This window comes from Camelina sativa, chromosome 17 (assembly GCF_030686135.1).
Source record: "Camelina sativa cultivar CO46 ecotype springtype chromosome 17, ASM3068613v1".
NCBI classification, from domain to species: Eukaryota; Viridiplantae; Streptophyta; class Magnoliopsida; order Brassicales; family Brassicaceae; genus Camelina; species Camelina sativa.
This window is the reverse complement of record NC_141896.1, coordinates 40,313,958-40,370,834: the sequence shown is the minus strand read 5'-3', so window position 1 is coordinate 40,370,834 and position 56,877 is coordinate 40,313,958. Positions and strand designations below refer to the sequence as shown.

Sequence of the window (56,877 nt, the reverse complement as noted above, 5' to 3'; positions counted from 1 at the left end):
TTCGCTTAGCAATTCTGCACAGCAAATCATCAATACGAGCGTAATAAAACAAACAAGTACCATACGTTCGCATATTCTGATTCACCGCATCGAATGCTTTGCAAGCCGCCAACTCAAACCACTTGCCTTGTTTCCCTCAACAAGCTTACCAAAACCTTGAATCTAGCAACCCTGTCCATCTCCAATGAACGTAAACCAAAATCGTCACAACGATTAGATTATCCTGCCATAAAGGCTTCTTGTGAACTTATGTATCAGGCGAACATGCATTTCCCGACTCAAACCTGATGCAACTCCCCTTCCCGGGACTCCACCACCACCGGCCTCACAATCCTGGCGCAACAGCCACACATTCATAATCGCTCTGGTCGTAAAACCCTGACCCATTGGTCAACACATCCAAAACCCGAGGTTAAACCAACCTTAATCTCTCGAGGTCTACATTCAATCGGTTTGTTTCTACTCACGTCCTAGGCATTGCTTGCTCCCAACTTTTCCACCCTTAGGTCGCAACCTTCGAGTCATACCGATCTCACTCTCAGACCAGCGTCTTCGAGTTATACTGTATCACTCTTGGACCACAATCCTCAAGATCTCGGTATCAGGGGAACTACTCATCCCCTCAGGGGAACATAATCCCCTCTGCCACTCTCGGAGCCCCCAGCCCCTCGAGCTATCGGTATTCAGGAGAATCACAATACCCTCAGGAGCAACAATCCTTTATGACTATAAACATCTCCCGACTAAAAGTACCTCATGTGGTCCGAGTATAACATTGCAATGTTACACCTGCCCACTCAACTTCTCATATCAACCTGGATATGAACACTTATCTGCCCCTCTAGGCTCGATACCTCTCGAGATGAATCTCGTACCGGTCATCTACAACTGCTCCATCCTCCTAACAAAAGATTGATAGTCCTCAACATTTGCAGCCCTCGGCTGCACCCCGCCACATGTGGTACAACTGGAGCCTGCACTGGTACCCCTCTCGTTAACTGCTCCCACAGCACGCCAACAGATCCGCCAAGCGATCATCTCGCCCTGGGCTCTACCTTCTGCAACCCCACACTAGGGTTCCCAGCACCCCCGGCACGCTCACCGGCTAAACCCCTCTGGTCACTATTGATATGCTGGCGATCCTACGACGTACCTCCTCGTGGAACTCTGGACCACACACTCGCTGGCCTTGGAAACCAGTCTGACCATGACCACGAGAATGCCCACGTCCATGACCAACAAATCAAACACCTTTAACCACCGCACTTCCAAGAACAGAGGCTAACAAGCAATCTTAACATAACACAATATCACAAAAACATAAACTCACCGTGGAATCACACTGTAGGCTCGAAGATGATATTCTAGGACTCCATGCCACACAAAATTGACTAACTCGCATAATCAATCAAAGCATGCAATGTCAACATCAACAACAGAAACCTAGTGAACCCAAACCTAGAACCATAAGGGCTCTGATACCAAACTGAAACGACCTGACCCACTTTTTGTTTTGTAAATAATAATAAAATAATAATAATAATAAATAAACTACAACTAGTGGTCCCATATCCACTAGCCACCTAACCACAATCACAACCAACAGCGGAAATATCCAATACCAATAAATAATAACCAATAATCTAATATAACAATAATCCAATAACTAATCATCAGAAAACATGAAACCAGCAACCTAGCAATGGTTCTAATGACCCATCTCTAGCAACCTAGCAATGCCAGACAACATCCAATTGAGTCCCTAGACCATCCTCCTCTTCATTGCCTTGATTCCACGATCACACTTTGCCTTTACCTGCACCACAAACACAAATAGCAATGCATAAGTATTTTATAAACACTCAGTAAGGCAATCCTCCCATCTACTGGGCTATACACACAAGCAATAGAGATATTCTAACCATCAAACAACAATCAACAACAAACAAGACTCTGCATCGACCGACACCAATAGGGAACAGCATCGACCAACACTGGGTATGCATCGGTCGACACAAGGTTCACTTGCATCGACCGATGCTTCCACTTGCATCGACCGACGCATGCTCGATATCACGCGGAAACCCTAATCGCATCGACCGACGCCTCCACATGGCATCGACCGATGCTCATAGGTAAATCTGCGCCGTCCTCGCACTAGCATCGACCGACGCACATAGTACATCGACTGATGCACATGCCGAGCATCGTTTTCCCCGAAGCTTCTCGCCGGATCTTCGTTCCTGCAACCACAAGACTCGATCCCAAGCCACAAGAAAGCTTCCTAACGCCTCAAATAACATTCTAAGAGCCTAACAACACATAAACAAACAGATCAAAGGAATCTCCAGCTTAGATAAGCCGATGGTCATGCACTTACCTTTGCCATAGAAGAAATCTGACCCAAACACAGGAAGAAAACGCTCCTAGGAAGCTCCTACAACGATCCCAGCTACATATCTCTACAGAAACAGCTTCTAACTTCAAGAAATCACCAAGAACACTCAAGAACACCAAGAACTCTTCTCTCTCTCTCTCTTTCGTTTCTCTCAAAAGCGGCCAAAGTTGACTAATGAGACAAAAGAAATGATTTAAGGGTTTTTCCTTTTCCCTTTGCCCAAAACGCAGCGTTTAACTTAATTCAAAACGCAGAAGCTGGACCTGCATCGACCGATGCTCCTCCAGCATCGACCGATGCCCATCCCAAACCGGAATTCTGGGTCGCGGATGTTACAAAAAATCCCTGATTGATATTTGATATTGGTTAAACCAAGTATCACTCCTAAGATTGATATATGTTTATAAATATCTATATTGTGATGTGTTCAAAGTTTTGTGCGAGACCTCCTTTACGAATGTAACATTGTTTCCACTACAGAGTAGGATGATACTGTAGATTCGCACCGAGAAAAATATTTAAAACTTGAAACCGAAGCATTTTCAAAAGTAATTTTTTCTTAGGGTGTTTACAGGAATAGAAAATAAAAAATTAGAGAAAATGTTAGCAGGGTGACTATACAACAAAAGATCCCCAAGTCCAAAATCTGTTCTTCTACACCATATATACAAGTCTAACAAAAGATATGCTTTAGCGCAATGTTTACCAACTATCTACCGGATATTTGATATCCGGGTTCAAAGCTCGGCAGCAGAAATTTTTTATTTCAAATTTTTTTCTAATATTGTTTCTTTTAATATCAGATATTATTACTTTCATATTCTTTTGTATTTGTGTTTTACTACACCATATATACAAGTCTAACACAAAACCTGTTGTAGTGCAATAGTTAAACCAACTATCTTATTGGAATATGATTTCTGGGTTCAAAGCCTGACAACAGTAATTATTGTTTCTTTTAATATGAAATATTAATATTTTCATATTTTTTTTTATATTTGTATTTTAAACATACAGTGAATAAATATCTCTATTAGAGAGATAAGAAAAAAAGTCTCTACCTAGAAGAACATAATCATTGTGATGTGTTCAAAGTTTTGTGCGAGACCTCCTTGACGAATGTAACATTATTTCCACTACAGAGTTGGATGATACTGTAGGTTCGCACCGAGAAAAATGTAGTGAATATTTAAAACTTGAAACCGAAGCATTTTCCAAAGTAATTTTTTCTTAGGTTATTTACAGAAATAGAAAAAAAAAAGATAAAATATTATAATTTTAACTAAACAACACAAGATCTCTAAGTCCAAAATCTGTTCTTCTACACCATATATACAAGTCTAACAAAAGATCTGCTGTAGCGCAATTTTTAAACCAACTATCTACCGGATATCAAATATCTGGGTTCAAAGCTCGGCAGCAGAAATTTCTTTTATTTCAAATATTTTTCTAATATTGTTTCTTTCAAGATTAGATATTATTACTTTCATATTCTTTTGTATTTGTGTTTTACTACACCATATATACAAGTCTAACACAAGACCTGTTGTAGCGCAATAGTTAAACCAACTATCTTATTTGAATTTGATTTCTGGGTTCAAAGCCTCACAGCAGTAATTATTGTTTCTTTTAATATTAAATATTAATATTTTCATATCTTTTTATATTTGTATTTTAAACATACAATGAATAAATATCTCTATTAGAGAGATAAGAAAAAAAATTCTCTACCTAGAAGAACATAATCATTGTGATGTGTTCAAAGTTTTGTGCGACACCTCCTTGATGAATGTAACATTGTTTTCACTACAGAGTAGGATGATATTGTAGGTTCGCACCAAGAAAAACGTAATGAATATTTAAAACTTGAAACCGAAGCATTTTCCAAAGTACGTTTTTCTTAGGTTATTTACAGGAATAGAAAAGAAAAAAAAGATACTGTAAAAGGTTAGCAGTTTGACTATACAACGAAAGGTCCCCAAGTCTAAAATATGTTCTTCTACACCATATATACAATTTTAACAAAAGATCTGCTTTACCGTAATGTTTAAACCAACTATCTACCGGATATTTGATATCCGGGTTCAAAGCTCGGCAGCTTTTATTTCAAAAGTTTTTCTAATATTGTTTCTTTTAATATTAGATATTATTACTTTCATATTCTTTTGTATTTGTGTTTTACTACACCATATATACAAGTCTAACACAAGATATATTGTAGCACAATAGTTATACCAACTATCTTATTGGTATTTGATTTTCGGGTTCAAAGCCTGACAACAGTAATTATTGTTTCTTTTAATATTACATATTAATATTTTCATATTCTTTTGTATTTGAATTTTAAACAGACAGTGAATAAATATCTCTATTAGAGAGATAAGAACAAAAAGTCTCTTCCTAGAAAAACACAATCATTGTGATGTGTTCAAAGTTTTGTGCGAGACCTCCTTGACGAATGTAACATTGTTTTCACTACAGAGTATGATGATATTGTAGGTTCGCACCAAGAAAGACGTAATGAATATTTAAAACTTGAAACCGAAGAATTTTCCAAAGTAAGTTTTTCTTAGGTTATTTACAGGAATAGAAAAAAAAAAAAAAAAGATACTGTAAAATGTTAGCAGTTTGACTATACAACGAAAGGTCCCCAATTCTAAAATATGTTCTTCTACACTATATATACAATTTTAACAAAAGATCTGCTTTACCGTAATGTTTAAACCAACTATCTACCGGATATTTGATATCCGGGTTCAAAGCTCGGGCAGCAAAGATTTCTTTTATTTCAAAAATTTTTCTAATATTGTTTCTTTTAATATTAGATATTTTTACTTTCATATTCTTTTGTATTTGTGTTTTACTACACCATATATACAAGTCTAACACAAGATATATTGTAGCGCAATAGTTATACCAACTATCTTATTGGTATTTGATTTCCGGGGTTCAAAGCCTGACAACATTAATTATTGTTTCTTTTAATATTACATATTAATATTTGCATATTCTTTTGTATTTGAATTTTAAACAGACAGTGAATAAATATCTCTATTAGAGAGATAAGAAAGAAAAAAAAGTCTCTTCCTAGAAAAACATAATCATTGTGATGTGTTCAAAGTTTTGTGCGAGACCTCCTTGACGAATGTAACATTGTTTCCCCTACAGAGTAAGATGATATTGTAGGTTCGCATCGAGAAAAACGTAGTGAATATTTAAAACTTGAAACCGAAGAATTTTCCAAAGTAAATTTTTCTTAGGTTATTTACAGATATAGAAAATAAAAAATAAGATAAAATGTTAGAATTTTAACTAAACAACACAAGATCTCTAAGTCCAAAACCTGTTCTTCTACACCATATATACAAGTCTAACAAAAGATCTGCTGTAGCGCAATGTTTAAACCAACTATCTACCGAATATCAAATATCCGGGTTCAAAGCTCGGCAGCAGAAATTTCTTTTATTTCAAATTTTTTTCTAATATTGTTTCTTTTAATATTAGATATTTTTACTTTCATATTCTTTTGTATTTGTGTTTTAATACACCATATATACAAGTCTAACACAAGATATATTGTAGCGCAATAGTTATACCAACTATCTTATTGGTATTTGATTTCCGGGTTCAAAGCCTGACAACATTAATTATTGTTTCTTTTAATATTACATATTAATATTTGCATATTCTTTTGTATTTGAATTTTAAACAGACAGTGAATAAATATCTCTATTAGAGAGATAAGAAAGAAAAAAAAGTCTCTTCCTAGAAAAACATAATCATTGTGATGTGTTCAAAGTTTTGTGCGAGACCTCCTTGACGAATGTAACATTGTTTCCCCTACAGAGTAAGATGATATTGTAGGTTCGCACCGAGAAAAACGTAGTGAATATTTAAAACTTGAAACCGAAGAATTTTCCAAAGTAAATTTTTCTTAGGTTATTTACAGATATAGAAAATAAAAAATAAGATAAAATGTTAGAATTTTAACTAAACAACACAAGATCTCTAAAAACCTGTTCTTCTACACCATATATACAAGTCTAACAAAAGATCTGCTGTAGCGCAATGTTTAAACCAACTATCTACCGGATATCAAATATCCGGGTTCAAAGCTCGGCAGCAGAAATTTTTTTATTTCAAATTTTTTTCTAATATTGTTTCTTTTAATATTAGATATTATTACTTTCATATTCTTTTGTATTTTTGTTTTACTACACCATATATACAAGTCTAACACAAGACCTGTTGTAGCGCAATAGTTAAACCAACTATATTATTGGAATTTGATTTCCAGGTTCAAAGCCTGACAGCAATAATTATTGTTTCTTTTAATATTAAATATTAATATTTGAATATTCTTTTGTATTTGAATTTTAAACAGACAGTGAATAAATATCTCTATTAGAGAGATAAGAAAGAAAAAAAAGTCTCTTCCTAGAAAAACATAATCATTGTGATGTGTTCAAAGTTTTGTGAGAGACCTCCTTGACGAATGTAACATTGTTTCCCCTACAGAGTAAGATGATATTGTAGGTTCGCACCGAGAAAAACGTAGTGAATATTTAAAACTTGAAACCGAAGAATTTTCCAAAGTAAATTTTTCTTAGGTTATTTACAGATATAGAAAATAAAAAATAAGATAAAATGTTAGAATTTTAACTAAACAACACAAGATCTCTAAGTCCAAAACCTGTTCTTCTACACCATATATACAAGTCTAACAAAAGATCTGCTGTAGCGCAATGTTTAAACCAACTATCTACCGGATATCAAATATCCGGGTTCAAAGCTCGGCAGCAGAAATTTTTTTATTTCAAATTTTTTTCTAATATTGTTTCTTTTAATATTAGATATTATTACTTTCATATTCTTTTGTATTTTTGTTTTACTACACCATATATACAAGTCTAACACAAGACCTGTTGTAGCGCAATAGTTAAACCAACTATATTATTGGAATTTGATTTCCAGGTTCAAAGCCTGACAGCAATAATTATTGTTTCTTTTAATATTAAATATTAATATTTGCATATTCTTTTGTATTTGAATTTTAAACAGACAGTGAATAAATATCTCTATTAGAGAGATAAGAAAGAAAAAAAAGTCTCTTCCTAGAAAAACATAATCATTGTGATGTGTTCAAAGTTTTGTGCGAGACCTCCTTGACGAATGTAACATTGTTTCCCCTACAGAGTAAGATGATATTGTAGGTTCGCACCGAGAAAAACGTAGTGAATATTTAAAACTTGAAACCGAAGAATTTTCCAAAGTAAATTTTTCTTAGGTTATTTACAGATATAGAAAATAAAAAATAAGATAAAATGTTAGAATTTTAACTAAACAACACAAGATCTCTAAGTCCAAAACCTGTTCTTCTACACCATATATACAAGTCTAACAAAAGATCTGCTGTAGCGCAATGTTTAAACCAACTATCTACCGGATATCAAATATCCGGGTTCAAAGCTCGGCAGCAGAAATTTTTTATTTCAAATTTTTTTCTAATATTGTTTCTTTTAATATTAGATATTATTACTTTCATATTCTTTTGTATTTTTGTTTTACTACACCATATATACAAGTCTAACACAAGACCTGTTGTAGCGCAATAGTTAAACCAACTATATTATTGGAATTTGATTTCCAGGTTCAAAGCCTGACAGCAATAATTATTGTTTCTTTTAATATTAAATATTAATATTTGCATATTCTTTTGTATTTGAATTTTAAACAGACAGTGAATAAATATCTCTATTAGAGAGATAAGAAAGAAAAAAAATCTCTTCCTAGAAAAACATAATCATTGTGATGTGTTCAAAGTTTTGTGCGAGACCTCCTTGACGAATGTAACATTGTTTCCCCTACAGAGTAAGATGATATTGTAGGTTCGCACCGAGAAAAACGTAGTGAATATTTAAAACTTGAAACCGAAGAATTTTCCAAAGTAAATTTTTCTTAGGTTATTTACAGATATAGAAAATAAAAAATAAGATAAAATGTTAGAATTTTAACTAAACAACACAAGATCTCTAAGTCCAAAACCTGTTCTTCTACACCATATATACAAGTCTAACAAAAGATCTGCTGTAGCGCAATGTTTAAACCAACTATCTACCGGATATCAAATATCCGGGTTCAAAGCTCGGCAGCAGAAATTTTTTTATTTCAAATTTTTTTCTAATATTGTTTCTTTTAATATTAGATATTATTACTTTCATATTCTTTTGTATTTTTGTTTTACTACACCATATATACAAGTCTAACACAAGACCTGTTGTAGCGCAATAGTTAAACCAACTATATTATTGGAATTTGATTTCCAGGTTCAAAGCCTGACAGCAATAATTATTGTTTCTTTTAATATTAAATATTAATATTTGCATATTCTTTTGTATTTGAATTTTAAACAGACAGTGAATAAATATCTCTATTAGAGAGATAAGAAAGAAAAAAAAGTCTCTTCCTAGAAAAACATAATCATTGTGATGTGTTCAAAGTTTTGTGCGAGACCTCCTTGACGAATGTAACATTGTTTCCCCTACAGAGTAAGATGATATTGTAGGTTCGCACCGAGAAAAACGTAGTGAATATTTAAAACTTGAAACCGAAGAATTTTCCAAAGTAAATTTTTCTTAGGTTATTTACAGATATAGAAATAAAAAATAAGATAAAATGTTAGAATTTTAACTAAACAACACAAGATCTCTAAGTCCAAAACCTGTTCTTCTACACCATATATACAAGTCTAACAAAAGATCTGCTGTAGCGCAATGTTTAAACCAACTATCTACCGGATATCAAATATCCGGGTTCAAAGCTCGGCAGCAGAAATTTTTTTATTTCAAATTTTTTTCTAATATTGTTTCTTTTAATATTAGATATTATTACTTTCATATTCTTTTGTATTTTTGTTTTACTACACCATATATACAAGTCTAACACAAGACCTGTTGTAGCGCAATAGTTAAACCAACTATATTATTGGAATTTGATTTCCAGGTTCAAAGCCTGACAGCAATAATTATTGTTTCTTTTAATATTAAATATTAATATTTGAATATTCTTTTGTATTTGAATTTTAAACAGACAGTGAATAAATATCTCTATTAGAGAGATAAGAAAGAAAAAAAAGTCTCTTCCTAGAAAAACATAATCATTGTGATGTGTTCAAAGTTTTGTGTGAGACCTCCTTGACGAATGTAACATTGTTTCCCCTACAGAGTAAGATGATATTGTAGGTTCGCACCGAGAAAAACGTAGTGAATATTTAAAACTTGAAACCGAAGAATTTTCCAAAGTAAATTTTTCTTAGGTTATTTACAGATATAGAAAATAAAAAATAAGATAAAATGTTAGAATTTTAACTAAACAACACAAGATCTCTAAGTCCAAAACCTGTTCTTCTACACCATATATACAAGTCTAACAAAAGATCTGCTGTAGCGCAATGTTTAAACCAACTATCTACCGGATATCAAATATCCGGGTTCAAAGCTCGGCAGCAGAAATTTTTTTATTTCAAATTTTTTTCTAATATTGTTTCTTTTAATATTCGATATTATTACTTTCATATTCTTTTGTATTTTTTTTTACTACACCATATATACAAGTCTAACACAAGACCTGTTGTAGCGCAATAGTTAAACCAACTATCTTATTGGAATTTGATTTCCAGGTTCAAAGCCTGACAGCAATAATTATTGTTTCTTTTAATATTAAATATTAATATTTTCATTTATTTTTATATTTGTATTTTAAACATACAGTGAATAAATATCTCTATTAGAGAGATAAGAAGAAAAAGTCTCTACCTGGAAGAACATAATCATTGTGATGTGTTCAAAGTTTTGTGTGAGACCTCCTTGACGAATGTGACATTGTTTCCACTACAGAGTAGGATGATATTGTAGGTTCGCACCGAGAAAAACGTAATGAATATTTAAAACTTGAAACCGAAGCATTTTCCAAAGTACATTTTTCTTAGGTTATTTACAGGAATAGAAAATAAAATATAAGATAAAATGTTAGCAGTATGATTCTACAACGAAAAATCCCCAAGTCCAAAATCTGTTCTTCTACACACCATATATACAAGTCTAACAAAATATCTGCTGTAGCGCAATGGTTAAACCAACTATCTGATTAATATTAGAGATCCAGGTATAAAGCCTGACAGCAGAAATTATTTTTACTTCAAATTCTTTTCGAATTTTGTTTCTTTAAATATTAAATATTATTATTTGAAATTTTTTTTGTATGTGTGTTTTAAATTTAAATTTAATAAATATCTCTATTAGAGAGATAAGAAGAAAAAAAAGTCTCTACCTAGAAGAACAGAATCTTTGTGATGTGTTCAAAGTTTTATGTGACATTGTTTCTACTTCAGAGTAGGATTATACTTTCGGTTCTTACCAAGAAAAACGTAGTGAATATGTAAAACTTGAAACCGTAAAATTTTCCAAAGTAAATTTTTCTTAGGTTTATTTACAGGAATAAAAAAATAAAAAATAAGATAAAATGTTAGCAGTGAGACTATACAACGAAAGATCCCCAAGTCCAAAATATGTTCTTCTACACAATATATACAAGTCTAACAAAAGATCTGTTGTAGCGCCATGGTTAAACCAACTATCTAACTGATATTTGATTTCCGGATTCAAAACCCGGCAGCAGAAATTATTTTTATTTCAAATCCTTTTCTAATATTGTTTCTTTTAATATTAAATATTAATATTTTTATATTCTTTTGTGTTTGTGTTTTAACATACAGTGAACAATATCTGTATTAGAGAGATAAGAAAGAAAAAAAGTCTCTACCTAGAAGAACAAAATCAATGCGATGTGTTCAAAATTTTGTGCGAGACCTCTTTGACGAATGTAACATTGTTTGCACTACATAGTAGGATGATACTGTAGGTTCGCACCTAGAAAAACGTAATGAATTTGTAAAACTTGAAACCGTAAAATTTTACAAAGTAAATATTTCTTATGTTATTTATAAGAATAGAAAATGTAAATAAGATAAAATATTAGCAGTTTTACTAAACAAAACAAGATACTTTTAATATTAAATATTAATATTTTTATATTCTTTTGTATTTGTGCTTTAAACATACAGTGAACAATATCTCTATTAGAGAGATAAGAAAAAAAAGTCTCTACCTAGAAGAACAAAATCAATGCGATGTGTTCAAAATTTTGTGCGAGACCTCTTTCACGAATGTAACATTGTTTTCACTACATAGTAGGATGATACTGTTGGTTCGCACCGAGAAAAACGTAGTGAATATGTAAAACTTGAAACCGTAAAATTTTACAAAGTAAATATTTCTTATGTTATTTACAAGACTAGAAAATATAAATAAGATAAAATGTTAGCAGTTTGAATAAACAAAACAAGATTCCCAAGTCCAAAATCTTTTCTTCTACACCATATATACAAGTCTAACAAAATATCTGCTGTAGCGAAACCGTAAAATTTTCCAAAGTAAATATTTCTTAGGTTATTTAAAAAAATAAAAAAAATATATAAAAATTAGCAGTTTGACTGTACAACACAGGATCCCCAAGGCTAAAATCTTTTCTTCTACACCTTCTAGAAAAGTCAAAATTCTAACACCAGATCCGATGTAGGGCAATGGTTAGACCAACTATCAATTTGATATTTGATTTCAGGTTTCAAAGCACGACAGCAGAAATTATTTTTATTTCAAATTCTTTTCTAAAATTATTTTTTTAAATATGAAATACTATTATTTTGATATTCTTTTGTAGTTATGTTTTAAACCGATTGATAATATATATCTCAACTAGAGAGATAAGAAAAATAAGTTTTTACATAGAAGAAAATAATCATTGTGATGTGTACAAAATTTTGTACAAAACCTCATTGGCAATGTAACATTTTTTCCACTACAAAGTAGGATGATATTGTAGTTTCTCACCGAGAAGAATGTCGTGAATATATAAAACTTGAAACCTTAAAAATTTTCAAAGTAAATAACTCTTAGGTTATTTACAAGAATGAGAAATATAAATCGGATAAAATGTTAGGAGTTTAACGATACAACACAAGATCCCCAAGTCCAAAATATTTTCTTCTACACCATATATACAAGTCTAACACAAGATCTGATGTAGTGCAATGGGCAAACCAACTATTTTATTGATATTTGAGTTTTCAGGTTCAAAGCCCAGTGCGGAAATTATTTTTATTTCAAATTCTTTAAAAAAAAACTTTTTTAATATTTAATATTGTTATTTAAATATTCTTTTAAATTTTATATTGTAGTTGTGTTTTAAACAGATAGTGAATAAATATCTCTGTTAGATAAGACTAATAAGTTTGTACGTAGAAGAAAATAATCTTTGTGATGTGTTTAAAGTTTTGTGCGAGACCTCATTAACGAATGTAACATTGTTTCCATTTCATAGTAAGATGATATTGTAGTTTCTCACTGAGAAAAATTGTGACACCCCGGTTTCAGGGACGTCTAGAGGGGTTTAAAAGAATTGATTTGGCCATATATGTCACCAAAGTGCAATTATTTTTTCGGCCAAGGTTCTGATAGAACACTCTAGTTAATGGTGCTTGAGCTGGAATAGTTTCATATGGGTGACCTTCCAGAAAGTGATAGTCAAAACTGTGTAAGTGAGGACAAAACACAAGAAACGATCATGTGGTGATTTGTAGAGACGGTAAACAAGTTTTGAAAGCCTCACGGACGTAGCAAAACGACCGTCGGATATGGATGTGCTCACGGGCCTTGTGAGAAGTCATGAGGCCCATTAAGGAAGGTGGACTTGTAGACTAGGAGTAGACATGGGGCCGACTACAAAATGGCGGTGAGGGCGTTACAGTTATACACATTCGTGAATCATTTACAACTTTGCATAAAATAGAGCTTCCTAGACAGACTAATCAAAAGTAAAGTGTGTAAACGTATAACAGAACATATGCAACCAAAAACCAGAGTTATTTTTTCGGTATATGAAGCTAAATCATAGCCAAATTTCTGAAAAAAATGAACAAAGAGAAAATATAAAATCCAGAACCCTAAATCTCAAAAAATTGAAACAAACAACAAATCTATAGCATAAAACCCTAAATCTCAAATAAATTTAAACAAACAACAAATCTAAAGCACATAACTCTAAATATTAGCTAAAATTGAAACAAACCCTAAATCTCGTCGCCGATGGAAAATTATTGCCATTGTGACGATTAAAAGCACAAAATAACAAAACCAACAATACGAAGAAAAAACTTGCCTCACGATATGAAATCGAACTGATCGATTGTGTCGCAGGAGGACGAACTTGTGGCCAGCGAGAGGGTTAATTGCTTCGACGACAACAAACTTGTGGCCAGTGAGAGGGTTAATTGCTTCGATGGTGTCGTCGGAGATATCTAGGTGAGTGACAAGATCGAGAAAAAAAACCTAAGTCGTTCTGTCTCCACTCTAAAGTTTATAAGTGTTTCAAGAAGAGAAAAAAACACTAAATGTTTGGCGCTTAATGAATATTTCACCAAAAGTTAGTTATGTTAGTAATTTTTGTTATTCTGCGTATCTTTTTCATATCATAGCGTTAATATATTCCTATTACTAGAAATCAAAAAATCAAATTTATCCTGTATAGCACTTTAGAAAACAATGCTATCATTGTGCTATCAATGTATAGTTTTTTTTTTGTAGTGTTTATTAAGAGTAAACTTTATTTGGATATTTTTTTCAGAGTCGAAAGTCTGCGTAGGAATGTTGAGAATGGGTTTGTTCAAAAAAAAAAAGGAATGTTGAGAATAGAATCATCGACGGAAGTGTAGTCAATTTCTTTGAACACTCGAGCCTCTAGTGAGACACTGCTTTAGCATTGGGCTCTTTCTAGATACTAGTCGCCTTGATATATTAAATTTAAATTTCTTTATAATAATTATCTTAAAATAATTAATTAGATAATTTAAAATAAAATTAAAATCTAGTTTACTAAAACACAACGTATATTTTGTAAACTTAATTATCAATATTAATATATTTAACTCTAGTGTTTGCTTTCCATATATATGGAAAACCGAAATACCGGCATATATAAAGAAACAAAAAAGTTCAAATATATCAATATTGATTATTTATCTCAACTTACAAACAAAATAAAACATTTAGTGATGAATCTATAATATTAAAAGGAAAGCACTTTTTACTATATAGGCATAAAGTTGGATATTATTACATACAATGCCGTTACAAATAGAACAAACAAAAAACAGAAGAAGGGTAGATTGGTATTAAAAAAAAATGAAAAGACGCAGACCCTAACTAACCCGATCCGAAACTGATGGGTTTGAAAAATAATCGAAAAACGGAAAAAGAGGGACTGAGATAGGATCTCCGCGTTTTCGTCCATCTAGAATGTTTATATGACTCACGATCCAAACGTCTTGGGCTTATCTATACAACTCGGCCCACTTTTATATTACTGGACCATAAATTGGATCATTGTTTTCATTAGCTCATTAGTCCAGTTCATGCAATCACGTATTTTATTGGAACGTATATTATGGGAACGAACGGTATACGTAGAAAGTATCCAAACAGATACTGATTACCAGAAATTTAGTCGATCAATGACTCACATGTAAACTAAACAAATTTTGAGAGGACTAATTACTCTCAAATAGGGCATATCAAATATCCGATAAACTAAACATATCAATTCACGTAATTAGTGCGCAGTTCAATACATGTCAACTTTCCAAATTCAAAATTTATTATAACGATTATGAGAAACCAGATCTTAGAAAATCTTTTATGTTCACATGTTTAATATTCCTCAATCAGTAGTGAAATTACGCAAATTTGGGAGTTATTAAACGGGAAGGGAAGCATTAAACATGGCAAAATCTTTGCTACTTACCTAATTTTCCTAGCATGGTCTACGACTATAAAAACCATATCACGTGATGTACTTGTTATCAAAGCAAAAACACAAAACAATCAAGAGTAGAATCTTTCCACAAAAAAATGGCAGCTAACAATGTTTTCACAAGCCTTGCTACCATTTACTTTTTACTATATAGGCATAAAGTTGGATATTATTACATACAATGCCGTTACAAATAGAACAAACAAAAAACAGAAGAAGGGTAGATTGGTATTAAAAAAAAATGAAAAGACGCAGACCCTAACTAACCCGATCCGAAACTGATGGGTTTGAAAAATAATCGAAAAACGGAAAAAGAGGGACTGAGATAGGATCTCCGCGTTTTCGTCCATCTAGAATGTTTATATGACTCACGATCCAAACGTCTTGGGCTTATCTATACAACTCGGCCCACTTTTATATTACTGGACCATAAATTGGATCATTGTTTTCATTAGCTCATTAGTCCAGTTCATGCAATCACGTATTTTATTGGAACGTATATTATGGGAACGAACGGTATACGTAGAAAGTATCCAAACAGATACTGATTACCAGAAATTTAGTCGATCAATGACTCACATGTAAACTAAACAAATTTTGAGAGGACTAATTACTCTCAAATAGGGCATATCAAATATCCGATAAACTAAACATATCAATTCACGTAATTAGTGCGCAGTTCAATACATGTCAACTTTCCAAATTCAAAATTTATTATAACGATTATGAGAAACCAGATCTTAGAAAATCTTTTATGTTCACATGTTTAATATTCCTCAATCAGTAGTGAAATTACGCAAATTTGGGAGTTATTAAACGGGAAGGGAAGCATTAAACATGGCAAAATCTTTGCTACTTACCTAATTTTACTAGCATGGTCTACGACTATAAAAACCATATCACGTGATGTACTTGTTATCAAAGCAAAAACACAAAACAATCAAGAGTAGAATCTTTCCACAAAAAAATGGCAGCTAACAATGTTTTCACAAGCCTTGCTACCATTTACTTTTTACTATATAGGCATAAAGTTGGATATTATTACATACAATGCCGTTACAAATAGAACAAACAAAAAACAGAAGAAGGGTAGATTGGTATTAAAAAAAAATGAAAAGACGCAGACCCTAACTAACCCGATCCGAAACTGATGGGTTTGAAAAATAATCGAAAAACGGAAAAAGAGGGACTGAGATAGGATCTCCGCGTTTTCGTCCATCTAGAATGTTTATATGACTCACGATCCAAACGTCTTGGGCTTATCTATACAACTCGGCCCACTTTTATATTACTGGACCATAAATTGGATCATTGTTTTCATTAGCTCATTAGTCCAGTTCATGCAATCACGTATTTTATTGGAACGTATATTATGGGAACGAACGGTATATGTAGAAAGTATCCAAACAGATACTGATTACCAGAAATTTAGTCGATCAATGACTCACATGTAAACTAAACAAATTTTGAGAGGACTAATTACTCTCAAATAGGGCATATCAAATATCCGATAAACTAAACATATCAATTCACGTAATTAGTGCGCAGTTCAATACATGTCAACTTTCCAAATTCAAAATTTATTATAACGATTATGAGAAACCAGATCTTAGAAAATCTTTTATGTTCACATGTTTAATATTCCTCAATCAGTAGTGAAATTACGCAAATTTGGGAGTTATTAAACGGGAAGGGAAGCATTAAACATGGCAAAATCTTTGCTACTTACCTAATTTTCCTAGCATGGTCTACGACTATAAAAACCATATCACGTGATGTACTTGTTATCAAAGCAAAAACACAAAACAATCAAGAGTAGAATCTTTCCACAAAAAAATGGCAGCTAACAATGTTTTCACAAGCCTTGCTACCATTTACTAAACGGAAAAAGATCTATAATATTAAAAGGAAAGCACTTTTTACTATATAGGCATAAAGTTGGATATTATTACATACAATGCCGTTACAAATAGAACAAACAAAAAACAGAAGAAGGGTAGATTGGTATTAAAAAAAAATGAAAAGACGCAGACCCTAACTAACCCGATCCGAAACGGATGGGTTTGAAAAATAATCGAAAAACGGAAAAAGAGGGACTGAGATAGGATCTCCGCGTTTCGTCCATCTAGAATGTTTATATGACTCACGATCCAAACGTCTTGGGCTTATCTATACAACTCGGCCCACTTTTATATTACTGGACCATAAATTGGATCATTGTTTTCATTAGCTCATTAGTCCAGTTCATGCAATCACGTATTTTATTGGAACGTATATTATGGGAACGAACGGTATACGTATAAAGTATCCAAACAGATACTGATTACCAGAAATTTAGTCGATCAATGACTCACATGTAAACTAAACAAATTTTGAGAGGACTAATTACTCTCAAATAGGGCATATCAAATATCCGATAAACTAAACATATCAATTCACGTAATTAGTGCGCAGTTCAATACATGTCAACTTTCCAAATTCAAAATTTATTATAACGATTATGAGAAACCAGATCTTAGAAAATCTTTTATGTTCACATGTTTAATATTCCTCAATCAGTAGTGAAATTACGCAAATTTGGGAGTTATTAAACGGGAAGGGAAGCATTAAACATGGCAAAATCTTTGCTACTTACCTAATTTTCCTAGCATGGTCTACGACTATAAAAACCATATCACGTGATGTACTTGTTATCAAAGCAAAAACACAAAACAATCAAGAGTAGAATCTTTCCACAAAAAAATGGCAGCTAACAATGTTTTCACAAGCCTTGCTACCATTTACTCTTTCAAGACGACTTGGAAGATCCAAGTCAAGATTGTGCATTATTTGAGGCAGTATATGTCTTTCTCCGGAGAAACCTTGGAGGTCATACTCGCTGATGTTGATGTGAGTATATTACAAGGATACTACTAATTCTATTTCTTTATGTTCATAAAACATATAATAATTGTTTATGTTTTCTTTTAATAGGGAATTCTAATTCATACAACTATAAAAAAAAAACCAGGTCAACAAGTTTTTTCATATGATGCGGGAGAGTGCAGAATCATCGAAAAATTCCAGCTGACTAAAGCTATGGGAAAGTACAGGGCAACAAATCATGCATTTAAGATGTCTCTAACAGACAGCACAATCATTAGCTGTTCTCCTGCACTATCAGATGATTGGTATTTGGATTTGAAATTTTTTGAACAATCACTGCTGATGAAGGGTTAGTGAGAACATCTTGATCGGTATGTATTTTGTAAACAGTTTTTAACATTTAACAGATTTACAATAACTGCTCCGTTCAATTTATATTTTTTGCATTGTAGATGTTGTTGGAAAGGTCGTTAACACTGGTGCTTTGATAACTCATGATGTCAATGGAAAAATATCCAAGCGCCTTGATGTTGTTTTGAGAGACACTAGGTGATACAAACTATTTACATTTATCTATGTATAAACATATTTTAACTAGAAAAATAATGACGAATACAATCATAATGAAAAATGGTTCTAACTCATAAAACCTGTTTCTTTAACAGTGACAACCGGTTGATGTGTATCTTATGGGGGAGATTTGCGGATACCATGTGGTCGTATCTGTAAGTATCTTCTTCTTCGCAAGTTTGGGTTATAATTGGTTCTAATTTTCATTCACCTGAACAAACAAATGAAATCAGAGAGTGTTTTTTAAAAGGGAGTTGTAAAGAACACATGTAAGAACAATCAGATACATGATGTAATCTATTAAACAAATATGAAAGAAAATTAAACTATTACAATCCTATTTGATAAAATAACAACATTTTCCCCCATTTTCATTTGGCAAACTTGAAAACAAATTTACGGACATCGAAACAAAAATTGTAAACAAATCTAACTAATTTTCTGAAAAAATTCTGTACGAACATGAAAGATCCACATATAAACAAAGAATGTTACCCAAACTCAACAGATAAATGAATGAAAGTTAAATAAGAAAATTTGAATCTTACCTTACAAATTAAATGTTGTTGTTCAGTTAGATCGCTCCTTAGCTAATCTATATTGTTTTCGGAATTTGCTTTAACTAGGAGATGGGTTCGATGATAAACACGATTGACTGAAAGATGCTGGGTAGGAAAAGAGCAACACCGATCAGTCGGTTTCTTCTGTAAAAGTTATAGGCTCCTACTGGTAACCATTAGAAGAACAAAAAGAAAAGGAATAAAAAGAACAATGCGGAATGGAATAAACAGTTTTTGAGGAATGAAAGGAAAATCTGCAGAGAATGAACAAAATAGTAAATGGTAACCAAACAATAAAAATGTTTTTAAAATATATTAAATATTAAATAAATTTAATTTCAATTGTAATACTAATATTATTCTAATGTATATATAATAAATTTTTCAAATAGAGCCTTAAGATTAGTTTTAGCATAAAATTCCTATCAAAAATATTTTTTTTGTCAATACATTGTGAAAATATGAAAGTTTTTATATTACAAAATTGAAATTTTATTAATAAACATATTTTTTATTTATTTTAAAATAAAAAACGAATTTGAATATTTGTTCTTTTTTTTTGTTCCATTTGTTACTCATCAATTTTGGAGAGGAACATTTTTGTTCTATTGTTCCTTATTTTTTGAAGAATGTAGATGAATGTAGGGGAAAAAAAATTACTTTCAAATGGTAAAAAAATTGTGGAATAGAGAGGAATGTGATATTCCTCCTCATTCTTTTCCTAAATTTTGGTTACCAATTGAAGTCATACCCGTTCATCTTCTCTATTTTTTCCTACAGGTGCTAAGAACAAAAACAGCTTTCTCGTGGGCCATTTTATTTAAATCGAGGCCCATCTGTGATTGTACATCACAATATATGTGAAAGAACTAAAAACAAAACTGTAAAATTTGGGCCTAAAATAAATAAGAGCTGATCCATCACATTTCATCAAAATGGAATCGTGTAAACAAAACTAAAACCAATAATTCACACTATAAATCAATAGGCTTATATTGTCAAAAAAATAAACAAAATCAGTAGGCATATATAAAATATGCAACAATCACCTACAAACTACAAACAGTACTACCACAAAATGAATTTACAAAATCTGGATATTATTTGTAATACAAATATTTTACAAAAACACTTGCAACAAAAACACAAAACAAATTTCTAATTAACAACAACATAACAATTTCCTTTGTAAATAAAAATAAATTTATGAAAACATCCCTGCACATAAGTGCGGTTCTGACTCTAGTTCATCAATAAGTAGGAGTACAATCATCCTTAAACAATGCCCTAACTGTTCAACATTTTCTCCGTGTTATTTTGCAAAATATGGTGCAAATCCTCAAAAATTTTACTTTAAGCAAGCCCACCACCATGTGCTCTTATTTATTGTTATTGGTTTTGGTTTTTCTATCAATTATATATTTATTGTTTCGTTACCGACCACCATGTGTTTTTATAACTTTTTTCCAATTGATGACACGAGCGTTGGCCGACTAAAGTAATTTATCTTTTTTGTCAACAAAAGAATTCATACGAGCTAATGGGGTGTAAAACTGTTTATATACGCAACATTATACGGAGATGTATGCGTTTAACGTGACAAAGAATCTGTTTTTACATTTGTATTTCTAAGAACAAAAGATAAAGAGAAAAAAGAAAATTCTTCCTTATCATTCTTGATATCATCAAGGTATATAGAAAATACCTGCCAGTAATAAGTAAAAGCCACCATCTTAACCAAATCTGAACAGTTTGTAAAGAAAACCACATCATCGTAATTATGCCCAATCATGCACTGCATAGCCCAAATGAAAGCTTCAACTTCTTCAACTTCAGCATGTAAGGGAGAAAGAATCCGCCGGACATTAGTGACTCCCATGGTTGGCACCAGATCTTGAAACGGAGTATAAAGGAATTTATAACTGTATTTTTTAAAGTTGTTACCGACCACTATAGAAAAAGTTTAAAACATAATTTTAATATTTGAATTATTTAATTGCTATTATTAAATGACTTACTTGAAAACAGTAATAACATAATTAAGTTTGTGTATACTTAATTGATTACTAATGTACATACAAATATTATTGGGTCATTTACAAAAAATCTCATTTTTATACCCATTTGCAAAAATATCTTTTTTTGTTGTCCATTTTCAATAATATCTTTTTCTAATTTACAAAATGATTAATTTCTAAATTCTAAATTCCAAATACTAAACCCTACCCCCTTAAAAATATACTCTAAATGTAAAACAGAAAACCAAAACTTAAAAAATAAAAAAATCCATTTAACAAATTGTAATTGTGTACAAGATGGCATAAATGAAAATAGCCAAAAGTGATAGTTTTGAGAATATACATTTACAAATACGTATTTCTAATGATTTATCAATATCAATTGAAAAAATATGATACAATCTAATTATGTATCAATTTTTATAAAAACATATAAACCAGCACCATATATATGTAATTCAATACAAACATAATTAAAATACTCTCCCTTTTCCTATAAAATTTTCTTCTTTTTAAGTCGTTGCTTTGCTTAATTATTTTGTATTTCTTTGGTGATTTTTTTATATTTAATTATATCTTATTATACATAAAATAGAAGTAACATGTGGAACAAATCCCAATAGGAATATAGAGAAATCATTATTCTAAATGTGACACCTCGATTTCAGAAACATGCGAAGATGTTTAAAAGAATTGATTTGGCCACCTATGTCACCAAAGTGCACTTATCTTTTCGGTTAAAGGTACTGAGAGAACTCCAGAGTTAAGCGTGCTTCAGCTGCAGTAGTCTCAGGATAGATGACCTTTCGGGAAGTGACTGTCAGTACTATGCGAGTGAAGACAAAAATCAGGGAAAAATCATGTGATGATTTGTAAAGACGGTAACAAGTCTTTAAAAATCTCCCATACGTAGTCAAACTGACTGTCAGATATAGATGGGCTCACGGGCCTAGTGAGAGACCCATTTAAAAAGGTAGACCCACGGATTAGGATTGGACATGGGACCCACTGAAAGATTACGGTCGGCGCGTTATACTAAATATGTAATTTTGTTGTTGTTGTCATTCGGTAATAAGAACTCTAAATGGTTTAGATTTTAGCTAGAAACTTAGGTTTCAATTTTACATGTAGATGTTTATTAGTGTTTTCAAGGTTTTAATCAGTATAAGATTTTCTTTAGTGATCCTTATTTTTGTGTTCATGATATCTTATATATTTTAAAATCAACTTTAAATAAGATATATTGGTGATTTTTTATTAAAAAAAAAAGGGGAAAATCCAACGGAAAACCCATTATAAAAAGTTAAATTAATGTTGTAAAGTTTTTCATATAGTTGAATTTCAGTAACAAATAATATATTAGCATAACTTTTAATATTTTAAATGACAAGATTTTTGTTTAAAATGGTCAAAATTTATCTTTTATGTAATCTTTATTTCTTATGTAACTTAAAAAAAGATTTTATAACCGTTTATTTATTTTAAAGTTACTTTATCATACATATCATAACTAGTATGCCACTAAATTTATTTATAACAGTTTAATTTTTTGGAAATAAATTTATCAGTTTGTAACATCTTAATTTTGTTCTCCATATTTTTGATGAATATAAAATCAGATTATCGGTGTCATATATGAGTTGTATTCTCCACATTATATTGATTTGAATAAGTATGCAAAATATGCAAAAATAAAAAAATATATATTGAAAACTTAAATAATATAGGAAAATTTTTAATTAATTTATTTATATTTGGTTTTGGAAGTGGAGATATTAATTAATTTTGGTAAATTGATGTGAATGATTAAAAACATTGATAATATATTTTTTTTTTGACATTGATAATATATTGTTAAAAAAAAAAAAAAAAGACGTACCAAATGTGAAAAAGTTAGATAGCAAACTCTCTCATCTCTCATATATATATATATGTGTGTGCCTTACATTCTAACTTCAAACGCACTTCCTTCAAACTTCTTCCAGTATTAGCTCAAGTACCTTTCGATGGCGTCGAGGCCGGGAGTTCTGACGGAATGGCCATGGAGTCCCCTTGGTGGCTTTAAGTACCTCTTGGTGGTCCCGTTAGCAATAGGAAGCATATATTCGTACATGACAGCGGAGGAGGAGGAGAAGGATCTAGGGCGTATGCTGATAGTGGCACTAATGCTGTGGAGAATAGTTCACAGTCAGATATGGATCAGCGTGTCGCGTAAGAAGACGGCCAAGGGGACGAAAAAGATCGTGGACAAGCCCATTGAGTTTGAGCAAGTGGACCGAGAACGCTCTTGGGACGACCAAATCATCTTCAACACTCTCTTTATGTATCTCCTCAACAGCAAACTCCCAGGCAGCTCCCGCGTCCCCATCTGGAGACTAGACGGAGCCATCCTTATTGCTCTAGTTCACGCTGGTCCCGTCGAGTTCTTATACTACTGGTTTCACAGAGCACTCCACCACCACTTCCTCTACTCCCGCTACCATTCTCACCACCACTCCTCCATCGTCACCGAGCCCATCACGTGTATGTACCTTCATCCAACATTTTCTTCTATTTTTATATAATGTGTACACATTACACATCAATCCATATAATATTTTTAATATCAAACTTGTCAGCTGTGGTGCACCCCTTCGCCGAGCACATCGCCTACACAATACTCTTCGCCATACCCCTAGTAGCGGCGTCCCTTTGTGGGATCCTCTCCATATTTTCCGTCGTTGCATACATGACATATATAGACTTCATGAACAACTTGGGACATTGCAACTTTGAGTGTTTCCCTAAACGTCTCTTCCACCTCTTTCCTCCCCTCAAGTTCCTCTGCTACACCCCTCGTACGTTAACACGATATATACTTACACTATTAAGATTTCAGTTCATATATATAAGTACATAACATGGACATCAAATATGTTCAAGGTTCCACTCGCTCCACCATACTCAGTTCAGGACCAACTACTCTCTGTTCATGCCCATCTACGACTACATCTACGGGACGACCGACAAGTGCAGCGAATCCTTATACGAAAATTCTTTGCAGAGAAAGGAGGAATCACCTGACGTCATCCACCTCACTCACCTCACTACACGCGACTCCATCTACCAAATGCGCCTTGGCTTCTCGTCCTTCTCCTCTCGCCCCTTGTGGTCTCGATCCCCATGGTACCTCACCTACTCCATGTGGCCCTTCACCCTTCTCTTCTCCTTCTTCCTCACCTTCGCTGTCTCCTCATGCACCTTTGTCTTTGAGCGAAATCGTGTCCGCAACCTCATCCTTCACTCTCACCTCCTTCCCAAGTTTGAATTTCACGTAAGCATTTTTAATAACCTTATACGTCGCAAATAAATAACACTGTAATTTACACAAAATAACCTTTATTAAACTTTTATACTAATTTTTCCACATAAACACGTGGCGGCAGTATAAATCACAGCGCCACCATAGGTCCATAAACAATATCATTGAAGCAGCTATCATTGAAGCAGATGAGAAGGGTGTGAAAGTAATGAGTCTCGGCCTGATGAACACTGTAAGTTCATTTATTACTTCAGAGTCATCTTTTATATATATAAATTACTATCTCGGATAAGTGACTAATTAACTCATGATTAACGAGACGGAGGAGCTAAACGGGTATGGAGAATTGTACGTGCAAAAGCATCCAAATTTGAAAATAAGGCTAGTAGATGGAAGCAGCATGGCAGCTGCGGTGGTGGTTAACAGCATTCCAAAGGGGACCACGGAAGTTGTCTTTAGAGGCAATATCACCAAGATTGCTTCAGCCATTGTCTTTTCTCTATCTCAAAAAGGCATTAAGGTATACTTTGAATATTTGTGAAAACAGAATCCACTGATCAGCTTCTCATGTCAAACAACAATTAATGTGTGTGTATGTATAGGTGGTTGTGTTACGCGAGGAGGAATACACCAAACTCATCAAATCTGGGGCCGACGAGAATCTTGTTTTGTTATCAAGCAATAACTGTTACTCCTCAACGGTATGGTTGGTGGGGGATGGACTAGGGAAAGAAGAACAGATGAAGGCAAAAGAAGGAACCCTCTTCATTCCCTTTTCACAGTTCCCACCGGATAAACTCCGCAAGGACTGTTTCTACCACTCCACTCCAGCTATGCTTGTTCCCAAGTGTGCCCAAACATCGACTCGTGTGAGGTATATAGCTTAGAACACTACAAAAAGTACCGTGCTAGACTTTGACCTTGACGTCGATACTAAACCCATTTTTAAACCAAAAAGCATCAGTTTGAAAAACGTAGTAATGAGGTGTGACGTGGAGTAGACATCATTATTAACAAACGACATTCACTTTTACGTTTGAAAAACAAAAATCATCTATGGAGAAGCATAGTTGGTTTACAAACCGACGACAAATCCCTTGTTTTCAAGGAAATCTAAGTCGGTTTAGACTACATATTCGAATATGTGTTACTCTTGTATTATAAGTTGATAGAATACATATTCGAATATGTGTTACTCTTGTAATATAAGTTGATGGATTACATATTCGAATATGTGCATAATAGCGAATGAATGGTTTATTCCAGAACTGGCTGGGAAGGAGGGTGATGAGTGCATGGAGAATAGGAGGCGTAGTGCATGCCCTTGAGGGTTGGGAGGAGCATGACTGCGGTAATACTTGCAACTTTTTCCGTCTCCATGCCATCTGGGAAGCTGCTCTCCGCCATGATTTCCAGCCTCTTCAACTCCCACCATCGCATCTCTGATCTTTTCATATTCATATATCTCCCATCTGTTTATCATATACTTGTCTCCCCTCTATTTTTAATCTCTGATATTTTCATATTCACAAATTTGAATAATCTCTTTTATAAAATTGTTAATCAAAACAAAATGACATGAGTTAAGATGTGTAACGTGTTAATCTAAGTTAATTAATAACGACAAAAAAAAAATGTTCTTTTTTATTCCGCTTGCTTTATATTGCTTCATATATGACAGACAGTTACGTCGATTATTATACAACACTGATTTGATATATTACGTCTTACCTAAATAATATTCGGGTGCATCATCATATCAAGACAGTTACAAAAACTTTGCGAGTTACGTTTTACTTCAAATGGTCCTTAGACTCTTTTACAAACAGCGTACACTCGCTACCTACTTAAGGAGCGGCTGGTAACTGTGTACGTACCACCAACTACCAAGAATATAATTTGTGGTGGTGAGAGGAATATTACTAAAAACAAAAAGTATAGGTACTATTAATGCCCTCATACTATCATACACAGTCTTGTATGGTATATAAATCTTTTAGTTAGTGTTGGACCGACGTCAAACACTTGCTGGCGCTTACATCCATGATCATGATTGGCCAGTAAGTATTTGCCAAGCATCGCATTTACATTGGGAGACTTTTAACTAGTTTCTCAGCATGCATTTAGAAATAAAAAATAATAAAATAGTAAGAGTTGGTATATATATCTTTCAGATAATAATACTTTGATTCAAGCCTCCAGGTAACCGCTATGGACACCAGATCCATCAAATTTGTCATGTGTGATACATGCTCTTACAACATTACAAACAAATAAGAATGTAATATTTTTTCTGTTCGCAAAAAAGTTATTTTATATATTTATTTGAAATAAAAATGTTTTTATTTTATTTTTATATATTAAGTTTAATGTAGAGATACTATTTGTTAAATTTAATTCATTAAACACTTAGAAAATAAAGATAATTTATTATATAAAATTTAGTTTTTTATTTGATTTTATAATTTCAACACATGTATTTTTGTAATGCATATGTTAAAACATAAGATAATTCGAAATAAATTATAATTTATAGAAATGAATCTTCAGTTATTTGATGAGAATGTCTCTTTGTTTTTATTTTATAAATTTCACTCATTTAAAATTGATTATGACACGAGGTAAAATTAGTACTTATGAGATAACAACATAACAAATACATCTTAAATAATGTTGATTCAGTTTTTGTTGTGAATCGTATTTTGTTAATTTTTATTTGTATTTATGATTCTAACTAAGATACAGATTTGATATAATGTATTAATTGTGTCTGGTATAAAATATTTAGTTATATGCATTAAGATGAAATGTATAATTAAACTTAAAATATGGTTTATTATGATGATATAGATATTTAAATAGTACTTCTAGTCCTATAAAAGTTTTAAGGTAAAAACACAAAGATTAATAAACAATAAATATTATGTCATTTATAAAATTTCAACCAATAGAAAAATATACTGCATAGTTCAAATAGTCATAAATTGTTATATTAATAGAAATTGTCATTAACAAAATATACATGTCACATTATTTATCTGAATTAATACATTTGTAAAGTTAATTGTTTTCTAAAAAATAAACTATCTAACATGATCACCAGTGTTAACTTATTGATATAAAATTTACAACATTTGTAAAAACAAAAAAAAAAACAAAGAATCTAACATGATCGAGACAAATTGTTAACATGATCATCTCAGATTACGACATGTATAAAAAACAAAATAAATCTATTTTTCTTCTTATATATCTTAAAAAATACACTAGAATAATAATTTTATAATCTTATTATATAAAGTTCGATGACAAAATTACTAATTAACAAGATCGTGACACGGGTCAATTGTATCATTCAGATGTTGACACATGTCAATTTTTTTTTTTATAAACGTAGTAGGACAACTTAATTATATCTACAGAATTTTACATGTTTATATTTAAAAAAAATTATTTTCTAAATCAAAAATGAAAACTAACAAAATCAATATATTTGATTTTATAATTTCAACACATGTATTTTTGTAATGCATATGTTAAAACATAAGATAATTCGAAATAAATTATAATTTATAGGAATGAATCTTCAGTTATTTGATGAGAATGTCTCTTTGTTTTTATTTTATAAATTTCACTCATTTAAAATTGATTATGACACGAGGTAAAATTAGTACTTATGAGATAACAACATAACAAATACATCTTAAATAATGTTGATTCAGTTTTTGTTGTGAATTGTATTTTGTTAATTTTTATTTGTATTTATGATTCTAACTAAGATACAGATTTGATATAATGTATTAATTGTGTCTGGTATAAAATATTTAGTTATATGCATTAAGATGAAATGTATAATTAAACTTAAAATATGGTTTATTATGATGATATAGATATTTAAATAGTACTTCTAGTCCTATAAAAGTTTTAAGGTAAAAACACAAAGATTAATAAACAATAAATATTATGTCATTTATAAAATTTCAACCAATAGAAAAATATACTGCATAGTTCAAATAGTCATAAATTGTTATATTAATAGAAATTGTCATTAACAAAATATACATGTCACATTATTTATCTGAATTAATACATTTGTAAAGTTAATTGTTTTCTAAAAAATAAACTATCTAACATGATCACCAGTGTTAACTTATTGATATAAAATTTACAACATTTGTAAAAACAAAAAAAAAAACAAAGAATCTAACATGATCGAGACAAATTGTTAACATGATCATCTCAGATTACGACATGTATAAAAAACAAAATAAATCTATTTTTCTTCTTATATATCTTAAAAATACACTAGAATAATAATTTTATAATCTTATTATATAAAGTTCGATGACAAAATTACTAATTAACAAGATCGTGACACGGGTCAATTGTATCATTCAGATGTTGACACATGTCAATTTTTTTTTTTATAAACGTAGTAGGACAACTTAATTATATCTACAGAATTTTACATGTTTATATTTAAAAAAAATTATTTTCTAAATCAAAAATGAAAACTAACAAAATCAATATATTTGATTTTATAATTTCAACACATGTATTTTTGTAATGCATATGTTAAAACATAAGATAATTCGAAATAAATTATAATTTATAGGAATGAATCTTCAGTTATTTGATGAGAATGTCTCTTTGTTTTATTTTATAAATTTCACTCATTTAAAATTGATTATGACACGAGGTAAAATTAGTACTTATGAGATAACAACATAACAAATACATCTTAAATAATGTTGATTCAGTTTTTGTTGTGAATTGTATTTTGTTAATTTTTATTTGTATTTATGATTCTAACTAAGATACAGATTTGATATAATGTATTAATTGTGTCTGGTATAAAATATTTAGTTATATGCATTAAGATGAAATGTATAATTAAACTTAAAATATGGTTTATTATGATGATATAGATATTTAAATAGTACTTCTAGTCCTATAAAAGTTTTAAGGTAAAAACACAAAGATTAATAAACAATAAATATTATGTCATTTATAAAATTTCAACCAATAAAAAAATATACTGCATAGTTCAAATAGTCATAAATTGTTATATTAATAGAAATTGTCATTAACAAAATATACATGTCACATTATTTATCTGAATTAATACATTTGTAAAGTTAATTGTTTTCTAAAAAATAAACTATCTAACATGATCACCAGTGTTAACTTATTGATATAAAATTTACAACATGTGTAAAAACAAAAAAAACAAAGAATCTAACATGATCGAGACAAATTGTTAACATGATCATCTCAGATTACGACATGTATAAAAAACAAAATAAATCTATTTTTCTTCTTATATATCCTAAAAATACACTAGAATAATAATTTTATAATCTTATTATATAAAGTTCGATGACAAAATTACTAATTAACAAGATCGTGACACGGGTCAATTGTATCATTCAGATGTTGACACATGTCAATTTTTTTTTTTTTATAAACGTAGTAGGACAACTTAATTATATCTACAGAATTTTACATGTTTATATTTTAAAAAAAATATTTCTAAATCAAAAATGAAAACTAACAAAATCAATATATTTGATTTTATAATTTCAACACATGTATTTTTGTAATGCATATGTTAAAACATAAGATAATTCGAAATAAATTATAATTTATAGGAATGAATCTTCAGTTATTTGATGAGAATGTCTCTTTGTTTTTATTTTATAAATTTCACTCATTTAAAATTGATTATAACACGAGGTAAAATTAGTACTTATGAGATAACAACATAACAAATACATCTTAAATAATGTTGATTCAGTTTTTGTTGTGAATTGTATTTTGTTAATTTTTATTTGTATTTATGATTCTAACTAAGATACATATTTGATATAATGTATTAATTGTGTCTGGTATAAAATATTTAGTTATATGCATTAAGATGAAATGTATAATTAAACTTAAAATATGGTTTATTATGATGATATAGATATTTAAATAGTACTTCTAGTCCTATAAAAGTTTTAAGGTAAAAACACAAAGATTAATAAACAATAAATATTATGTCATTTATAAAATTTCAACCAATAGAAAAATATACTGCATAGTTCAAATAGTCATAAATTGTTATATTAATAGAAATTGGACGTAAAAATTGGAGAAAATATTATAAAATAGAGCAAAAGAAAGCCTTAAAATCCTTTATACTATAAAGCACAAGTCACTCTACCAATATTTATTTGACACATCAGCAAAAAACATTATTTTTACAAACAATCGTTAAACAAAAAAATATCGTGGAGAAAAAAAAAAGCAAAACTACATAATTAAAACAAATTCCTAAAATCCAGCTAACGAGAAAACAAATTATTTTTCAAAAAATAAAATAAATAAAAGTAAAATTGTGGTAAAGAAAGAAAAACAAAACAAATTACATATCTATTCAACTAAAAATAAGTTAGTTGATCAATTAATACCGACATGTGGGCAAGTTTATCAAAATTAAGCAGAAACTAAATTAAGAAAAAGAAAGTTAATTGATAAAAAAAGTGATAGTTTTCCTTTTACTGCTACGTTCTATGGGAGAAAGAATACCATTCTCACTATTTTTTTTTTTAATCTCTCTTCTTCTCCAATATCAGTTCTCTATTCCATTTTTTAATTTCTTCATTGATCCTTCTCAAATTATCAGTAAAAAATAGAGAGAAAAGCCATTTTTGAGAAAGTCAAATCTTCATCTTTGAGGCATTTGTGAAAGTAGAACGTCAATTCCAAAAATTTGGTGCCAAATGATCTTTAAGTACACCATGTTTTAGGTAAAGAACATTTTCCTTTTTTTTTATTGTAGGTAAATTGTTTCTATGATACAACCAAATAAGAAATAAATTATATATCTTCATATCTTTAATTTATCTTCTCTACCTTAACATCATATTTACTAAGTCAACAATTTATGGCATCTTTAAGAATTTTCTTTTGCTATCACTAATCTTTGTGTACAACTCTATTTGTGACATATTATAATTTAGTTAATGTGTGCCATGTAACTGTAAATTGGGTTTGTTAACCATAATAATAAAAAATTTATACAGTTTTTTTTTATTTTTGTAAAATTTGTAATGTAATTAAGATATAATTTCGGTGCATAGCACCAGGTATAATACTAGTTATGATATAAAAAGGAACATTGTACTTCAAAAAAAGAAAAAAATTTTACCTAACGCAATAAATAAAAATGGAAATTGTTGACAGTTCCACACATAAACACTTTGCTTGGACTATAGAAAAATTAGAAAAAAGATGAGTGCGGGAGATTTTAGGGTTATGAACCCGAGCGAGCAAGATGCGATGATGATGGAGGTGGGTGATGGAGGTGGGTGATGGGGGTCGTCCACCAGGAGACCCTCCCGATGGTCAGAAGGTGTGGGTGAACAAGGTCATTGGTGGTAGTCCCGGCGGGATGCCCAATCCAGAGGATCTATTGGATGACAAGTTTGTGACTTGTCATTGGCGTTTCCAAATGGGGAAGATGGGGAACCAGTGGTTACGATTGGGTATGAGGTGTTGGCGGTCATGCATAGTCTGTGGCAGGAGTGTATGATTGTTAAGGATCTAGGGAGAGTGATTTCGGTAGCTGTGTTAAGTAAGAGGTTGCGAGAGATGTGGAAGCCAGTTGGGGCGATTTCTGTTATGGATCTCCCGCGTTAGTTTTTTATGATCTGTTTTGAGAAGGAAGAGGAATACATGGCAGCTCTCACGGGAGGTCCATGGAGGGTGTTTGAGAATTACCTTCTCATGCAGACTTGGTCACCGGAGTTTGATCCACTAATGGATGAGATGACCACGACTTCAGTGTGGGTTAGGCTATCAAATCTCCCATTGAGTTTTTACCATCGTTCGATTTTGGTGGCTATTGTAAAGGGTTTGGGGAAGCCAGTCAAGGTGGATTTGACAACCCTAACCTTTGAGAGGGCTCGGTTTGCGAGGGTTTGTGTGGAGGTGGATTTGAGATGACCTTTGAAAGGTACGGTGCTGGTAAACGGGGAGCGGTACTATGTATCATATGAGGGTCTCACTAATATTTGTTCTAAGTGCGGACTATATGGTCACTTGATTCATACATGTCCCCAGACGGTTCAAGAGAGAGGGTTGGTTGCGGTGTCAAAGCCGGTGGGTGCAGAATCAAGTGGGAGTAGACCGACGCAGGATGGTTTCACGGCGGTTCGTCACCGAGGGAGAGTTGCTAAACCGCTGGCCGTTCAAAAAAACCTGGATGGGAATCAAGGACACAATCCTCGGGAAATCCCGATTAGGAAGGTTTTCGAGAATATTGCCATTTCTAACAAATTTGGCAATTTGGAGATTGATGTGGGATCGTGTGAAGTAAGGGAAATTGGGGATTCGTTGTATGGCAATAAGGAAAATGAAATATCTTTGGCGAATCTCAATAAGGGGAAGGTAATTTTGAAAAAACCTCTGGTGCATTTAAGGGTGTATTTCAGGAAAAAGGGGCCGAAGGATCCAAAACGATGGAGAAAAAAGCTTTGAGGCTTAATGGGCCAAAGCCCAAACCAAAACAGAATAGGTCTACACGGGGTTTAAGTTTTGGCCTGGGTAAGGGTGATGTTGAGTTGTCTGCCTCTGGAAAGCGATTGCGGACAGAGGGTCCGGGGGCTTGTCGCTTGGGTGATGGATTTGTCGCTGACGGAGAGACGGCGGTGGGGCAACATAATGGTGGGGCTATCGGGAGGGATTGAGTGGGTGTTTCCTGTCGATTGCCACAAGATACTGACCATCAGGACATTGTTGTGGAGAATGCTCCGTTGACGGGTATGGCGGAGAGTGAAAATGCATAACAGGCTGCCCCGGTAATTCATATGTTTGGTATCAATTTTATAAAGATGATTAATTTTTTGTTGTGGAATTGTCGGGGGGCAAATAAACCCAACTTTCGCCGGTCAGTTAGATACATTCTGAAGAAGTTTAGTACAGATGTTCTTGCTCTGTTTGAGACTCACGCGGGTGGTGATAGAGCGAGACGTATTTGTCAAGGCTTGGGGTTTGAAAATTCCTTTAGAGTAGATCCGGTTGGGCAAAGTGGAGGGTTGTGGTTGTTATGGAGGTCGGGAATAGGTGATGTGACAATCGTTAATTCGTACGACCAGTTTATTAACGCTAAGTTGGTTGATGGTGAGGAAACTTTACACATTATCGCGGTGTACACTGCTCCTTCTGTTAGTCGTCGAAGTGGTCTTTGGGGTTTGCTTTGAGATGAAATACAGGGTATTACAGATCCACTCATTGTTGGTGGAGACTTTAACACCATCGTTCGGGTGGATGAGAGAGATGGTGGGAATGGTAGACTGTCTGCTGACTCACTTGTTTTCGGAGACTGGATCAATGATTTGTTTCTCATTGACATGGGTTTCAAGGATAATCGGTTTACATGGAGACGAGGGCGTTTGCGGGAGAATTATTTTGCCAAAAGACTGGATAGGGTGCTTTGTTCTGCGTCTACACGGTTGAAATGGCAGGAGGCTTCAGTGTCTCACCACCCTTTCTTGTCTTCTGACCATGTGCCTCTATATATCCAATTGAGTCTGAAGTTGAAAAATGATCCAAGTAGGAGGCCTTTTCGTTTTGAGGCAGCTTGGTTACAACATTCGAGTTTTAAAGAGTTGTTGTTAAACTCTTGGAATCGTGAGCTCTCCACTCTACAGGCGCTAGAAGGGTTGAGATTTACTTTAAAAACGCTGGAACAAAGAGGTTTTTGGAGATATACATCAGCGCAAAAAAGAAACTTGTGAATGAGATCAAGGTACTGCAGGATCTTCTGGAAGTGATTCAAACTGATGATCTTTTGAGTAAGGAAGATATCTTGAGTAAAGAGTTTGATGCGGTTTTGGAGCAGGAAGAAATGTTTGCCACACTTCTACTGTTATTCGCAGGCGTAGGAATAAAGTTGAAATGTTGAAAGATGATATGGGTCGTTGGGTCTCTGATATGGGAGAATTGGAGGACTTGACTGTGAGTTATTATAGTCGCCTTTATTCTACAGAGGACGTGGAAGATGTTGTTGAGACTCTGCCTCCGCAGGGATTTCCTTGTTTTGCTCATAGTGAGTTAATAGCTCTGACTTCACCTTTTGTAGGCTCGGATGTGGAGACTTCAATACGGAGTATGGGTGCGTTTAAAGCCCCGGAGCCTGATGGTTATCAGGATATTTTCTATCAAGATTGTTGGGATACTGTGGGAGAGTCTGTGTCCCGTTTGGTCCTTCAGTTCTTTGAGACAGGACAATTACCGAATGGCTTGAATGATGTCTTAGTGGCTCTGATTCCAAAGGTGGAAAAGCCGGAGAACATAGCCCAATTCCAACCAATAAGTTTGTGTAACGTTCTGTTTAAGATCATCACTAAGACGATGGTTATACGTTTGAAGCGGGTGATCTTGAACTTGATTGGTCCGGCTCAGTCAAGTTTCATTTCTGGCAGGTTGAGTACAGCCAATATTGTGGTTGTCCAAGAGGCAGTTCACTCGATGAGGCGTAAAAAAGGTATAAAAGGGTGGATGTTGTTAAAACTTGATTTGGAAAAAGCTTATGATCGTATTCGGTGGGATTTTTTTGAAGATACTCTTAGAGCCGTAAGACTACCAGAGGAGTGGATAAGGTGGATTATGAAGTGTGTGACGGGTCCTTCGATGACTATGTTATGGAATGGTGAGAAAACAAGTTCTTTCAAACCACAAAGAGGTCTTCGCCAAGGGGATCCTTTATCCCCCTATCTATTTGTGCTTTGTATGGAGAGGTTATGTCACCAAATAGACCGAGCTGTTGGTGCAAAAGAGTGGAAGCCTTTCAAATTGTCTCAGAGAGGGCCTCAACTTTCACACATATGTTTTGTTGATGATCTCATTCTCTTTGTTGAAGCTTCTGTAGCTCAGATTCAGGTGATTCAGGGAGTCTTAGAGAGGTTTTGCTCTGCGTCGAGCCAGAAGTGAGCCTTGAAAAGTCCAAAATCTTCTCTTCTGGTAATGTAACGCGTGATTTGGAGAGACTGATTACGGATGCGAGTGGCATCAAGTCAACACGTGACTTGGGGAAGTATCTTGGCATGCCAATTTTGCACAAGAGGATTAACAAAGATACGTTTAGGGAGATTCTGGCAAGGGTGTCATCGAGATTGTCGGGTTGGAGGGTACAAGTCTTAAGTCTAGCTGGACGGGTGACTTTGACTAAGGTTGTATTGTCCTCAATTCCAGTTCATGCTATGAGCACTATTGCTCTTCCAAAGTCTGTTCTTGATGGTTTAAATAAAGCATCACGCTCTTTCTTGTGGGGAGGAACTTCTGAGAAGCGCAAACAACATTTACTAGGTTGAAGTAAAGTCTGTAAGACGAAGCAGGAAGGGGGTCTAGGGATCCGCTCAACACGATTGATGAATAAAGCTCTGTTGGCTAAAGTGGGTTGGAGATTGTTGAATGACTGTACTAGTTTGTGGGCCAGAGTGTTGCAGAGCAAGTATAAGGTAACGAACATTCGTGATTGTTCTTGGACTAACCCTAAGACTACATGGTCCTCCACCTGGCGAGGTGTGGTTTCGGGGTGTCACTGATGTGATATGCCCATGTATAAGTTGGGTCATGGGTGATGGGAGGAGTATTCGGTTATGGGAGGAAAAATGGTTGTTGATTGTCCCACTTCGTGAGAGTACTACGGGGTTGTTGTTACCAGGTTGCAAGGAGTTGAGGGTGTGTGATATGTGGAACATCAGCACAAGGTGGCAATGGAGTGGTATTGACCCATATGTTTCAGAGGAGATTCGACTGCATCTGACAGCGATGGTGGTTGATAATGTGTCTGTTGGGCATGATAGGATCTCCTGGGGGGAGGATCCACTGGGGAAATTCTCAGTTCGCACTGCATATCAGTTTCTTATGCGGGATGACACGCTAAGGCCGAATTTAATGTTTCTATATGATCGTCTCTGGAGGGTAGTAGCTACTGAGCGAATCAAGGTATTTATCTGGCTGGGTTTACATCAAGTGGTGATGACAAATATGGAGCGTCAACGACGACATCTTTGTGAGAGTGGGACTTGCCAAGTTTGCAAGAGTGGAGAGGAGTCTTTATTACATGTTCTCCGAAACTGCCCTGTTATGTCAGGTGTGTGGACTAGGCTGGTTCCTCGACAATGGAGAGCATCCTTTTTCACAATGTCTTTAATGGAATGGTTCTATACTAACCTGGGTCTGCAGACTGTTAGTTATGGTTGTCCTTGGGCAACTTTATTTGTGACAGTTGTGTGGTGGGGTTGGAAGTGGAGATGCGGTAATGTCTTTGGGGTGCAGGGGAAGTGTCGGGATAGAGTACAGTTTCTTAAAGACAAGGCCCATGAGGTTTTTCAAGCTCATAAGAGTTTGCGGTATGTAGGAGCATGATATGATCATGAAACCATCCAAGACGACTCTTGAGCCTTGTTCAACACAAACGGAGTCAAAGATCAATTATTCCAGCCAAACTACTATTTTGGATACATTCTTACCTCACTTAGAGCATATATCGAAGTGAAATCAGTCCAATCAGAGTTTGTATGAAGGAGTTATTTATGTTACAAATCAGGTCAACTCATGGCTACGCGATTTGGACCTACGAGCATTCAACGGAGGATTCCAACCAAATCAGACAGATTCAAGCTATGAACCAAAGTTTTATGGAATCTTGATCCATTCCAGAACCATGGAGAATTGGAATCACATTAATATCAGTTCATATGTGAAAGATATAGATATTTCAAGTCAGCGGATCTATCTGAGTCCCAGTTTCACGTGTGAGCCAAACATTGTATTGCACAGACCAGTTCAGCAACAATTTCGACACGAAATCAGTTGAAGGATTTAAATGGATCTCTTGTGTTTCCAACAAGTCTAAGAACACAAGATTTGGCTAACAAACCACAAAGTTACGCTTCATTTGCCAAATGAGGTCAATCTAGTTCTTCACATGAAGAGTTTTAGGTCCAATTGGTTTAGGTGCTTCCAGAATTATGTTTGGCAACCAGGAGGTGTTTGTACTAATCCCAAGAGGAAGAAATGGTACAGCCAATTTTGTTTCTCATCAGCAAGTTGGATCAAAGAGTCAAAGAGAAAGAAGAAAAAGGAAACATATAATGGGTCAAGTCAAGAGTTTATGGCCAAAGTGAGCATGGGAAATTCTAGTGGGGATGTTGTCTATCAAGTCTAGTCAACTTTCAGCCTAATACAAGTCCAAGAAAGCCCAAAATAATCACTTTATTTTGTGGGCTAAGAAGAGTGACGAAAATAAGAGATACATGCACCAAAAGTCACTTTGGAGGAAGGAAACATGCACCAAGAGTTTGGTCTTCATTCAACTTAGGATCTTTAATGTTTTTAGTTTCAAGAATAATCAATACTTGGCTTTGTGACCAAGTTTTCTATCCCTATATAAACACATGTAATCTCATTTGAGAAAATCATTCAATCAAGAAATCTTTTATCTTTTATTTGAGAGTGGAAAACTTCTTTGTTCCTGGAACTAGTTCTTTCTCCTTGGTGGGTTACATCAAAGAGTTCTCCTTGGTGGGTTACATCAAAGAGTTTTGGTATATCAAGTGATTCCGCCGCACTTGACGTTTCCATTCACTAGCTGAGGATTGAAGAGTCGTTATAAGAGAGTCTAGGGCACAAGGATTTTCGGGATTCTTCTCACGCCTTGTCATCTGTCTCCGCGAAGCTTCTATCTAAAGTTCCACCGGCTTGCTTTGTTTGGTTTGTTTTAAGAGAGTTTGGGGCATAAGGATTTTCGAGTTTATCTCATGTCTTATCATCCAGCTTCGCGAGCCATCGGAGTTCTAGGATTATCAGTCTACCTACCTTAGAGCGTCGATTCCTTGGGAGGATCACATCAAGTGGTATCAGAGCATCAAGAATCACATCAGAGCAGATGTACGCAGGGAGGACCAAATGATCTCCTGGCGTAGACCGAATGCGGGTTGGGTTAAGTAAAATACTGATGGTTCATCAAGAGGGAACCCGGGTTATGCGACAGCAGGAGGGGTCTTACGAGATCATGCTGGTGTTTGGTGCGGGGGTTTTCCTTTTAACATCGGGATCTGTTCGGCGGTGTTAGCAGAATTGTGGGGAGTGTATTATGGACTTCGTATGGATTGGGAGTGTAATATGCGATGTGTGGAGTTGGAGGTGGACTCAGAGGTTGTTGTTAGTTTTCTCACAACAGGGATAAGTGATTCTCATCCCTTGTCCTTCCTAGTACGGTTGTGCTATGGCTTTATTTTTAGGGACTGGCTGGTCCGTATTACTCATATATATAGGGAAGCTAACCGTCTTGCGGACGGTTTAGCCAACTATACTTTTTCTTTACCGTTGGGCTTCAAATTTTTAGATGTTTGTCCGGATGTTCTTAATGCTGAGCTGTTAACGGATTAGACTGGAACTGCGTATCCACGTCGTGTTCGAATGTAACTTGGGTTTTTGCTTTTTTAATAAATTATAGGTCTCCTCTCTTCCACCAAAAAAAAAAAAGAAAAAGAAAAATGGAAATTGTTAAAGGTCTATTTATATAAGAGGTACTCCATAAAGTCCAAAATTTGGTGGAAGTCCCCTTGGTACAATGGTTGAACAAGGGTTGTATAGTGCTTCTACACCAAGGTCTAGGGTTCGATTCCTAGATAATGTAATTTATTAATTAATTTTCAGATTAACTAAGGCAAGTTTATAGGGGATCTTCAACGATGCACACGTAAAATCGTCTATATGGTTCTCATAAAACTTTATATACTAAAGCATGAATACCAAAGAGACAAACACAATTTGTGAAAGACCTGAAAACGCTTACAATGATCCTCATATGGCTCTGGTTCTGGATTTAAGCTTCAGATATGGGTTCAATGTCCTTCAGACAGGGTTATAATATTCATAGAATGCTTCACATATATCTCCATCTATTTCCACATCTCGGAGTAGTAGACATCGTATTTGTTTTAAACTTTTATTATCTAACATAGTTTTATAAAATATAGAGTTCTCAAGTTACAATTGTACAACAAGAAATTGAAAAGAACTTTTATTATATCGTATTACAAAATTTGAGACACTTTTACCTAACTAAAATATATATATTGCAGGATTTACCACATAAGATTAAGATCTAAATAGCTCAAATTTGTAAGCAGTCAAGTCCATCAAATTTAAATGTCGACAAGAATCAAGATTAAACTGGTTATAGATCAAAAAAGAAGATCTTTAAGAGAGAAAACCCACAAAACAATCATGGTATAAATTCAAGCGTTAGAAAACCATTCGTCAAAAATATTAAAAGGGGACGAGTTGTTTTGCTGTGACGTCGTCGAACACCTATATCTTTCTTAGATGACTTGCTATGATGGTCGGTATCCTTTCGGAACAACTTATCATCATAAAACTTTATGTTTATTTTTACATCAATTAAAAGAAAAATTGATTACAATATCCATTAAGAAAATGGTCCTTTCTTTTTCTTATTTTTATTTTTCATATCTAAAATCAGAATTCTAACAAAATTGGATCTCTACTGCCAGTCAAGATATATGCCTCGTTTTGTGCAACTATACATCTCTAATACCGCTCATGAAGTTCATAACCGTCTAAACAATCTTGCAAAAAGAATTTAAAAAGGTATTATGAGTATATTGATTAAAATCTTTGATGAATACAACGAGTTAGTTAAAGTTTTTATAATAGCTAGATACAAGACTCTCACAAGTGAAGAATATTCAATAGACTAGTTAAAAATAAATAGTGTTGTAAACAACTTGACTTTCCACAAGAGATAATATTGTGGGACTGATTGTGGGTGACATGTATATCTCTAATTGTGACATAAATATAATAATGCATTCTAGAAAGGCTTAACCTCAGTCGATATGTTTTTTACATCTATCGTACATATATGTCACTAAAATATTCTTTGATACATGAAGAAGCTGTACCATCCAAAAAATACACATATCAACACAAAAAAAGGTTCCTCTAAACTAAAACCATCAAAGATTCTCTCGTTCCTTTTGGTGTTGAGAGATGTGCGGCATTGTTGGTTCCAGAATCGACAATAAACTCAACACTGACATGCACACACACACAAACAAAATCAATGTTAGACGATGGAAGCAGCCGTTGTTAATTCATAACTCGAAATTGCACATAGAAAAACAAACAACTTGAAATCATAGCAGCAAAACCAATCCAGCAGAATTTTAGACTAGCTTCGATCAAATTTTAGACTCATGATTAATGAACTAGATTAAGCAATAGCAAACGCTATAAACGCAACATTGTAAAAACCAAAAACAGAAAAAAATAAATAAAGAGAACAACAAACCTGAATGAATTCGCAATAGGGTACCAGTCTTCACTCAGATTCATCAAAAACATCTCTGAATTCATGGAGAAAGTAAGAAGAATTGACACAGGTTGAAAGAATCGAAGAAGAGGAGAAGAAGACGAAATGTTCTTCGGACCACCCGCAAACCTGTGGTCTCAATCGGACAAAACCCGACTAACCCGCAAACTAAACGGGTAGAATCCGCGAGACCCGCAATTTTTTTGGGCATCAGTTTTAAAGCCCAAGCCCGCCCCGCTAAGTGACATATTGGGCATGGCCCGCGGGCTTTAGGCCTGTTTGACATTTCTAGACGAGGTCATAGCTTTAAGTGTTTTTCTCACCTTTTCTCTCAGTTCCCACCAGACAAACCCCACAACTGCAAGTCTGCAAGGACTGTTTCTACCACTCCACTCCAACCATGCTTGTTTGTTTCCATGTCTGCCCAAAACATCGACTTGTGTGAGGTATATAGCTTACTACAAGAAAATCTTTCTAAAGCCACAAATTTTTTAGTATCTATCTCTCATATTTCGTGGCTATGTTGGCTATAGCATTGGAAAGCCACAAAAAAATTAGTGTCTATAAGCTTGTAGCTATTTTTATTCTTGGCTATTTGTGGCTTTGTTGCCACAAACTAACCACGATAAAATATTTGGCTGATAGCCACAAATTTACACGACCAAATTTGTGTCTTTTATAGCTATGAATTTGCCACAAATAAATCGTAGCCTGTAGTCACGAAATATCACAAACTCCGTTGTGTCTAATACCCATTAATTGCCACAAATAGTCACTAAAAAAATATGTTTCTGTAGCGTTGTAGCTATTTTATGCTGTGGTTTTCCATGGCTATTCCCCAAAAAAAGACAAAAAGAAAAACAAATTATAATAAATAAATTAATTAAAAAGGATATTTGTTGGGCGAATTTGTTTGATAACCAAAACACAAAAGTAACAAAGAAAATAGCCAAATAATGAACTAAATTAAGTGAGTAACCATTAGCTGAGGTAAAAAGACAAGGGAAAGGTATGGTGAGGTTCACGCGCAGTCACCAAATAGTGTTAGTGTAGAAGATATTTATTTATTTGGATAAATAGATGATACCCCTTTACATTTTATTTTAATTTATCTTCACAATAAAATTAATTAAAATTTTGAAATTTATCACAAAAAGTTACATTTTTTTTTCTACATTCGACATAACTTGAATTTTTAAAATTGGATGTTGAAAATTTTACATGATGAATAGTGTTTATAATAAGAATTATGCTATGACTATAAAATGGTATAGAACATTCATACAACCCAAATCGTGAATTAAACTCACAACAAAGAAAAATGCTAAACCCTAAGGGATACAACATAAGCAAACCAAGCAACCGTGTTAAATACTAACTATAAAAGATAAAAATAGACAACTCAAACGACTAAATTAAACGCACAAAAAACGTTATGCCGTAAGAGATACAACATATGCAATCCACATAGATAGCTCAAACCGAATTAAACGCACAATAAAGAAAAACACTATACCCTAAAAACACAAAATAGGCAACCCAAACAATTGTATTAAACACTAACCGTATATACCCTACATATTAACCGAGTTAAATACTGACAATCAAACAATAGAATATATAATTAGAATATTTCTAATTATAGTTTGAATTAATGTATGTATGCAATGTAAATAATTTGAAACTTGAGAAATATACTTTAAAAAATGGAATATAGTGTTTTTGTATTCTATATATTACAAATATTTTCGTTGTTTTAGTTAGTGTATAAATTATATTTTCTCATCTTAATATCTTTAAATCATAATAAACATAAAAAAAATCTATAGTTTTAACTGAGTTTGTGAAATTAAAATAGTTTGTTCAAAAGAAAATTTATTACAAAATATGAAAAAGTAAAGAAAAAAAGAAAAAACTGTTGCCAAATGAGAGATGGCAGAAATATGTAAGCATATATATAAAGAAGAATACATACGTAGACAAAGTAAGGGCGAGTGGCAACAGTTAATACCTAGTGGGGCTATAATTGTCATTAATATATATTATATAGAGTATATTATCTTTTCATAATGGCTAGACAGTGAATTATAATTTTTTTGTTAGTCATTACTGCTAATTTCCCATATTTGTTTGTTAAATGATTAATTAAAAAAATTAAAGCTCTTGTTCGGCGATTGATTGATTGGTGGCCAAGTTCCGGCAATAGCAATTGATAAAACGCTGCAGAGAAGTGCGCCGCCTCCTATATACCTCTCACGGTTGTGTTTGTTTCTTCTCTTTCCATCTGAATTCTACATGTAAAAATCCCTAAATCTCTTTCCTTTGAAGTTCTCTCCCTCGTCACTTCTTCAAGAAAACGAAGATAACATCGCGTCTTTGGAGACATATCTGAGACAGAAACCATTTAATTTTAAAAAATAAAAACAAAATCTCCACAAATTTCCTCAAAAATTAAGTATATCCAACCTCAAAAACGAAGACAACTATAATGAAATATTAGGAAAAAAAACTCATGGCTATCCATGGTGTAAGAAAAATCAAACTGACTCTGGTAGAATAACACAATTGATTCATATAAAAAAATTTAATAACACTATTGACCATTTTAAAAAAAAATTGACCCTGATAAAGTGATTTCCTAGCTCCGCCAGTATGTGATCTCTTACAACACCACAAGCCACGCTTTAATAGAGAAAACCGTAGAATCGAACAATAACCTTAACTGGAGAGTTATCTCAATCCAAAATATATTATAGGTAAACAAACCCAAAAACCAAGCAAAGCTTTTATTAATAAGAGAATAGTAATAGTTAGGCATAGAAGCCAAGCGAGCATATCAGAGTCATATCTTCTTACTGACCGTGACTTTAAGACCATGCTTACTGAGAATGACAGAAGGAACTGATTCGATCTTTTGACCTTTCGACGATATTAAGGTCGTAGTTACGTATGATGTCCACAGCTACCATCTTCATCTGCATGAGAGCCAAATGCTTAGCCACGCAAGTTCTTGGACCGGAATTAAATGCAAGGAACTTGTATGAAGGTTTATGTCGTATCCCTCCTTCGTCTGAAATCCACCTCTCTGGTTTGAAATCTGATGCGTCTTCTCCCCATACAGATCTTATTCTCCCAGTGCGTACATAGAAATTAGAATCATTGAATGCGCTTCAACTTTGTGTCCTCTTGGAAGCACATGCATCGGACTCCGAAGGTGACTTGTGATTAAGGGAGGTGGTGGGTAGAGTCTCAAAGTTTCGGACAAGGCAGCATGTACATATACGAGCTTCTCTAGATCTGCTGGATCATACTTTGTGTTGATCCCACGTCGTATTTTGTCCATAACTTGGGGATGCATAGAAAGAAGCCAGAAGAACCAAGTGAGAGCTGAGCTTGAGGTGTCTCTTCCTGCTTTCAACAGATTAAAAACAAGATCTCTTATAAACTTATCATCTCTCAGTTTCAAGAGCTTATATTTGGTGGTGTCCACATTCATATTATACGTTAACACGTCCATTGATGTCTCTCTTTCCCCACGACTTATCTCCTCTCTTCTTAAAGATATGATCGCCGCAAGCATTTCATCGACAGTGAGCATCGAAGCTTTCAGTTTCTTCTCAAGACCAATCCCAATCCATTTTTGAAGTTTCCACAAAACCATCTGTTTGAGATGTCTGTAGAAGATCGCTTCTACACCGAGATCTACAGTTTCAGAAAACTCAACTTTCGGCATTTCAATGGATAGAGACATTGGATCATAACCAGTCATTAAAATGGAGGAAATATCAAACATATACTCTCTCTCTTTCATAATATGAGATGTTTAGAGATGTTTTTTTTTCCATAATATAGAATGTTTTCAAGTTTATATGCAACTTTTATATATTAATTTAATATTTTATAAAATATTTATAATATGCATTCTTATTTATGATTGGTTTAATTTTTTAAAAATAGATATATCTTAATATGCCTGCTTTCTAGTTAAAACATCATATATTTTGAAACATCATATATATCTTAAACACATGTCTAAGATTATGTTTTTTCTAACAGCTCTGGCAAACAAAGAAATAAGACCCATCTTCAACTTACTTATATTGCTACTCACCGCGAGCTTAAGGAAATCTTTATGGTGAAAAAGGGTGTGATTTGACTTCCTGAGATCCTCCCATAACTCCAAATCAGCAGTTACAATTCCATCTCCCAAAAACATCAAAGATCTTCTTGAATTCAGGTCCTTTAGGATAATTCGGAAAGTTTGAACTTAGTATGTGATTGTGATGGATGTTCCTTGGATCAGCCGTGAGTAACGAGTCTGTTCCAATAAACTAGGCTCCTTTGAAAACAAAAATTTAGATCGCTGGCCTCAAGAGCCTCAACCATCCAATCATATATTCGATGAACTTCGACGACCAAACCTGGAACCATCCCGAGGAAAGGCCAGTTCTTGAACAAAGGGCTTGTGAGATTTCTTGTGGAGGAAGAAACATTGGAAAAAAAAAGGAATGCAATGATGATGAAGACTTCAAGTAAGCTTACTATCATCATTCTTACTCAACTGATATTTAGGTATAGAAAAAAAAGAATCTTTGTCAAATTTTTGCTACAGTGCCAATGCTTTTTGTTACCGTCCATGTTTATATATGGAAAATTCAGTAGATTTAGTTGAATGCATGAACGTTGTGGTAGGAGCCTGAATAAGACTAATGTCTTGGGGTGGGGGGAAACCATGTTAAATTTCAAACCCCCGTAGCCAATGCTACTCGAACCCAGATGGTAGGACTTTTTTCCCTTTACTAGTGGATCAAGGCGAGTTGGTTAAATTTTGAGTTTTAAGAGACTCAAGGTGTACTTACCAAACTCTTGAAATTTACTTAGTTTGTAATTTGTTGTCTTGCATTTAGTGTGTTCACTAACCGATCTTGTTGGCTAACTATATTGTTCTTTGATCTTTTAAATCTTACATATTGTTCTTTGATCTTTTAAATCTTACAACAACTTTTTAAAAGGGAACCTAATTCATCTATGAAGAAGTTTCTTGTGGAGGACTGCTTTGATGATGAAGACTTCAAGTAAGCTTACCATCATCATAGGGGTGTCAGTCGGGATGGTCCGGCCCAGTCCAACCCGCAATATTTCCGAGCCTATATTTTAAAGGCCGAGTCCGGCCCTAATATGGATAAAGGGCTCTTCGGGCTTATCTTACAAATCAATAATTTAAATTTATAAGTCTTAAAAAGGAGTGTTTAAAGATGCACTGTAAAACAAATCAATCAAAGTGTTAATAACTCATCTATATTCACTACAACCAACTTAGTTTAAAAGAAAAAGTTTAAAACTAAATAAAATTTTATACTTTAATCAAATAAAACAATATATAATTCATATAAATATCATAGATAAAAATTTTAAAAGTATTAAGCAAGGTTATTAAGTAAATATAAAAACTAGGATTAGAGTGTTAAACTTTGTTTACAATAAATCATTAATTAAATATTGTAATCAAATAAAAATATTAACAAAAAAGTAAAATATATTTTTTTAAAGGGCTTTTGGGTTGGCCCGAACCCGGTCGAGCTAAGCTCGAAAAACCCTATAGCCCAAACGGACTGAACCCGAAAGACCCGACTTTTTCTGGACATATAGATTTAGGCCCGAGCCCGGTATTTTCTTTGGCCGGGCCGGGCCAGCCCGCAGGCTTTTGCCCTAATTGACATGCCTACATATCTTATTATAGAAAGCTTGATGTCAAAGTTACTCATTAACAAGATTGTGAAACGTGTCAATTGTATCATTCAGATGTTGACACATGTCAATTCTAAATTTATTAAAAAAAATGTAAAAATTTAAAACCTACCATAAAAAGGTTTTATACATAAATAAAATAGAGAAAAGAAAACTTAATTTTATTTGAAATCTTTTAAGAAAAAAACACCTTTGTAAACTTCCAAATCTAAACAAAACTATTAACAGTTTTTAATTATTAAAAGGTAATTATAAAAAAATTATAAAATTTAAACAGCTTTAAAATTTTAAAAAGATCATTATAAAGAAATTATATATATATATATATATATATATCATAGAATTCTAAATTCTAATATAGTTTATTTATTTTAATTTTAGGTTGCTAATTTTACAAGAAAAAGAATTACTTTTTATATAAGATAAAAAATGATTGTGAAAATATACAATTAGCGACTGTTTCTAAAAAAATGTAAATACTTGCCTTTACATAAAGAAAAAGATGGTTGAAGTAATAAAAACAAAAATAGATCGTCTCATATTTTTTCCACCAATCAAATAATTTATTCAAAAAGACTGCTATTGTATATATAAGATAGGAGTATGTAATATTAACATATGTGTTTTTGTAACTATAAAAATGTTAAAGTGAAAAGACATATAATAGGTTATTAATGTTTCATAAAGAAAATTTGTTGGTAGTAGAAAAAACTAAAGAGTATATTTAAACAGTAAAATATATTTGTGTGTACAAATATACTTTTAGTGGTAATGTATATTTTCTGTAACTAAAAATTTATCTCTTTACTTTTATACATTGTTTTTACTTATGAAAATAGTTAAATAAATATTCTTTGTTAAATTTAATTTTATATAATAACTTTGAACTCATCTACAACTATTTTCTTTAACTAAAACTCTATCTATTTACATTTTTTTTCAACCAAAAAATAAATTAAATGGAATTTTCTCGATTAGTTGGCCAAGCTGGAGAGGGAAAGGGTTTACAAAAGAAACTTTAGAGATAAGAGAACGCGAAGCACGGGCAAGACAATCTGTCTTCGTATTTGACGCATGCGGGATCCAAGAGATATATAATAGTGGGAAGGACTCCAGCGAGTTAAACTCATCGAGCAGGTTGGAGAAAGACGGCCAAATCTTTAGGGACTGCACAATAGTGAGTAACTCAGCATAATCAGTCTCGAAATGTTGACAAGCAATTCCTGTAGCATGTATCCACTCCATGACCCACAACAACGCTTCTAACTCTGAATGTAGGGGAGAGGGGCTCCGTCTTAGACACTTGGTCCCCAAAAACAAGGTTCGCTCCTCACCAACGCAGCACCACCAGCCCAATCTTGAATGCACATTGGTTGCTTTCCAAGAACCATCAATCTGACAACTAGGTGAAGAAACCTGGACATCCAAAGACAGAGATGGAGCTGGCATGACCGCCGTAAAAGAGAACGTATTTTCCCAGGCTAACTTATCACCCAAAGCCTGAGCAATTATATCTTTTGCCTCGATCTCTAAAGCTTGAAAAACTTTTTTATTTATGGGCTTCCAGATTACCCATAAAATTCATGGTAAGTGAAGAAGTTGATCAGGATCACCCTGTTGAGAGGCACCCCTCTAGAAAACAAAATCCAAATTCGAGTACACCGACTCATATGGAAAACCTTCTAACGAGACCAGAGTCGGAGATAAATCCCAAACTTCACACGAGCAAGGGCATTCAAAGAAAACATGATTAATAGTCTAAACCGCAAAGTCGCACCTTTTTACACCAAATATCAAATTGGACAACTCTGTGTATCAATTTATTTTTGTAGATAGTTTTTACTTACTAAAAATATTTATTTTAATTGTTAAATTTTGTTTTATTTTAAAAATTCTAAACCCGCACATCGGGCGGGTGTTCTTTGATTTTTTAAGTAGTACACGCATCTAAAATTATTTCAGTCATTGCAATCATTGAACCGTAGGTGATCTGGTTTCCGTAGTTTTGGTTATTGATTCAATTGACTGCATCAATGTTGTGGTAGGAGCCCAAACAGGTTTTGAGTTATGTTAGATAATCCAGGATTAGGTATCAAACTCATACTCATTTTAACTTATCATTGTAGGGATACTTGCAAAATTAGACCCCTAACTTGAGTCAATTGCAATGTTAGATTCCTCTTTTTCTCTCTCCAACATTTGCCACTTTCTCCCTATTAAATCCTTGTCCATTTATTGTATTCACAAAATTGCCATTATTTCTGATTTATTTGAATTTCTTGCGAAAATGTTTATTACATTCATATCCTCATCTTCTTTTTTTTATTTACGGTTGTGTCACCACCATCAATTTTCTAACAACCATGAACAACCAAATTTGAAGCTCTTAAAGCTTCAACAACCTGAATTTGTAAGCTTAAATAACACCCAATGCTATGAGAACTTCATTTTCTTCCATCTCCTCTCCATTTTAATCCAAGAAAATTTGCAAGTGCATTTATCTTGTTATATATCATGATTCTTGGATAGTGATTAAATTGGCATTGGGTTTCTTCCGTGGTGACTTAAGACGACGTCCTCGGTGTTTGACATTGCGAACAACCACCGTAAGGTTATTTTCCGGTAGATTTCGTGATTTTCTTGTGATTTTGTCGAAATTAGACTTCATTTGTTAGTTCAACCGTCATTTTCCTATGTGGTCAGTTTTGCAATTTAAAATTTATCGAATTTCGAGCCCGTAGACTAAAATTTCAGTCTCCTTAATTTCATTTGAAAACAAAAAAATATGGTTTAGACTGCATTATAATATTTCTAACGGATACTTCGTTTGCAGTCTACGAAGGTGTATTTTTGCAATTGACCAAATTTTTGACTTTTTAGTTAAGACTGTCAGACGAAGTCTTCGCAGGATAATAAAATAGTAGACTTCTATAGTGGTTATTTTTGAAGTTGACCAAAATACAAAACCATTGACCGTAATATTATTGATATAAAATTAATTAGTTGACTGCAAAAGAAGTCTACTAGTTAAAATTATAATGTTGGTCAACCCCAAAAAATGACCACGACATACTGCAAACGAGTCAACATTCGTGGAGACTTCGAACGTAGTCTAATTGGCGAAGTCAAACTTGGTCAATTGCAAAACTAACCACAAGGAAGTTAAATTTTTCTAGTTGACGGATAAATGAAGTCTACTTGTTAGATAGAAGTCTACTACAAAGTCAATGGTTTGGTCATTGCAAAAAATAACCAGAGTAGACTGTAATCGAAGTTAACTTGTTGAAACTTTCCAAGAAGTCTACTCTGTTATATGCTTTTAATTGCAAAACTGACCAAAAAAATTAACAAAGGAAGAGAACAAAAGAAGTCAACTATCCTAGTAGACTTCATACGGTGTGTGCTTTATTAAATTGTAATTGCAAAAATAGACCATACAAAATAGACTTGAAAGGAAGTATCTTCATAGAGGCTAATTTATGTCTACAATGTTGACATCAACATGAAGTCGTCATAATTTGAAAATCAATTTATTGCAAATTAGTGAATAATTTTAAGATTTTCTTGTTGTATTCTTTGATATATGTTATGTACTTGCTTCTATATGTTTTTGACATGATTATATATTATACATATGAGAAATCAAGTTTTTGGTTTTATTAGGCGGTTAGGTCATAACTTAGACTTATTTTGGAAGTCAACGTGTTGAGTTCTGTGTGAAGTTGTAGAATTGAAAAAGTCTTTAATCATCTTTTTTTTCTTTTCTTTATGCGTTCTTATCTCTTTTTCAACTCTAGAAGAAAGCGATTATTGGTTGGTTTGTTTGGTTTTGTTTGTATTTGGAAAAGTGAAAAAGAAGAAACTTTTTAACACATTTTGTGGGAAGAAGGTGAAGATAAGGTAAGGCACTGTTGACCGACCTGAACAATAATAGTCAATATACTTTCATTAATATGTTTAGCAAGTGGCTAAGCACTACTTTTACATAGCATTAAGTACAAGGAACTAAAAACTAAAAATTGTAATTAAGTAAAAGGAAATTAACAGACTGAAGAATAAAAACTAAAAACTATAATTAAGTTGTCTCTGCTCTGACCCCCAAAACCTGTTTCTTCTATGTACTCTCTGGCTATTATCAAAGGAAACTGTCACCTCTGCAATTGAGACAATCCAAAGATGGAGATTTAAGTTTAACACGAAAAGAAATGGGAAAATCAATCATTATTGATAAGCGGATGAGATAAGTGGAAGAGGTAAGAGGAATAGATTGATGACAAGAATATGAGCAAGACGGAATTAGATATAATTATAGTTGTTCTCGTGGTTTTTAAGTTGAGTAAAATTATAATATTATAATAATCTCGGTTTTAGAAAACCAATTCCAGTTTATTTGAAACAGTACCAGAAAAATATAAAGAAATTGACTTCTCTTGCAGACTTCTTTACCAACTAACGTCAAATCAATTAAATCAATTTCAACCTTGTAATTATTATGCCGGCGACTTCTCTGGCAGACTTCTGCACGGGAAACTGAAACCGATTATTGGTTGGTTTAATATTTGTAATGATTATGCTGAAGACATATCAAGAAGACTTCTTCCTCGGAAACTAAGCTGTACTTTAAACTGCAAATCAATCAAATCATTTAATATTTGTAATGATTATGCTGAAGACTTATCAGAAGACTTCTTCCTCGGAAACTAAACCGTACTTTAAACTGCAAATCAATCAAATCAATTTAATATTTTAATGATTATGCTGAAGACTTATCAGGAAGACTTCTTCCTCGGAAACTAACCGTACTTTAAACTGCAAATCAATCAAATCATTTAATATTTTTAATAATTAGCTGAAGACTTATTTGGAAGACTTCTTCCTCGAAACTAAACCGTACTTTAAACTGCAAATCAATCAAATCAATTTAATATTTTTAATGATTATGCTGAAGACTTATCCGGAAGACTTCTTCCTGGGAACTAAACCATTTTTATCACCTATCACCTATCCTAATGACTCTGCACACAAAATCAGCTTCTTCTTCGTCTCTTCTTCATTCTTCACCATTGCCACTCCATCGCTTCCACCTTGGCCTCCACCACCTACTGTTTAATCTTCTCTTCCGCCTGTAAAATTAAAGACAAGAACAAGCTTTTATAAAAAAATCTGCTTTAAGCAATTAAATCATAACAATCCAAATAAAAGTTAAAATCAAACTCAAAATAGAAAGAACTAAACTTTTTCCAACAGACTACCCAATAACAATTCTCATATCCAAATAAGAAAACTCATATAGAACCCAAATTCATAGAACCCAAATTCAACCAACATAAAACTAAAAACCTAGATTAGGTAGGTAGATATGAAAACAAAACCTTGGGATTAGATTTGAATATGAATAAAGGCCAAAGCTGGAGGGAGATTCGTAGAGTCAGATTTGCAGAACTTCTTCAATGAAAAAAATAAAGAGAAAAAGATGATAGATTGGAGTTGAGACACATCTGTTTTTAGATCTATTTTTTTTTTTTTGGAGAGCCATGATATATTTGAGAGAGAGACAATAAAATAAAAGAGAATCTAGGTTTTCATATTATCTTTGTAAGCCACAAAATATTTTGTGGGTATATGTGGCTGAATTTTCTAGAGCAACAATATTGAAATTTTGAGAGAGGAATTTTGAGAGAGAGAGAGATCACATAAAAATTAGGGTTGACTTACAGAGAGAAGTATATATATGGGTAAACTATCCGGTTAGGTTAAAATCAAGGAATCGATACACATTCAGTTAGGTTCAGCTATGGTTTGGTTTAAATTATCGGTATTAATATAATGTTAATAGTTGATGGCATAACAAAGTCAACCACAAATAGTCCACAGAGAAGTCTACATAAGCAAAACTCTAAATCATATAATTTTAACCTAATCAGTCTTTCCTCCCTTAATTTGACTCGTTTATAGGTAAATTTATTTTATTCCAATGCAGGAAGTCTATGTGGTTATTACTTGGTCAATAGTTTATCAAATTATTTTTATAATATTTTTAATTAAAATTTAAACTATAATTAAGGAGTAGACCAATTGTTATGTTTTCTAGTGACGTTAATTTGTAATCGACCTTAAAGAAATCTATGCAGACTTCCTCCGGATTATATTTATTATTTCGGCTTGTGTTTTTTGTTTGGTCGTAAGGAAGTCAACTGTAATTTCAGTACCCTTAGTGGTTATGTTTTCTCAAATATCGAATATGAGATCTAGTATTGCATTCAAGGCCAAATAATGATATACAAAATGCAATTGTCCCATCATTGTATGGCACATGATCTAGTCGGCTATGTTCTCTGTATTTTAGACATATATCTAAAATTAATTTAGACTACAACGGACAAGATTACGCCGTTTGCGTTTTTTGCGTTTTCTAATACGCTATTAGGTCATTATGCGTGTTAGCCTTTCAATTTTGGTTGGTCCGTGATATAGACCATAACTAATTTAACCAATTCATTGCCTACCCCTACTAGCCTTCTTACTTAGCCTCGATAGTATCACATTATTTGATGCTTTTTGTAAGTACCTCTAATAAATCGAGTAATCAAAATATAATAGACACCTGCAGATCTTAACCCTGTAACAGACCCATTACGGTTTGTATATCTTATTATATAAAGTTGGTTTTGAAAGTTAGCCATTAACAAATTTTGAAAGTTAGCGATTAACAAGATTTTGACATGTGTAAATATTAATATTTAATAGGTAAAATTTGATTACAATAAAAATATAAAAAAAATTGTTTTTAAAAAATATAATAATGTAAAAAGATAATTATCAAAAATTACAGAATTTATAAAAAAATACAAAGTTTTTTAAATAATTATAAGGAGATTATATATATATTATATATATATATATATATATATTATAAAATTGGAAATTCTAATATTATATTTTTAATTTTAAGTTATTAATTATAAAAAAATATAAAAACTGGATGAAGGAAAATTTACATTTAATTATTAAATCTTAATTTAAAAATACTCACTCTATATAATCGTAGGTCATATATTTAAATAATTTATTCAAAACACTGCTTTCAAATTTGTTTAATTGGAATATTTTTTAATGGGAGAAAAAAATTCTAATTTTTTTAAACCAAATTTTTGGTCATACGTTCTCCTTTTTCAACTGGGAATCTTATTTTATAAAGTTGGATTTTGAAAGTTAGCCATTAACAAGATTTTGACATGTGTAAATATTAATATTTAATAGGTAGAATTTGATTACAATAAAAATAAAATATTTTGTTTTTAAAAATATTAATAATGTAAAAAGATAATTATCAAAAATTACAGAATTTATAAAAAATACAAAGTTTTTTAAATAATTATAAAGAGATTTTATATATATCTATATATATATTTCATAAAATTCGAAATTCTAATATTATATTTTTAATTTAAGTTATTAATTCTAAAAAAATATAGAAAAAAGCGATTAAGGAAAATTTACATTTATTTATTAAATCTAAATTTAAAATACTCACTTCTATATAAACATAGGTCATATTTAAATAATTTATTCAAAACACTGTTTTCAACTTTGTTTAATTGGAATATTTTTTTAATGGGAGGAAACAAAATTCTAATTTTTTTAACCCAAAATTTTCTCATACTTCTCCTTTTTTCAACTAGAATAGGTAATGTTAATATGTTGGCCCAAAGAAAAGATTATATTATGCGTCATCTTTTCTAATACTGTTTTTTAAAATTTATTATAGTATTTTTAGATTATTTTAGTTAATTTATATTTTTGTCTTTTCATTATTTGGGATTCATATATTACCATGCCTATAATTTTATATTTTTTCTTCAATTATACCAAATTAATTTTCTTCTAATTTATCAACCTTGATTGGTTTGTCATAAACCCTTTTTTTTTAAACATAGATATTACCATTATTCATTCAATCCCAAAGAGAGATAACGAGTAGAAGCTCATCAATCTAACAGATGGATAAAATAGCCTAATAAACACAATCTTACAACAAACATAGATAGATAGATTGGAAAAACATAAATCATTGTTAACAAAAAAGGTTTAAAATAATTGATTTGGCCACATATGTCATCAAAATGCAATTATTTTTTCGGTCAAACTTCATGATGGGTGACCTCCCTGGAAGTGATTGTCAGAACCGTGCGAGTGAGGACAAAACACAGAAATTTGTTGATTTGTAGGATCGGTAACAAGTTTTTAAAGTCTCCCAAACGTAACAAAACCGGCCATCAAATATAAGTGGATCCACGGGCCGGAATAGATGTAGGGCCCATTTAGGAAGGTTGGCCCATGTACGTGAGTGGACATAAGCTCACTAATCAAGGTGGTGGTTGAGGCGGTTACAAAGACAGATGCTACATCAAGGTGTGTCAAGGACACTTCTACAAATATATTGGGAAGTTTATTATTAATTACTATCAAAAAGATTTTGTGATATTGGAAAAATGTTTTTACTTTCATTGGTTGTTAGAGCAAGCCATTTTGAGATAACAAATAGACGTTAGCATTTCTCTCCACATAGGAGGAGGGCAGAACCGATGTTCTCTCTATGGTGGTGATGGTTGGACACAAGGTTATCTTCCAAGGAAGCAAGGTGGAGGAGGTTGGACGCAAGGTTATCTCCCCGAAGGAGGAAGGTGGAGCCAAGGTTCTTTCCATGGTAGAGGAGGTTGACACAAGGTTCTCTCCATAAACGGATGAGGGCGGAACCGAGGTTTTCTCTATGGTGGTCAGACATTATTTTGATAATACATCATCGATTAGTATATAATGCAATATATAAACACAATAAGTCAGTAATTTTACTTTCACTTCTGCATAGTTAGTATCACAAATACATTGAGAAATTTAATATTAGTTACTATCAAAAGATTTTGTAACATTAGAAAAAGTTTTTTACTTCATTGGTTGGTTGAGCAACCCATTTTGAGATAGCAAAAAGACGTGAACATGTTCTCTCCACACAGGAGGAAGGCAGAGCCAAAGTTTTCTCTATGGTGGAGAAGGTTGGACAGAAGGTTATCTCCCCAAGGGATGTGAAGGAGATTGGACGCAAGGTTATCTCCCCAATTGAGGAAGGCAGAACCAAGTTTCTTTCCATAAGGGATGAGAGCTGAGCCGAGGTTTTTCTCCATGGTGGTCATATTATTCAAAATGTTTTTTGAGCCAACAATTTTATGTAATAAATTTTTATTCACAATGTTTTTTTGAGCCAACAATTTTAATAAATAAAATACTATACAGAAGTGAAAATAAAATATTGTAGTTGGTTTAATGTGTTTCATATTCACATTTTCTAGGTGGTGATAAAAAATTTATTTGTAACATAGAATATATTTAGATGTAAAAAATACACTTTTAATAGTAACATACATAAAAGATTTGTAAATGGATATAAATCAATGTATTATAACGAAATAAAATTTATTAGTAACATACAACAATTTTAATATATTTTTATTAAATTTAATTTAATTATAAAAATTTTAACCCGCACATTGGGCGGATCCTCATCTAGTACAGAATAAATTCACGATATGTAGGCTGTAGCACAATGGTTAAGTCAATTATCTTAACAATACGGTTGAGTTATATACATTACGGCAAGGAACAATATCCTTCCAAAAACAAAGCCCGATACTCCAAGGGGCGGACATAAAAGAGAACCTTCAAGAAAAAGGGCAAAGTGAAGCAACCAAGACAAGACCAGTTTCTCTGTTTTTATGGAAAACTCATAGAGAATAAAGATCTCTTGTCTTCCAATGAGAGAGCTAAGAAAAAAGGTTTAGTAAATATGTAAAACTGAAACAGTAAACAATTTACTAAATCGAGACTTATTAAGATTACTAAAAGAATGGAGAATATTATAATATAAGTCAGGTAAACTGTTATCGATTTGGCTTTACAACGCAAGATCCTAAGTCCTAAGCCCTTTCTTCTAAACCAAACAAGTCTAGCAAACCAAAAAAAGATAAAGAATGGGCAAGCATGTGAAGATTTTCCCAAAAAGTTTGTTTATTATGGTACTACTTTCTCTAAGAAAACTCCCAAAA

The 56,877-nt window shown here is 32.8% G+C and overlaps 2 protein-coding genes, 1 long non-coding RNA gene and 2 pseudogenes across 3 annotated transcripts; 3 read left to right on the top strand and 2 right to left on the bottom strand.

Annotated features, from left to right (window-relative positions):
• Positions 1 to 18,064: 18,064 nt before the first annotated feature.
• Positions 18,065 to 18,740, top strand: LOC147924969 (uncharacterized). Its single transcript, XM_087497022.1, has 4 exons — positions 18,065 to 18,211; positions 18,296 to 18,492; positions 18,536 to 18,558; positions 18,640 to 18,740. Exons 1-4 carry the CDS (start codon positions 18,065 to 18,067, stop codon positions 18,738 to 18,740), a joined length of 468 nt encoding a protein of 155 aa, XP_087353148.1.
• A 4,565-nt stretch (positions 18,741 to 23,305) lies between these two features.
• On the top strand, positions 23,306 to 26,255 carry LOC147924968 (protein CER1-like 1; annotated as a pseudogene).
• A 6,100-nt stretch (positions 26,256 to 32,355) lies between these two features.
• Positions 32,356 to 33,368, top strand: LOC147924967 (uncharacterized). The gene is made up of 3 exons (XM_087497021.1): positions 32,356 to 32,598; positions 32,743 to 33,069; positions 33,114 to 33,368. The coding sequence occupies exons 1-3, from the start codon at positions 32,356 to 32,358 to the stop codon at positions 33,366 to 33,368; spliced, it is 825 nt and encodes a 274-aa protein (XP_087353147.1).
• Positions 33,369 to 40,499: 7,131 nt separating this feature from the next.
• Positions 40,500 to 41,651, bottom strand: LOC147924966 (uncharacterized). Its single transcript, XR_015585958.1, has 2 exons — positions 41,009 to 41,651; positions 40,500 to 40,750 (listed from the first exon to the last, which is right to left on the bottom strand). It is a non-coding gene; the product is annotated as an uncharacterized LOC147924966 (long non-coding RNA).
• Positions 41,652 to 43,871: 2,220 nt separating this feature from the next.
• Positions 43,872 to 45,580, bottom strand: LOC147924965 (alkane hydroxylase MAH1-like; annotated as a pseudogene).
• Between the last annotated feature and the right edge of the window lie 11,297 nt (positions 45,581 to 56,877).

Bases quoted from the DNA above. Each gene is read 5' to 3' on its own strand.
- LOC147924969 (XM_087497022.1), top strand. From the start codon at position 18,065: ATGGCAGCTAACAATGTTTTCACAAGCCTTGCTACCATTTACTCTTTC. The intron at 18,212-18,295 runs GTGAGTATATTA...TTCTTTTAATAG, and splicing joins TCATACTCGCTGATGTTGAT to GGAATTCTAATTCATACAAC. The intron at 18,493-18,535 runs GTATTTGGATTT...CTGCTGATGAAG, and splicing joins CCTGCACTATCAGATGATTG to GGTTAGTGAGAACATCTTGA.
- LOC147924967 (XM_087497021.1), top strand. From the start codon at position 32,356: ATGGCAGCTCTCACGGGAGGTCCATGGAGGGTGTTTGAGAATTACCTT. The intron at 32,599-32,742 runs GTTTGTGTGGAG...ACATGTCCCCAG, and splicing joins AGAGGGCTCGGTTTGCGAGG to ACGGTTCAAGAGAGAGGGTT. The intron at 33,070-33,113 runs GTAATTTTGAAA...GGTGTATTTCAG, and splicing joins CGAATCTCAATAAGGGGAAG to GAAAAAGGGGCCGAAGGATC.